Source organism: Myotis myotis, unplaced genomic scaffold (genome assembly GCF_014108235.1).
Source record: "Myotis myotis isolate mMyoMyo1 unplaced genomic scaffold, mMyoMyo1.p scaffold_m19_p_34, whole genome shotgun sequence".
NCBI classification, from domain to species: Eukaryota; Metazoa; Chordata; class Mammalia; order Chiroptera; family Vespertilionidae; genus Myotis; species Myotis myotis.
The window spans coordinates 1,241,771-1,312,477 of record NW_023416340.1 but is presented as its reverse complement, the minus strand read 5'-3'; the positions used below and the strand labels follow the sequence as shown (position 1 = coordinate 1,312,477).

The window sequence follows — 70,707 nt, the reverse complement described above, 5'->3', positions numbered from 1 at the left end:
AGAATGCTCTATGTCTGTTCCTTCTAATGTAGTAGCCTCTGGCCAGGTGTGGCTACTGAACACTTGACATGTGCTGAGTGTGACTGAGGACCTGAATTTTGGGGGACAGCTCACTATTTTTCTTTTTTATGGAGGTGAAATTCATAACATAAAATTAACTTTTTAAAATGTATATTCAGTGACATTTAGTGCATTCATGATGGTGAGCACCCACCACCCGTATTTAGTTCCAAAACATTTTCATCATCACAGAGGGAAACCCCAGTCACTCCCCATCCCCGACGTCTCCAGCCTCTGGCAACCACCAACCCACTTTTTATCTCTATGGACTTACCCATTTTGGATATTTTATGTAAATGAGATCATGCAATATGTGGCCTTTCATGTTTGTCTTCTTACACTCAGCATCATGCTTGCAAAGTTCATGCAATAGCCCACCTTGTAGCAGTGACCAGTATGCATTTTTTTCTACGGCTGAATATTGGATATTACACTACATTTTGTTATCCGTTCATCAGTTGTTAGATATTTGGGTTGTTTCCATCTTTGGGTTATTGTGAACGGTGGTGCTATGAACATTCGTGGAAAAGTACTTGTTGCAACACTTGTTTTCAATTCTTTTGGGTAGATGTCTAGGAGTGGGATTGCTAGATTGTTTGATAATTATTAACTTTTTGAGGAAATGCTAAACTATTTTTACAGCATCTGCAACAGCTGTGAATGAGGATTCAGTATCTCTACATCCTCACTAAAATGAGGGCTATGGATCCATGATGATGGGAGAGGGAAAGGGACCCCCTTACTCCTCTTCCCTGGAGTTGTGTCCACACGCCACCTCCCAAGGGCGCAGGGGCAGGGGTTGCCACGTTGTACAGAACTTCTCAGCCTCATCGGGACCATCTCTACCTCTTTCCTCTTCTTTGAATTGAGGATAAAAGGCTGCCTTCTGTTCTTCTAACTTGCTGAGTGCCTGTCCGGGAAGGATGGCGTGTGTCCCAGGAATGGGGGGAGGGCGTTGTGCCTTCACAATCAGGACTTCGGGCAGCCAGAGGTGTAGAGGTTAAGAATGCTCATTTTGGCCCTGGCTGGTGTGGCTCAGTTGGTTGGATTATCCTCCTGTGTACCAAGAGGTCACGGGTTTGATTTCTGGTCAGGGCTCATATCCAGGGTTCAGGTTCGATCCCTGGTTGCATACAGGAAGCAACCCATCGATGTTTCTCTCACACATCAATGTTTCTCTCTCTCTCTCTCTCTCTCTCTCTCCAATAAGAACATATCCTGGGATGAGTATTGAAAGAGAGAGAAAGAGAGAGAGAGAGAGAGAGAGAGAGAGAGAGAGAGAGAGAGAGAGAGAGAGAGAGAGAGAGAGAGAGAATGCTCATTTTGAAGTTTGGGAGACCTGACTCAAATCAAGGCTTTGACATTTCCATGTTGAATGGCTATGGGAAAGTTACGTAGTGTCTCAATGACTCAGTTTTCCTCATCTGTACAGTGGGTGTCATGACAGGCCCGATGTCATAGAGACTGTAGCATGGATTTTATTAGATCAGGCATGTGCCTGTTTAGCATAGCTCCTGGCACCTGGTGAGTTTGAAATACTGGTTGCCATTCACTCATTCATTTACTTGCTCATTTATTCATTTCAAATAAACCTCTTTAACGTTGAAAGTATCACAGATGTCCTCTTTTCTTCCAGACTGACCCCTTCATTTTTAATTTTTAAATTTCAAAAGAGACTACAGTCGACTTTCAATATGATATTATTGTCAGGTGTACAGTGGTTAGACATTTACGTGCCTCACAAAGTGCTCCCCCTGATAAGTCTGTGGCCCGTCTGGCACATTCGTATCTATGACAGTGTTAGTGACTCTGTCCCCTGTGCCGTCCTGCACTTCCCCGTGACCAATTTGTAACTGCCCATGTGGACTTCTTCCTCCCTTCACCTTTTCACCCATCCTCCCTGCCCCCATCCCCACTGGCAACTGGCAGTTAATTCTCCGTATCTATGAGTTTGTTTCTGTTTTGACTGTTCATTTATTTTATTTCTGACATTCCACATATATGTGAAATAATATAGTATTTGGCTATTCTATCTGACTTGTTTTACTTAGCATAATACCCTCCAGATCCATCCATGCTGTCACAAATGGTAAGATTTCATTCTTTTTATGGTTGAGCAATGCTTCATTGTATGTATATACCACATCTTTTTGATCCAATTGTCTATGAATGAACACTTAATTGCTTCTGTATCTTGGCTATCCTATATAATAAAAAGGTAATATGCAAATTGACCATAACAACGAAATGACTGGTAACTATGATGCGCACTGACCACCAAGGGGCAAACGCTCAATGCCAGAGCTGCCCCTTGGTGGTCAATGTGCTCCCACAGGGGGAGCTCCACTCAGCCACAAGCTGGGCTGACGGTTGCGAGTGCAACGGTAGTAGAAGGAGCCTCTCCCACTTTCTCAGTAGCGCTAAGGATGTCTGACTGTTGGCTTAGGCCCGCTCCCCGGACATGCCCTGAGGGCTCCCGGGCTTCCAGAGGGATGTCTGACTGCCAGCTTAGGCCTGATTCCCCAGGGAGTGGGCCTAAGCTGGCAGGTGGACATCCCCTGAGGGGTCCTGAACTGTGAGAGGGGGCATGCCGGGCTGAGGGACACCACTCCCTCCCCCCCGCCCCCTCCCCCCTGAGTGCATGAAGTTTCATGCACTGGGCCTCTAGTTGTATATAAAGCATCTTCCTTTGTCTCTTGTTATAACCTTTGTCACTCACTCATTCATTCATTTATTCACTTGCTCACTCATTCAAGCATTTATGATGCATCTCTCCTCTTCCCAATGGAGAGGAAATAGAACTTCATCAGAACTGTCCCTACCCACCAGGGGGCTCCAGCCTAGAGGGTGGGCAGACAAGGCTCAGGCAGGCACTTTCACACCCACATGTCCACATGCACACATGTTCATGTGTACGTCACTGTCACACACACAGGTGTCAGACAACAGGCTGCCATGAACACACAAGCCAGTATCAACCCACGTGGATTCTGACAATACACAGAGTGTCAAGATCTATGTCTTAGCCTGAGGCCCGCCGTGCTGATAGTAGCAAGCTGTTGATGTTGCATGTTGGTGCACGCACTGAGAGTGGTGACACAGGTGCATATCTGGGTTCTGTCAATAAAGGCACCTGTCACCAATAAAACATACGAAAGCTCACAGTCATGTCTGTGGTCACACACATGTAATATTCTCATGCGTGTCATGGTCACCTGTGCGGTTGCTGAGGCATATGTTGGTGTTGGTGCAGATAACTGCCCTGACAGTGGTTTGATGGGAACTGTGGCGAAGTCCCCTGCTCAGGCTCTCAGCGCTCTGGCGCCCCCTACAGGAGAATCTCTCACTCACAGCAGGGTGGCCCAGGGGTCCTTCCCAGAGCCCTGAACCCCACCTCCCCTGCACACACGTCTCTCAGAGCTCAGTGAGCGAGTCTCAGCGGCCACGGCAGGTCTCCGAGGTGTATGCACAGCCCTCACTGTCTAGCTGGTCCCTCTGCTTGCTTCTCTCATAATCTACACAGTCACATGAACACTCTCATTTAGCCCTTACTCCAAAACGTCAGGTATAAAGTAAAATGGACATTTGACTGAATATTGTCTTGTCCATCTTAAACCTAAACTTCTCCTTCATCAGAAGCAGGAGCACCTGACTCTGTTGTGCCTGTGAGCATCGACCTCACGGAGCACCTCTGGTGTCTTATAAACTCCAGGCTCGCCGTCCACACACCACAACCCAAGGTCCCAGTGGATGCACAGGAGACACTGCTGTCTGACGTGCTGGGTGGCAAAGCCTGGCCTGAACAGGCTCGGGTGGTGTCTGCATTCTTCCCGCTTCGGCGTGAAGGGCTCCTGTTTCACTGCGGAAACATGAATGTGCTTGATCCCAGGAGCCGCCCTAAGCCCAGCGGGGCTTTCTATCATCGGTGCCACACCCACGGGTCACCTTCCCATGTCCCCACTCCTCCCCGGTGCTCACACACTCATAGCTGGTCAAGGGCTGTGGGCTGTATTTTCTCTTGTTTCTTCTCTACCTTACAGAGAATATATTGCGATGACTTTGGGATTAGAGGTTATATACTGGGGCGGATAAATTATGCTGCATATGAATTTCATTTCACAATAATAAAGAAAATATTGTAAAAAAATAATTTTTAAAGAAGGATAATGGATTGAAGAGAATTAAGAACAGAAAGCTTAAGCAGGTGGTTCCCAAAGTCCGGTCCCCGAGCCCTGGGGGTCACTGATGTCCTTTCATGAGGCCCACAAGGTCACAACTAGTCTCATAATAACAGTGAGAGGTTCTTCTGTTCCCCACTCTTCCCTCAAGTGTGAGGTGAAGTGTTCCAGAGGCCACATGATATGTGATGGTGCCATTGCTCTGATATTAACATGGAATGGAATTATTGTTGCTATTTTTAAATAAATACATAAATCTGAGCAGAACCTCTCTGGAGATCCAGACCAGAACTTGGCTGGAGATCCTGGCTAAGCTGCTGATCAACTGAACTCCGTCTCCATGTCATTCCTTCTTCGCCGACTCCATCCACACCTTTGGGGACCCCTGGACCTGCTGGGGTTGGACTCCGGCATCTGGCGCCCGAACAGGGTTCCCTTAGGTAAGTCCCCCCGTAAAATAAATAAATAAATAAATAAATAAATAAATAAATAAATAAATACATAAATCTATAAAAAATGTCTCGGCTTGAATTTGTTTAAGGTAAAGATGAATAGCTATCCCGTGGTGCACCAGTGCCAGCCCCTACTGGACACACAGAGCCAAATGTTCAATTCTTAGGCATGTGAGCCAGTTGTTAAATCTTGGTAGCTTGAGATGGGCCCTGGTGGGAGTATTTACCGCACAGAAATACTATCCCATGGGGTTACTTTCCCCCGCTCCCCCCACCCAGAGACCTAGCTGGTTTAGCAGGACACTTACTGTAAATAACACACATAACCCAGAACACAGTGGGGGTCCTCAATAATTTTTAAGAGCATAAGGAGTTTGATATCAAAACATTTGAGAACCACTGGTCTATTTAAATTACAACCAGTCAAATCCTAACCTAATGCTGATGCGCCCTCCGCTGGTATAAATTAGAAAGGATGTGATGTTATACACACAAAATTTCACAGCTGAAAATGTGTGTTTCTTGTGAAGAAACAGCTGCATACAAAGATCACATTGGTCACATGTTTTTAGTGTCTTGATTTTATATCATAACATCTTCAATTTATTGAATGATTATGGTCCAAGAACTGTTAAAGATTTTACATAGTGTAATTTAATCCTCACATCTATCCTTTGAGATAAATATTGTTATCTCACTTGTTTCCTAAAACATTTGAAAGTAAGTGGTCACCATAAAGCCTCATCACCTCACCTTTGCACCTGCTGGTTGGCGCAAACAAGGGCATCTCCCTACACAACCAGATCCAAGATCGAGAAATTAACATAACACGTCACTACCATCTCACCCTCACAGCTCAGCCAGGTTTTACCAAATGCTCCCAAAGCTGCCTTTAGAACAGAAGTGCCACATTCAAAAGCACACATTGCATTTCATGGTCATGTCTAACATTCACTTGCATGCTCTTCACACTTTTAAAGATTATAGGCCAATTATTTTCAAGAGTACGTTTGTCTGATGTTTTCTCAGGATGAGCTTCAACATATGCATCCTTTAACCCAATCAAAAATGGGCAATGGACCTAAATAGATACTTTTCAAAAGAAGACAGAAGGAAGGCCAAGAGACATATGAAAACATACTCAAAGTCACTAATCATCTGAGTGATGCAAATCAAAACAACAATGAGGTACCATCCCACACCTGTCAGACTGGCTATCACCAACAAATCAACAAACTGCAACTGCTGGCGAGGATGTGGAGAAAAAGGAACCCTCGTGCACTGCTGATGGGAATGCAGACTGGTGCAGCCACTGTGGAGAACAGTATGGAGTTTCCTCAAAAAACTAAAAATGGAACTACCGTTTGACCTAGTGATCCCACTTCTAGGAATATATCCCAAGAAACTAGAAACACCAGTCAGAAAGGATATATGCACCCCTATGTTCATAGCAGCACAATTTGCAATAGCTAAGATTTGAAAACAGCCTAAGTGCCCAACAGCAGATGAGTGGATTAAAAAACTGTGGTACATCTACACAATGGAATACTATGCTGCAGTAAAAACGAAGGAGTTCTTGCCATTTGCAACAGCCTGGAGGGACCTGGAGAGCATTATGCTAAGTGAAATAAGCCAGTCAGAGAAAGATAAATATCACATGATCTCACTCATTTATGGAATACAATGAACAACATAAACCGATGAACAAAAACAGATGCAGAGACAGAGAAGCATCAATCAGACCGTCAAACCTCAGAGGGAAGGCAGGGGAGGGTGGGAGTAAGGGGGAGAGATCAGCCAGAGGACTTGCATGCATGCATATAAGCCTAACCAATGGACACAGACAATAGGGAGGTGAGGGCATGAGTGGGGAGGGGAGAGCAATGGAGGGGTAAGGACACATATGTCATACCTTAATCAATAAAGAAATTTTTTAAAAAGATTTGCATCCCTTTGTAGGCAAAGCACAGAAGTGACTCAGTGTTCTCACTGCATCCTCTCAGAAGAACTGAGCAGAAAGTGCAAAGTTCATATGTGTCTCTTGCCCCCACACTTGTACAACCTCCCCCACTATCAACCTCTGGCTTGTTTGTTTCCTAATTGTTCCAAAACCAAAGGGTCTACCTGCTCCGTGCACTACAGAGAAGCCAAACACTGAACATCAAGTGTTTTTTTTAATATATTTTTTTATTGATTTCAGAGAGGAAGATAGAAACATCAATGATGAGAAAGAATCAACTGGCCGCCCCTGCACGCCCCCCCCCCCCCACTGGGGACTGAGCCCGCAACCCCTGCATGTGCCCTTGACTGGAATTGAACCAGGGACCCCTCAGTCCATAGGCCGACGCTCTATCCACTGAGCCAAACCAGCTAGGGCTGAACACCAGTTTTGCAGTAGAGAATTAAAGCCATTTATTGGCAGAGTGCCAGGCCAAGAGATCTGGGAGCTCAAAATCCCAATTCCTAGATGGTTTTTCTTTATATCAAATTGATTTTTAGAGAGGGAATGGAAAGGAGAGAGAGAGAGAGAGAGAGAGAGAGAGAGAGAGAGAGAGACACATTCATTGGTTGACTCTTGTATGTGCTGTGACCCAAGATAAAAGCTACCTTGGATTATCCGGATGATGCTCTAAGCAGCTGAGCTACCCAGCCAGGCCTCCCGATGTTGTGCATCAAGGGCTTTGAAAGGCAGCGATGACCTTTGAGGGGTTGAGGTCATGGGGGGAGCTGATGGGTTAGTTCTGTGCCAGCGTCAGTGGTTTTTCTTAGTCTGATCAATTCAGGTCCTGATGTCGTCTGGTCTGGTGTCTTTGTCACTGTGGTCAGGTGGTCAGGTGACCTAACTGGGTAGAAGAACCAAGATTTCCCAGGAGAGCTCAGGGTTGTGCATCAGTGATGTTATCTTAAAAAAAAAAAAAAAAAGACAACTGTTACCTTATCTTTCTTGTAAACACATAATACTCCCTTGAGAAATGTCATATTCCTGGATGGGGAGAACTTATTTTTCAAAGCACTGCGATATATAAAAATATATATAGTGTCATTCCAATCAGTTGTTCATACAATTTGAAAATCAGAATGTGAATTTTCTGGAAAAAATTATTTTCAAAGACAGATAGAACAGGTAAGGTTGGGAAAATAATCAAGAATTACTTGTGATGCTAATAATATTAAATCAAAGCACGGTGTACATCTATGTTCATGAAAAGCAATGTGGACAACACGGGGGGACATCTGTAATACTCTCCACAACAGAGATTAAAATAAAAGCTGTGTGGTCATCTGACAGATGCATGGATGCAAATCAGGTGAGCTGAAGCAAAATAAAAAGCTGGTCAACTTATATCTGTGCATTTATTGTGTGATGAAGATACAATTTCAAATCAAGGAGAATAAATGGAATAATTTTAAAAATGAGTTATTAATTTTAGAGAGAGAAGAAGGAAGATGAGAGAGAGAGAGAGAGAGAGAGAGAGAGAGAGAGAGAGAGAGAGACATCAATTTGCTGCTCCATTCACTCATACGTTCATTGGTTGCTTCTTGTATGTGCCCTGACCCGACATCAAACCCACCAGCTTGGCATATTGGGACGATGCTCTAGCCAACTTAGCTCCCAGGCCAGAGCTCAATGGAATATTTTAAAATAGTATCAGACTCCCGGCCCTCAATTGGAAGGAACATAGTTAGATGCCAACTTCACAGCATTCATAAAACCACAACGTGATCTGGGATAGAAGGGTAAATATCAAAAAGCAACAAAATTATTAGAAGAAAATACAGGGAATGAGTTTAAGCAGGCTGGTAAAAATGCCTCCTAAAGGCATATGTGGAAAAGGCTTATGAATCAGATTCTATTCAGACTAAAATCTTCATATTTTATGTGCAGGACTGAGCAAATGATAATGTACATTGACGTGTTGCAAAGTGCCGTGGTTTCCTCTGTGAGAGAATGAAGTCAGAAACACGGGTGGGTGAGGGGGGGATCTCGGGGGCAGTGGATGGGCACTGGGAGCCCTTCTGTTTCCAAAGACACCCCCCCCCCTCCACCCAGGACCCAGCTTCTTGGGGAAACGGCTGACTCCAGGTCTGGGTCAGCAAAAGGACCAGCGGAGTCTGGCATGTGCTGTTGATACAAAGAGTGAAGATGTCCTAGAAAAGGACGGGGACATTTTGAGAAGAGAAAAAAGCCAGCACGAATGGAATCCTTGTATCAACTTGGGGGACCTGGAGCAGCCCCCCAAATGCACAGGCTGCATTATCAACTTTGATAATAAAAAGGGAGCAGGGGAAAGAACTATTTTGGCTACAGAGCAGAATGTCAACTCTACAGATTAGAAAAAAAATTATAATTATGTAATGTGATAAATATCACTACAACAGCAATCATATAACAACATACAAACGTATCAAAGTAACAGGTTTACACTCTGTATTTACACAGTGTTATATGTCAAATACACTCAATTAAAAATAAAAAAATTATCTTTGGCAGCCGTTATGAAAGATTGATTTAAAAAATGGTTGATTCAGTAATTCCATTTTGGCTTTGGAACTAGATAATGAATCACTGTTTCTAATTTTAATATCTTGTTTTCCCCCCTTTAATCCTCACCAGAGGATATTTGTTCTATTGATTTTTCTCAAGATAGTGGAAGGGCGGGGGAGAAAGGGAAAGAAACATTCACTGGTTGCCTCCCACAGGCGCCCTCCTGGGGCCTGGCAACGGAGCCTGCAAGGGAGGACCAGGTGCCCTTGGCCCAGAATCCAACCTGCGACCCTTCAGTCCCAGGGCCGGCGCTATAACCACAGAGACAAACCGGCCAGGGCCTCTGTAAATGTCTAAAACCAAGTAACTGTGTTCTCGCCTTACAGTGATTGACATTTTACAATACACTGTCAAGTCCTAGCTGGTTTGGTTCAATGGATAGAGCACCTGCCTGCGGATTGAAGGGTCAAGGGCACGTGCCTGGGTGCAGGCTGGATCCCCAGTAGGGGGCGTGCAGGAGGCAGCCAGTCAGTGATTCCCTCTCATCATTGATGTTTCTCTCTCTCTCTCTCTGAAATCAATAAAAATATAAAAAATAAAAATAAAATATACTATCAAGTCAAGAGAGCAATATTCTCTTGGGTGCAGTCAGCCTGACAAAGTGGGAATAACCTGGGGGGTGGGGTAGGGAGGTGTGAAGCCCCGCCCCTTGTCTGGCATGATCCACTGTGGCTATTCTTTGGCTCCTCCTCCTTGTCCAGGCAGCATCACTCCACTTTCCCAGCTCATCTACCGGCTTGAGCGGATCTGGGGAGAAACAGTCAAGGTCACTGACTGCCTGTGTTCTTGGGTGTCACTGTCACTTCCCAGTTATGTTTCCCTAAGTCCCTCTAGGACAGCGGTTCTCAACCTGTGGGTCGCGACCCCTTTGGAGGTCGAAAGACCCTTTCACAGGGGTCGCCTAAGACCATCGGAAAACACATATATAATTACATTCTGTTTTTGTGATTAATCACTATGCTTTAATTATGTTCCATTTGTAACAATGAAATTGAGGGTCACCACAACATGAGGAACTGTATTAAAGGGTCGCGGCATTAGGAAGGTTGAGAACCACTGCTCTAGGAGGAGGGAGTGGGTCTCTCTTTAAACAGACCTGGGGTTGAGTTCAGGTTATGGTGGGAGTGGACATCAGCTGAACCTGTGCATAATGTGGCCACTTCCAAGACACTTGCCCAAGGCTGGGACACCCATTCACCCCAGTGCCCCACCTGCCCCCCTCTTCCCCCCCACACACACCTGGTAGGCAATTGTGGCAGGTGAATCAGAGAAGGAAACCCGGGGTTTCCACCTGTCACAGGCTTCCCCAGCCTGCATTCCTGACCTGCTGGGAGCTGAGATGACATTCCTCACATTCTTGTCTGTCCCCAGGGAGGGGCCCCCTGAAGCCAGGTGGAAAGAACACCCCAGTCCTGCCAGGAGGGAGGCTCCGCCTGTTTAGCCTCTGGGCCCCAGGAGGCAGTGGAATGACTCATTTCCTTCTGTGCTTCTCTATGGTTTTGCTGAATATGGTCCAGTGTTTTTAAATACACATTTTTTATTGATTTCAAAGAGGGAGGGAGAGAGAGAGAGATAGAAACATCAGTGATGACAGAGAATCATTGATTGCCTGCCCCCTGCGTGCTGGATGGAGCCCACAACCGGAAATGTGCCCTGACTGGGAATCACACCGTGACCTCCTGGTTCAGAGGTGGACACTCAACCACTGACCCACACCGGCCAGGCCAGTCCAAAGGTTTTTAATAAAAAAATGTCAATCTTTTCAGTTGACAGTGTTATCTCTAGCATGTCTGGAGTCAGCACGGAGCACGTTCCTCCTGCCAGAGAACTGATCAGCCGCCAGCCCCTGTACTAGAGCCCCTGGTGCTGACATGGGGGTGAGTGTTTCTGTTTGCTGGCAGGAGCCCGTTAAGCAGGAGAGGATGTGGGGAGCCCCTCCAGGCGATGATCAGGAAAGCCCTGCTGCAGGGACTGCCCTCAGCCTGAAGCCTGAAGAACGCAGGGGGGCCCAGGAGCACCTCCCTGCAGCAGCAAGCACAGGGCAGGCCTGTGCCCTGGGAGTCCCCCTGCATTCCTGACATGCTTGGAGCAGAGATGACATTCCTCACATTCTTGCCTGTCCCCAGGGAGGGGCCCCCTGAGGCCAGGTGGAAAGAATACCCCAATGCTGCCAGGAGGGAGGCTGAGCCTGTGTAGCTGCTGGGCCCCAGGGAAGCCAGCCGGGAAACCTATGACAGGCAGAAACCCCGGTTTCCTTCTCTGACTCACCTTCCAGAAGCTCAGGCCTGCCAGCAGCACCTGGAGTTGCAGGGACGTCTCACCTGGGGTGTGTCCAGCAGAGCCTCACACCAGGCGGCTCCCCTTTCCGGAGGGGCTGGGCCTGGGCCTGAGGGAGACCCCTGGCTGGTGCTGGGGGTGTGAGTCCAGTCCAGACCGTGCCTGGAACTGCACAGGGGCCTCGCGCCAGGGTCTTCCTTCCATAGAGGGAGCTGGGCAGAGGGTTTCAATATCTCCTATTTCCCACGAGACCCCGAGTGTCCTCTGGTCTTTGGAAGGTACAGTGGCCCCAACTACTGGGCCCTTGGCTGTGGCCATGGCAGTGCTGTCCCTGGCATCACAGAGCTTAAGTCCAGTAGTGGTAGCTGACAGGGCCCAGACGGGGACCACTGACACTGGGCAGAGGAAGCTGCTATAGCACATTTGTTGTTGGTGGTGGTGGTTTTCGGTGCCCAGTGACCCAGGCTGGATGCAGGACAGCCCCTCACGAAGGAATTTATATGAATATCAGGAGGAATGACAGCACTAATTTATACACAATGAGGTTTGTTATGCTCACAGGAGACAACAGTAGGACTCCCCAAAGGAGAAGGGCTCCGGTTTCCTCTGGAGTGAAGTAAAGGGGAAGCTGGGGGCGCGGGGAGCATTGGGGGGGGGGTGTTAGCCATGGCTTCTATTTTGACTGGGAGTTGGGCAGGTCTTCCTTTTTATGGTTGAACTTCCCTTGGGGTGAGAGGAGGCAGCCCAGAGGGCTTCCTAAGGGCTGACCCAGATGTGGGGCTGAAGGAGGGGGCATGGGCCCTGAAAGCTGCCAATCAAACATCCAACAGGGAGTCTGCCTCTGGATTCCAGGGAGTGAAAGGAGCTCTGTAAAGAGTGTTTGTTCCCTTGGTTCCATGTCTCCATTGAGGAAGCTCCCGCTGTTATTCCCGTTTTGATATCCCTGTATGAATCTGAGCTCGCCCTCATAATGGGCTATATAGTGACGAGTAGGCCTGGGGGTGGTGGCTCTAGATAGTATTTCTTCCAGGTGGCTATTATTTGTCACCCAAAAGTTCATTTCCTCTTATTCTTCTTTTAATCCTCATGCAAAAATAGTTTTCCCATGCATTTTTTTTTAAAGAGACTGGGTTGGGGGGGGGGGGGGGATAAACACGGATGTGAGAGAGACACATGGATTGTTGCCTCCAGCAGGCGCCCTCTGACCTGGAATGGAACCCCAGACCTTCCTCTGGGTGCCGATGCTCTAACCACTGAGAGAAACAGGCCAGAGCTTCTTATTTTTAAGATTTTATTTGAGACACACTGACTCCATGTGCCAGGGAACAAAATCTCAGATGCTCTTATTTTGAAACACACAGCACTAGACGGAGGAGAGGCCCACGTCCTCTTTCTGTTGTGGTGGTTGTTGATTTTGATAATACTCACCCGAGGATATTTGTCCACTGGTTTTTAGAGAGAGTGGAAGGGAGGGGAAGAGACAGAGAGGGAAGCATCCATGTGAGAGCGACCCATCGATTGGCTGCCTCCCGCACACGGGATCGAGCCTACAACCGTGGTGCACGCCCTTGATGGGAATCAAACCCGAGACCCTTCAGTCCACAGACTGCGGCTCTGTCCACTGAGCCAAACAGCTGGGGCCCACGTCCTCTCTGACGGTGCAGAGCTGAACCCACATTTCCCACAGAAACAAGACAACTGCTTAGGCGCAGTCCACAAAATAAAATCAGTTTCTGAGCAGTGTTGATGGGAATCTATGCACATTTAAAGTGAATTCAAACACTTTTTTTTATATATACTCACCTGAGGATATTCTTCCATTGATTTTTAGAGAGAGTGGAAGAGAGAGGGAAAGACAGAGAGAAACATTGACGTGAGATGAACACATCAATAGGACGCCTCCTGCACCTGCCCCGACCAGGGCCCTGGCCAGGGAGAAGCCTGCAACTGAAGTAGGTGCTCTTGACCAAAATCAAACCCGGGACCTTTAGGTCCTCAGGCTGACGCTCTGTCCATTAAGCCAAAGCGGCCAGGGCCCAAATACTTTTTATTTCCTAATAAAGTCTTTTAAATTGCTGACCTTTTTAATAGCCCTCTTTTTTTGTGTGACTTTTTTACAGCAAAATTGCCTTATGGCCAATTAGTTATGGGGCAAAAATATTTGCAGTAAAAAATGGTTACAGCAAGATGTCTGTGCAAAAATACCAGGCATATTATTTCTTGACATCATGGGAGGAGACAGAGGGAGGGTTCAAACCTGGGCCCTCTGACCCCAAAGCCTCAGGCTGTTGAGTGAGAGGCTCTCAGTGTCCACACCTCCCGGGACCAGCCACTGCCCTCCAACCATCAGAGCCCCCCTGACCTCCTGCCCTGGCCCAGAGTCTGACTCAGCTGTTCTGGGAGACCAGGCTCCATGCTCAGAAACTCCAGCTCCAAACATGCCCCAGGGGACAGGCTGCTCTCTCACCCTGGCTCCCTGCTCCACCTCACCCTCTTCCTGGCACACACCCCGGCTGGTGCCAAGTCTGCTCCCGCCTCCCCAGAGGAGTTGGCTCGCATTTAGAAAGACCAAGGTTCCCAGCATCCTCATTCACTTTGGATTCTGAAAGAATTGTCAGCTAACGTGGTGGCCACAGAGGTGGCAGGAGAGTGTGTGGGGTCCCAGTGAAGGGGCGGTGTCTGGGGAAAGAGAGACCCTTGGGGCAGCAGGACATGGGAGCCATGAGGGTGATGTGAGTGTCTGTGGGCCCACTGATGGGAGGGGGTGTCTGATGGGGTGCCGGATGGGGGTGAGGAATGTGGGGGTGGGCAGGGAGGCTGGTGGGTGTTAGAGGGCATCAGGTTTATGCTGGCCTTAGGAAACATGTTCCATTTTCTGTGACAGTTCATATAAGATTGCTGCTTGGTTATGGGTGCCCTGGGTTCTTGCAGTCTTCCAGGATAGACATCAAGGGAGGTCCCCCGAAACCGATACTGACAAAGGTTTATTTAAGCTCCTGCACCAGGAAGCTGGCACCGCAAAGGGAGAGGAGACAGGCTGCTTCCCGTCAGAGCCTGGGGAGGATGGTGAAGAGGTTGAGGCAGGAAAAGTGCCCGCAAGTATGCAGAGCAGGGGCTGTGGTCGCGTGCACTGTGGAACTACATGCTTCTTCTTGCCTGGTGCGACCTATTAGCATGTTAAAGCCCCACCCAGGGTGTGTGTGTTAGTATTTAAATGAGGGACGGTCACCAAAAGGACAGTGTTTGTTGCATGATGAGCTGAGCCCTGAAGTGGATCCTGTAGAGGGCAGGCTCCTTCAGGTCAGTCCCTGGTTAGCTGTTTGTCCTTAGGGGAGGGAGGGCCTGAGGGGAGCAGCCTGCCTGCCTCAGTGTTATTCTTAAGCCTTCCTAAGAGTTCACCGATGATGCCAATGGGCCTGGAGTTTTCTTGATGAGAAGTATTTAAACGTGGCCTGAATGTCCTATCACCTATTTAAGAGACTATGAACATGTTATTTTTTTTTCTTAATCCTCAACCCAAGGAAGGGGGAGAGGGAGAAAGAGAGACATGGATGTGAGAGAGCCCCATCCATTGGTTGCATCCTGCACTCCCACCAACCTGGGAGGGGATGGAGCCAGCAGCCCAGGTACATGCCCTGGACCAGGAAATTAGAATTTCTGCCTGCCATCAGCCCCTCACTGGCTTCCCCTTTTGTCCAGGACCAATAGGCTGAGCCTCCCTCCTGGCAGCAGTAGGCGGTTATCTCCATTGGTCCCCACAAGGCTCTCCCCGGGGAAAGCAGGAGTTGGGTGGAGAACCAGCTGAGGGGGAAAGAGGCTGGTGAGCAGGATGTCACTGAGGAGGAGGTGCTGGACTCCAGGGCCACATGCCAGCCTGCACAGGCAGCCTGCTCCCTGCCACAGCCAACAGGGAGCCCCCTGTCCAACTTCAGGGTTTCTGGCCTGATCTCTGCTACCTGCAGCAGGGCGTTAGGGGACCATCACCTGGATGGGCACCCAGACCCTTCCCTGCTTTTAGAAGGAGGCTGACATGTTCCCTGGCAGGTGTGTACAGGCTCATGCTGGGGCTTCAGAGGTGCCCAGAGCAACAGTGTACAACAGGGAAACTTCAAAAATTTAAAAATTAGAGTCTATGCAGCAAAAGCATAGAGAAGTCCCCAAGGACATGAGCCATCCCTTCCCTTGTGGGTGGGGCCACCACAATTAGATACCAGGTGTGGTGGGGACCCTGGGGTGGCACGGTGTCCCATCCATGGACACGGGTCTTTGAGGTGGCACATTATGCACAAGTTCATATGATGACCACCCTCACTATACACTGAACACAGACCCAGCTCTGTCCAGAGAGATTTCTACTCCCTCCTCCCAGAGGGACATAAAGAAATACAAGTAGGAGGTGACGGTGATGCCGGAGAGGACAGGAAGATGATGGCCTTGAGTGTGTCCCCCTCATCCTCTCAGGCCTGTCCGTGAGCGTGGAGAGTGGAGTAGTGCTGCCTGGACAAGGAGGAGGAGCCACAGACACACAGATACATTGGAATCCATCAGAGTTAAAGCTTTCACTTCAAAGGCACCATCAAGGGAGTGAGCTCAGCTGGTGCAGTTTAGTGCACGGAGTGTCTTCCCCTGGAACAAGAAGTTCCAGGTTTGATTCTCATTCAGGGCACATGCCCGTGTTGCAGGCTTGACCCACAGTAGGGGCATGCAGGAGGCAGCCAATCAATGTGTGTCTCTCATCGATGTTTGTATTTCTCTGGCTTTCTCCCTTCCTGTCTGAAATCAATAAAAATATTTATGCATAAAATAGAAAGTGAAAAGACAACTCCCAGTATGAAATAAAATATTTGCAAATCATATGCCTGATAAGGGAACTGTATCCAGAATATAGTAAAAAATCTTCCCAGTCAACAATAAAAAGCCAAACAACCAAGTAAAATGTGGGCAAAGGATTTGAAGACATTTCCCCAAAGATGACAAACAAACAGACACTGAGCCCATGACGAGATGATCCACATGCTGAGTCATTAGGGAAAGTGAATCAAAACCACAAACCTCTTCACGCCCACGGGTACAAGTGTGTATTCATAGCACAATTACTCTTAACACCTCAAGTTGGAAAGGACCCAAATGCCTATAAGCTGGTGAATGGTGATGTGCAGGTCTCCGCGGAGGATGCCACAGGGTGGGAACGCCTGGGGCCCTGGCCTGGGCCATTTGTCCTTGTGGTCCGTCCCGCAGGCATTTCCTCAAGGGCAGTCCGTTGTGGCTGGACCAGCCCTCGGAGTTAATATGATTGCATGACACGTCTCCGCACAAGCCATTAGACAATCTTAAGAACAGGATTTATTACTCACAGATCCCGGAGGGCACACGGCAGGCCAGAGAGCTGCACAGCGAGTGGAAAGAGAGGGGAGGAGGGTGGACCTGTGGGTCTGCCTTTATTAGAGTCCAGGGGTGGGGTGTCTAGGGTTTGGCAGGCTCACTGTTTATTGGTGAATTTAATGCAATAAGAGCCGGAACTAGAGCACAGGAAGGGAGGCACAGTGGTTACCAAGCTGTCAGTTACCAAGGTTACCCAGGACTTTCTACAGGGGATCCTCATGGGTGTGAGCCACCCGGTTCCTTATCTGCGTGTTTTGATGGTAGCTGCATCCTACATGAGGAATTGTTCCTTGTAGATGACTGTCTGTGATTTGGATGACATTTACATTTACAATCATTAACATTACAGTCAGAACACTAATTCCAGGCACTTGCACCACAATGAATGAACAGGATGTGCTGTGTCCAGACAATGGAATATTATTGTCACTAAAAAGAAGTGGAACACTGATACATGTGACAACATGGATGAACCTTGAGAACCTTACATTCTTTGAAAGACAAAAATGACCACCCAGCACATGATCCCACTTAAATGAAACGTCCAGAATAGGCAAATCCATAGAGACAGGAAGCAGATCAGTGGATGTGAAGGGGCAGGGGAATGGGTCATGGGGGTGATTGCTAATGGGTTCAGGCTTTCTTGTTGGGCTGATGGGAATGTTTAGGAATTAGTGGCAGTAGTTGCACATTATAAATATGTAGACATTTAAAATCCACTGATTAAAACAATTCAATCAGAAATTCTGTTATATGAATTTTACTTTAAAATATCTTATATAATATAACGTTAATATGCAAAATCAACTGAACGACCAGTTGCTATGATGCACACTGACCACCAGGGGGCAGATACTCAATGCAGGAGCTGCCCCTTGGGGGTCAATGTGTTCCCACAGGGGGAGCGCCACTCAGCCAGAAGCCCTGAGCCGGGCTTACAGATGGCGAGCACAGTGGTAGTGGCGGGAGCCTCTCCCGCCTCCGTAGCAGCACTAAGGATGTCAGACTGAGCGGGCCTAAGCCATCAGTCAGACATCCCCTGAGGGCTCCCGGACTGCAAGAGGGTGCAGGCCGGGCTGAGAGACCACCCCTCTCTGAGTGCACGATTTTCATGCACCAGACCTCTAATTAATGATAAAAAATTAAAACTAAGCACTGAGAAAAACAACACAGGTGTAGATTTATTAGCTACATGGCTATCATCCAAGTGGGAGTCAGGAAGCTTGTCCTATTTGCTGGCCTTTAAAAACACACACACACAAGTTACCAGGAGCACATGAGCACAATTTTTTTAAAACTGGGCTGCCCTGGCTGAGTGGTTCAGTTGGTTACAGTGTCCTCCCAACCCACTAAGATTTCAGGTTTGATCCCAGATCAAGGAACATACAAGAATCAACCAATGGATGCATTAATACGTGGCATAACAAATCTTTCTCTTCTCCCTCCCTGCGTGACTCCTTTCCTCCCTCCCACTGTCCCTCCCTCCCTCCCTCCTTCCTATATCTAAAATCAGTGTGTTGGGGGGGGGGGGGGGACTGGGATCTATGCAATGAAGTATCTTGGCTCTTTTCCCTTTAACATTATGTTATGAACATTTTCCATGAAATTAGTCTTTGACATATATTTTGAAAAAGACATTGGATTAAATATCTTGATACAGTCAGACACTGCACTAATTTTCTGCCATTAGAAAGTTTGAGATGAATCTATGGGTCCTCCACGGAAATATTTCTAAACTATTTTTTTAAAAAAATCAATATTTTTATTGATTTCAGAGACGAAGGGAGAGGGAAGAGAGATAGAAACATCAATGATGAGATAGAATCATTGATTGGCTGCCTCTTGCACGCCCCCTACTGAGGCTTATGGGGATCAAGCCCACAGCCTGGACATGTGCCCTTGACCTGAATTGTACCCAGGACCCTTCAGTCCACAGGCCAACGCTCTATCCACTGAGCCAAACCAACTAGGGCTAAACTATTTTTTTATGTTAAAAGGCAAAATAATGAAAGTCAGTTATTCATGTAAACTAAAACAGAGAATAAAAGGTTTATTTTTCACCAAGCACGAACACGTTTCACATATTCCAGGCACATTTTGAAATCCTTTACAATTTTGATTCATTCGATCTGGTTTTCACCATCATTTTACAAAGGGGGAAACTGAGGCACAGAGGCACTCCTCACTCCCAGAATCACACACGTGAGAGCAGGGGCAGGGTCTGCCCTGGGCACTCCAGCTGCAGAGTTCCTGCTCCCCCAGCACCTGCTGCCCCCATCATGTCCCTGCAGACAAGCTCTTCCAGGCACACAACCTTCTGGAAGGTCACACTGACACTATCATAGTGTGCTTTTGAGGGAGGAAAACTTGGCCGAGCATGGGGAGAAGCTTCGCTTATTTTATTTTTTCCATGTGGAGAATTCCGGAAAGGGATAGGTCTGGACTTAGTCACACGGAGTAGAGAGAAAGGTCAGAGTGGCCAGTCCCTGAGGCTCTGGCCTCCTCCTATGGGGCAGGGTTGGCCCTCAGGGCCCCCCAGTCAGTGGGGGCGGTGGGGGACCTAACAGCTTGGAGATGGTTGAACCTTCAACTAAAGGCCATTTCAGCTCAAGCGCCTCAGTCTGGGCCACAGCCAGGACCCCAGCATTTCCCAAAGGCCGGGAACAGAGCGTGGGGGAAGGGAGGGGCAGGTTCCTCTGAGCCCGGTTTGGGGAGACCCCATCTCAGTGACCCAGAAGTCCCTGCCTTTTCTGTCCAGTTTTCATATGATTGTTTACAAATAAAATTAATACACGGAAAATAGTTTTCATTCCTTTCACAAATTAGAATCTGGAGAGGACTGGGTATTTGCAACCTCTGTCCAGGGTCCTGGACATCCCCCGTCCAGGCCAATTCGCGCCCCTCCAGGCTGGGGGTCCGGGTCCCCATGGTCCCCTGTGATCCTCACCGCGTGTCCTGGGTGCCGCTCCTCCCTGAGCACGTCCCTCTTTAGGGAAGTCTGACCTCACACACCGCAGAGCCCGACCCCTGTGACCGCGGCTCCCGCCCATGTCTGTGGCTGGGTGAGCCCAGGAGCTCAGGAAGGAGTTTCCACCCGCGGTTTGGATGAAAGTCAATTGGAAATGCTGGCAGCGCTTTGGACGCCTCCCAGACCGTCTTTAGGAGGCAAGTCAGTTCTTCCCGTGAGAGTTCCAGCCTCCCACACCACAGCTCACTGGCCGGCGGGGACACGTGGAGAGCCCAGCCCTGGGGTTGGGGTGCAGGGGAGGCACCTTTTCCTTGCCCAGCGCTGGGGACTGCTCCCTGGTCTCACTCACAGCGCCTGCCCGCCCTGCGCCCGCCTCCCGCCAGGGGGCGTGCTGCCCTCACCTCCCTCTCCTGGGCCAGGCAGGTGGTGGGGGACAGATTCAGCGCCAAAGCCCCTCCCTCCCTGTGGCCGCGCCCCCCTCCCTGTCCTCAGCCCTCCTGAGGTGGAAACAAGAACTGGATCCCGGTGACCCAGATGCAAATGTTATTCAGCGAAACCGCAGATCATGCAGAACAACTGACATTTGTTCTTACATGGGAAACGTGGACATTCCTTGTGAACTCAGGGAGCCAGAGAAAGGACCCCCTGTCCACCACTTAGGACCCCTCCCAACCTTTCATGAGCCGGGACAGAACAGGTAAAACTTCAAAGTTTATTAAGTGCCGTGTGTTTGATACCGGGTGAGAAAGGAGCCGAAGGTAATGGGGTTCTGCTTCATGGTACCAGCTGTAGGGTTTGGGGCCCTCGGACCTCCATCAGCAAAACAATCTCTCACAATTGTCCAGAATCAGAGAAAGGGGACCGGTCACCACTTAGGACAGAGTTAGAGGGCTAGAGGAGCCAGCATAAGACGGGCACGTTGACTCTGAGAGTCTCCTGTCCCCACATATCCCCTGCAGTCCCGGAGCTCAGTCAACACCAGGCCCCGTCTCCAGGCTCAGTGAGGAACAGAATCTGCAGTCATCTGGTCACCCATCCTCGGTCATCTGACACTGCGGAGAGAGAAGGCCAGAAATGCAGGGGCAGACGGTTATGGACAGGGAAGTGGAAAAGAGAGACACAGAAGGACAGCAAAGGGGGTGAGAGAAATAAAAACTAAAGGGGAGAGAAACAAGGAGAGAAAAGGGAGAGATTGACTAGAGCAGGGGGACAGGGGTAGGGGACAGCCAGAACAGGGCAGGGAGGTTGTGTCATGGAACTCCGGGTGCCCACAGCCTCCCCAGTCCCCAACAAGCCCTATTCCTGTGAAGGGGACAGGATCTTACCTGGAACAAACCCTGTCACCCGGGAATGGGCCGAAGGAACACGCCTGGCCTCTCACTTTTACCACGAAGGTCTCCTGGGGTCTGAATGACCAGGGACAACACTGCTCAAAGCAGATCCTGAAGGTGCAGTTTCCACACTTCCGGGAAGTGCTCAAGGGCACCACAGCATCGTCATAGCAACAGTCCTCCTGGGGGTCGTAGAACCTGTCCCCACATCTTGAGTGTGACTGGCACAACATCAGGTGAGCACCCGTGGGGGACACTGGAGGAGACAGAGCTGGCGTGACCCAGATGGCAGTGCAGGCAGGGCCCATGCAGGGGCCCTCTGGATGCCACCCACCACCCGAGTGTCCCTGTCCCTCCTGCACTCACCTGGGGCTCCCTGTGAGCAGAGGAGGCTGATGATGCAGAGAACAGCCCAGACAGCTGTGGGGGAGGAGCTGGATGAGGTGAGGCTGAAGGGGCAGCCATGGGTCCACCTCAGGGAGCCCTTCCTGGGGCAGAGGAAGGTCTGGGTGGGGGTCTCTTCTCTGAGTGAGGCTCGGGGAAAGGATAAGGGCATCCAGGGTGGGATCTGATCACCTGTGTTCGGGAGCCCTGGGATTATGGACCTGTGGAATGTGGGGGGTGCTGGCAGGGTACGTGGGAGAAATGAGTTTAGGATTCAGGGGGGTGTGGGTGCTCAATGGGCAGGCGTTGAGAGCAGGAGGCCCAGGTGCACTCAGGGCCTGAGCTGATGGGTTGCTATGGAGATGACCCACATGAAAGTCTAGAAGACTGGGTTTGGGGTGGGAAAGTGGGGCAAGGGTGGCATTGGGCATGAGTTTCAGGACCGAATCTGAGATGTGGATGGAGATGATATTGAGGAGATGGATCGGTAAGGCCTGGTGCTAAGGAGGAGAAGTAGGCTGAGGTAGGGATGGGGCGGGGGCTGAGAATGGAGCTGGGCTCCGAGGGAATTGGGGTGGGTCCTCCTTACCCAGGATGTAGCATCGGGGAGTCATGGCTCTGGGTTGGCTGCAGCGGAATCAGAAGAAGGTCTGCAGTTCCCGCAGGTGCTTTTATGTCTCTGATAAGGGCAGTGATGTCATCGAAGCTCCTGCCTCCTGGCCAGGCCTGCAGAGACTCGCTGGGCCCTTGGGTCAGGATTATCCAGACATCATCTTTGGCACCATGGAATCCTCTGAGAGCCAGGAGAGGAAGGACCCCCCCCCCCATGATACTTTCCCCAAATGCCTCCCTCTCATGCCCAGCACCAGGGCCTCCTCAGCAAGCAGGACACGCCTCAGAGCCACCCCCACTCTTCCAGGATGAATCCACCAAACAGCTTTTCCATCACATCCTATGAGTCTTCTACTTTCCCCAGTCTTTCCCACATTGCTAACCTCTTACATCCTTGGGGTTGGGGTTGGAGGGGCGGGGGGGTGCACTCAGCTCCCTGACTTCACAGCCGTGACCAGGAGCTGCTCACTAAACCACAGCTCAGCTTATTCCGGTGAAAGTGATGCGTTTTTACACCTGGAAATTCCCGGTTGAACAAGGTTGGGGAAAGGAGGAAAAATGTAGGGAGGAAGCTGGGGTGGCTCATCAAACAGAACCAGGGGAACGGCCCGGGGGAACCCTATTTCTCACTCCCCCAGAGTCCTCTCGCTGGTCTCCTTCTCTGTGTCTTCATTAGTGTCATTCATAGCGGAGCACATGTCCACTTAGCACCTTATATGGCCCTGGCTGTTTCTGACACAGGTGAGGCAGGGGTGGGTAGGCTATTCACAAGCCTCAATTTTCATGGAGTTCATGAGAGGCCAGAGGGCAAGAGGGCAAGAGGGAGGGGAGGGAGAGGCAGGGGATAGAAATCTTAGTTTGGTCTTGTGTTCAATATCATTATCAGTATTACTGGTCCGTAAAGTTCTGTGAGAGAAATTCCACCACCTTCAGTAGAGTCTCCAAGGCTTTGACCTTAGCATCATGTTCAGAGGAAGATGGATGTGTGATTTCTCCGAAAAGAAAGAGTGACACTGGGGTCAGGATGTGAACACAGCAGGTGAGAATGAATGGCTCCCCTGAGGGACACTGAGTTGTGTGAGCTCAGGTCACCCCATGCAGTGAGGACTGGGAGCCCCTTCCCCAGCTCCTGCAGGAATTCATCCTCAGGGACACCCCAGCCCCATTCCACCAAGAACAAGGTTTTCTTCAGAGCCTGGGAAGGGCGACCTGCCACTCTTGTAGGCTGACGTGCCATCTACACCTTCTTCCTGAGTTTGGAAAGTTCCTGCCTCCCTGGACTCTGCCCAAGGGAACTTGCAGCACTCACTCTCCCAGACACCTTCCACCTGCAGCCCAGGCCCAGATGAGGCTCCTCCAATAAGTGCGCCCATTTCAGACTGAAACCACTCATTTCCTGGGGTGGCTCCAGGCAGCCTGGGACCCAGGCCAATGGCCTCTGCCCAAATCTGGTGCCTGAAGGGTGAGAAAGGAAACTTTCTCTGGGGAAGGTTCAGGTTGTGTCTGAATAGACTCAGCACAGCCCACACTCCTGATCACACAGCTGAGTCACTAAAAGGCAGGGAGGGGGAGGCACATCAGGACAGAACAGAGTTTTGGGAGGCTGTGCTGATGAGAAGACAGCTGCTCAGCCAGGAACTCAACAGCATTGAGGCTCTGGGGTGCGAGTGTGGGGTTTGCACCCTGCGGGGGCCCTTCTCAAGGCATCAGAGAAGCCTTAGCACACAGCCCTGTCCACTCCGACCAACAGCTCCCGCAGAGACCCCCTTCCTACTGTGTCCACCGTGGGACCTTACTCTCTGGGGACAGCTCTGTCTTCTGCGTGAGAGCCACCTCAGTGCGACACCATTGGGCCCGTCTTGGTTGAAGCTGCCATTAGATGTTGGGATCCTGCCTCTGCCAGTGGCTAGAAAAGGTTCTGGCTCTCTTGGTTATCAAGTGTGAGATCCTGACCTCCAACAGCCATTTGCTTTACTTTCTCATCCTGCTCCCTGGATGCAAGCAGGACACTGACCCACCGTCCTACTGGTCAGGGACACAGGCTGGACAGGACCCAGGATGCCTGAATCCCAGTGCAGGAGCCTCCAAGCCCCCCTGGTGAAGCCCCTCTGGGAAGGACAGGCAGGCTCTGGTCACAGATGCCCTGGATGAGACCCAGGTTGCTGCTCTGGGTCTCCTGGTTGAGACTGGCAGAGCTGGGTGCCTGCATTGAAGCCCAGGAGGACACTGGCATTTCCTTCTCTCACCTGCTTCACTCCTGGCATCCCCTTTGCCCCAGGAATTAATTGATTATCTCTCCAATTAGCATCTGGGTGTTATTTCCATCTGGCCTCAGGGATCCCTTCCCAGGGCACAGGCGGGAGTGTGGTGGTTTGGGGTGTATAGAAAGAATGCCAGGTGTGCAGCAGCGGGAGGAGGGGGGCTCCCCAGGGACAGACGGTCCTCCTCTTCTGGTTGGCGAGGAAGCTGTGTCACTCCTTGGCTCCAATCATCAGGATTTAGTGACTAACTTCTCTCCCTACAAAGTTGTAAGCCCTAGTAGTTCTGATTTGAATTCCCGATTCAAAAATCACTTAGAGGAGAGTGATTCAAGATGGTGACATAGAAAGGTCCTAAATTCACCTCCTTCCCTGGACACTATAGTTAGTTAGGAAATGCTCAAAAGAATATGAAACATCAAAAACATAAAACATGGGAGTGGATTTAAAAAGTGGCTTTAGAATGTGCTTAAACGTAATTGCTATCTACTTAAAATGGACACGTACAACTCGGCAGTTGTGGCTCAGTGTTGGAGCATCGACCTATGAACCAGGAGGTCACGGGTCCATCCCCAGTCAGGGCACATGCCTGGGTTGCAGGCTCGATCCTCAGTAGGAGGTGAGCAAGAGGCAGCCGATCAATGATTCTCTCTCATCATTGATGTTTCTATTTCTGCCTCCCTCACACTTCATCTCTGAAAGCAATAAAAATATTTTTAATATATTTTATTGATTTTTTACAGAGAGGAAAGGAGAGGGACAGAGAGTTAGAAACATCAATGAGAGAGAAACATCCATCAGCTGCCTCCTGCACAACTCCTACTGGGGATATGCCTGCATCCAAGGTACATGCCCTAGATTGGAATCGAACCTGGGAAGCTTTAGTCCACAGGCCGAGGCTCTATCCACTGAGCAAACCGGTTAGGGCTATTTTTTAAATAGACAGGCATAGATATAGGCTGATGTGTGTGAGCCTCATGATAACCACAAAACAAAACCTATAGTAGATACACAAACGATAATGAAAGTGAAATCTAAATAAGACGCTAAACACTGTCATTAAACCAGAGGAAAAGAGAGCAAGAGAAGAAGAAACAGAGAGGAACTACAAAGCAACCAGAAAGCAATGAACAAAATGGCAAAAAGTACATCCATAAGGGCCTCATGCCCTCTCATCCCCCAGGAATAAAGCCACTTGAGCAGAAAGGAGGGCATCGGATACACCTTGGAGCCACCCCCACTTTCCCAAGTAGAAAGAGCAAAACATGCCTTATCCACCCAACCCCACAAGCTGTCTACTTTCCCCAATTCTTTCGCAAACTTCAAACTCTCCTGAGGGAGCGTGCCGAAAGCCTGTCCTACCTCACACTCCCAACCTAAGGACCAGTGTGCAGTCACTGCTCACCTGGCCCCAGTGGGTGTTATTCAGGTGGAAGATACATTGGAATGGGGTGCCTATGTCCAGAGAGCACAAGAAGACATCCACACCATTTCATTGTTTCTGTTCCTGGAATGCGGCTTTCCCTGAGTATCTGCACTGTATCATGTGATTCTGACTCCTTCCTGCTTGTGCAGAGTGGAAGCTGACAGACAGTGACTATAGATTTGGAAACTCTAATTTGAATAAGTGGGCAAAATGAGAAACTTGCCAGGTTTCTGGGGTTCCTCCTGAAACCAAGAGAAGAACTCAAAGGCCAAAAGGACACTATGTCTACTTCTGTTTTGTTTTTAGTTGTCATTTATTCAAGGACACACAGCTTGTACATCTCAGGCACAATTGCAGGCTCTGAGATTTATGCTGAGGCTGCTCTGCAAAGGTCACTGTTTTCCTTTGGTGCCCGGAGAGGGAGAGAAAGGAGGGGAGAGGCAGGAAGAGGAGAAGAGACTCTAAATGAGAGAATGGGAGAAGTTGTGCAGGACACTTGGTAAGCAACTGATGACTTAGAAGTGATTGATGTAACCCATGGCATTGGCATACTTATTTGTGTCACTGACACTCTGGACAAAAATTCCAAAGACTCTCCCGTAGATCATGACCCTGTAAGAGTGATGGCAACAGGACCAGTGAAAGGTTTCCACTGTCGCCTCCACAGGAATTCATCTTCCTTGTGCTGAATATGCTTGCTCAGGGGAGAGGTTTGTCCTCTGAGAGAGCCACATGGGATCAGGAGGGAGGGAGCCGCTGCCCTGAGGGAGGCTGACGATGCACTCTTTGCTGCCTATCTTCCTGTGTGAGCTGCACGATGATGCACTATTTTTCTGCTAATAGATGCAGCCAAATCAGTAATATCAGTAAGGATCTGTGCGCTGGTCCAACTGGCTCAACCAGGCAGGGTTGGGTCCTATGTGTGTAGGATGGAGAGGCGGAGAAGATGAGGCTGGGAAAGAGGCTGTTCTGCACAGAGAGGCTCTTAGGCCTCCCCAGCCTATGAGATCCAGGCTTCAGCAGAACAAAAGCATTACAGGGGGGCCAGGGAGGCTGCCTGGAGGAGGAGAGGTTCGAACTTCAGGCACCAGTTCCCAGAAAGTCGGTATGTCAGGACAGACATGTTGAGTTAGATACACTCTGGACACAGTGCTTTCAGTCATTCATCCACTCCTTCATCCATCCACTTCTTAATTAATCCATTCAACATTCCCTGAGCACCTGCTCTGTCATCAGCCCTTTGCTGTTGATGCTGGGGACCCAGTGGTGACTTAGTCCCAGCCCTGTCCTTCTGGTTCTCACATTCATTGGTGGACACAGACCACCCCACACAATAGTGACCCAGAGTTTGAAGGGCTGGGAAGGGGGACCAAGGGCATCAAGGATGGCTTCCTGGAGAGGGCACATCTGAGCTGTGATTTTAAGAGTGAGCAAGAACTGTGACTATTTCAGCGGGGTTCAGCCCTGGGAGAGCAGAGGGCGGGGCGGGGCCAGTCACCCTGTGGCCTTGATGAGGATTCTGGACTCCATCCAAGTGCATTGGGAGCCACAGCCGGGTCCTAAGCAGGGGATGGAAGTGGTGAGATGTGAGTCTGTGGAAGATCCCAGTGTCTGTCTCCTGTGAGGGAGTGGACAGGAGGCAGGAGACCCTGGAGGAGGCATCTGAAAGCAGAAATACCAGAGTCTAAATGCCTGTGCTCTCCCAAGGGGTGGGGGCAGCACACTCCTCTCCCTGCTCTTCAGACCCCCACCCCCTCTATTACACCTGCCGGGTAGACAAGTATTCCCCAAACTGTGAGTCATGGCACTCTTTCAGGCTGTAAAACCAATGAGTTTGTCAAAACAGATACTTTAAAAATTAAAATATAGTTTATTGAAAATAGAATATTAAGCATTCCTGGGTAATTCTATCTGTTTTTGAATTGTCTATTCGTGACAAAATGATGTACATCTATTTTTCCTAGTGAGTCATGTACAGATATAGTAAACATGAGGGTGGAAAGGCTCAGACTTGCAGTCTCCTTTCCAGACTTAACTGTCTCCCCCCAAAAATAAAAGGGTTCAGCTCTCACGTCTTCAGTCCCAGGCACTTCCTGTGGGAATCAAAGGTCGGCTCCGCACCGTCTAGGTGTCTCTATCAAAAAGTGTGATAAGGTTGGCCCGGATGCCATCCAGACCTAGAGAGGAACAGGTTCCCTGGGGCAGAGTTGGGGTTGGCGTCTCTCAGCCCAGCTGCCCTCCTGGCCTTAGATCCTGAACTCTGTAGCAGCTGAGTCAGGACTTGGGTGGGAAAATGGAGGGATCAGGGCATGGCAGGGGGTCTCGGAGGCTGTGCTGGTGAAATGGGCATTGAGGGCCAGTCCATGGACACTTGGAGCCCCTGACTGAACAGTGATGAGGGTTTGGGGTCAGACAGTCCTGGGTTAGAATCCTTACACTTCCTCAAAGGGTGCAATAGGCTACTTACAAGATTGGCTGTTCGTCTTTCTGCATAAGAGGAAGGTTTGATTTTTCGTGTGACTGACAGCTTTGAGCCCCGGCACACTCCCACTGGACATATGAGTTACACAAGTGAACACAGGTCAAACCCTCCACCCAGCCCACATACAGGAACCTAACTCTGGACAGAGTCCTTAGGCAAAAAAACCAAAATAACAAAAAAACAAGCAAACAAAAACGGCCAGCGTCATCCCCACTTCATGTCTGTTCATACCTGTTTCACACAGGAAAGAACATGAACCCTTCCCCTCAGGGTAATGATGTTGCTGTTCTTTGGATCAAAGATAAGCATTACTTCATCTTCAGTGGTGCCCGTGTGCCATTCTGTCATCCAGGGCAGGCACCTGTGCAGTAGAGAACGCAAAGCCCCTATAAACAATCCCCAACAAGCTGCCTCTACGTCCCCCATCTCTGTGCTGCCCCTTCTGGGTTGTCTGTCTGGGATGGGTCTGGCATCTCTACTGGACCTAGAGCCCCATGGGGACGGGACCAGGGCTGCCTCGGTCACCACCATGTTCCCAGTGTTCCCACTGCAAAGGATGCTCGGGGTCCCATGGGGAGCAGGAGTCTATGGAGACCCCATTGGCTGAATTCTCTCTGCTCAGTTTTCTCAGGAAGATCTTGGCATGAGGCCTCACTGCCAGTCACAAACACAGTGATGTAATATCTCTGAGTCACCTGTCCCAGGCTCAGCCCCTCTGGAAAGGGCAAGTGGGCCCTGATTCCAGGCTCCCCTGGAACCAACCCAGAGAAGACATTCCCACAGTTCCCTGTGGTGCTGGGAGACCTATGATTCTGAAATGTGAAGCAGACAAAATGCTGCATTCTGTAATGTCACAGGCTTCCCTTCACCAGCAGGTGTAAAGAGGCTGAACTCCCTCCTGGGTGATAGGGTGTTATTTCCATCTGGCCTCAGGGAACTCCTTCCAGGGAACAGGCAGAAATTTGTTGGGACTTCCTGTTTTCAAAAAGAATGTTGTGCACCTGACTGGGAATCTAACGCAAAACACATTGAAGCCGGGGCGGACACTCTGACCTCACAGTCACACAGGCCAGGGCTAGGCCAGTACATGTGAAGGTAATTGACCTTTAAGATCTTACCGTGGGTCTTCTGTCTTAATGTGTACAATTCTATGGGTGATGATCACTGGTTTTAGGACCATAGAGGTTACAAAATGATTGCTACAGAATCACTAACTTCAGCGGGATTGGAGAATCCTGTAGCCAGCGACATGGAATTGGTCTCCTCTATACGTGCATCCAGAAACGTTTCTGTGAAAAAGATTGGAGATCCACATCTGAGGACCTCCAGGCATGTTTATCTTCTGTGTTCAAACTCATTGTCCTTGAAAATAATCAAAGGGTTTTGTGCATTTTGGTACCGTCTTAGATCTTGACCTGATGATCAGAGTGCCCAGGCAGGAAATCAAAGGTAAAGGAAAGTGGCATCTATAGACCAGGGATGTAGCTTTTGTGACCCAGTCAGAGGATAGGAGAACCTGGATTGAATAGAGAGAGGCCAAACGAAGTGTTGGACATACAAAATTTTACTTTGACATTTTGAACCATTTTACAAACGTTTTAATTAGTAAAGACCACATTTCAAGTGTAGTATTTGATGAGTCTTGACATAGGCATGAAACTGAAACTATCACCATGGTCATAGTATTGCCCATGGCTGTCACTGTGAATTTACTTCGTGTCTTTTTATAATTTCTCTCTCTCTTTTCAATAGTAAAGGCATTTATGTGCTCTTGTCTCCAACCCCAAATTACTCCTTTCTTTCTTAATCTATACAAGGGACATAATAGGTGAGCAGTTGGGCAATAAAAGGCCTCCAAGCCCAGCCAGAGTGGCACAGTGGATTGAGCATCATCTTATGCACCAAGAGATCGCTGGTTCCATTCCCAGTCAGGACACATGCCTGGTTTGGGTCTTGATTTCCAGCAGGAGATGATGTGCCGGGGTGGGGGCGTGGAGGGGGTAGTCGATGTTGTTTCACTTTCACAGCAATATTTCTCTTCCTCTCTCTTTAAAAATAAATAAATAAATCACTAAAAAGTCTTTAAAAATATTTAAGGAAAAGAACAAGATTCAGAGATATTCAATAGCAATGATTGGTAGCGTATCTGCCAATAAATTTGGTAACACAGCTTGTTTTTGCTAATTTGGGGGGACTTTTCTCTAAGGTGTTATTTAAGAGGAGGGCAGCTTTTGCCCTGGCAGGTGTGGCTCAGTTGGTTGAGCGCCACCCTGTGCACCAAAAGTCTACAGTTCCAGTCCCAATCAGGTCACATGCCTAGTTTTCAGGTTTGTTCCATTTCCAGTTGGGGTGTGTGGGTGGGTGAGAGAGGCAACCCATTGATGTTTCTCTCTCCCTCTCTCTAAATAATGCATGTGTATATCTGTCTATATCCATATCCATATCCATATTCATATCCATACCTATATCCATATCCATATCCATATCCATATCCATACCTATATCCATATCCATATCCATATCCATATCCATATCCATATCCATATCCATACCTATATCCATATCCATATCCATATCCATACCTATATCCATATCCATATCCATATCCATATCCATATCCATATCCATACCTATATCCATATCCATATCCATATCCATATCCATATCCATACCTATATCCATATCCATATCCATATCCATACCCATATCCATATCCATATCCATATCCATATCCATACCTATATCTATATCTCCAGGCATCACTTGTGTTTCAGCTTCATGCCCAGAGAAGCAGAAAGGCCAGACATGGCGATGTAATGGCTGCAATGACCATGACCCTGTACCCTGACTCCAACCAATCAGTGGAGACCACAAATAAAAAAAGGACAAAAGACCCAGCTTTTGCTTTCTCTGGAGCACACGAACCCACTTCCTGCTTCTTCCAGGGACAAACCTTTACTCTCTTCCTCCTAAGCTCCAAGGGCCCTCCTTTTGCCTCTGTAACTTCTTTCCTCAGTCCACACAGCCCATCTGTCTTACTTAGTCTATCTCCCTAACGTTCTAAATAAACTCACTATGATTTGAGTCCTTGGCTTTGAATTGTTTTCTCAGCCAAATTAAAAAGCCAAGGTTCTGAACCAAGGTCAAATCGCCAGTAACAATTGGTGTGGTTTTGCCACCAACAGCTCTAGCAAGTTAATTTAACCTGAGCAGGCTGTTATAGAAACCCTTGATTTATAGTATTTTTAAAATTATTATTTCTAGCCCTAACCGATTTGGCTCAGTGGATAGTACATTGGCCTGTGGACTGAAGGGTCCCAGGTTCTATTCTGGTCAAGGGCATGTACCTTGGTTGCAGGCACATCCCCAGTAGGAGGTGTGCAGGAGGAAGCTGATTGATGCTTCTCTTTCATCGATGTTTCTAACTCTCTATCCCTCTCCCTTCCTCTCTGTAAAAACTCAATTAAATATATTTAAAAAATTATTATTTCTAAATTTTTACTTGTTGATTTTAAAGAGAGGGAGAGGAAGAAACATTGATTTTTGTTGTTGTTGCTGTCCCACTTTGTGTTTTTAATCCTCACCCCAGGATATGTTTATTGATATTTAGAGAGAGGAAAGGATAGAAAAATATTGATTGGTTGACGCCCTATGTGCCCCTACTGGAGATCAAACCTGCAACCCAGGTATATGCCCTGAGAATCGAACCCGAAAACTTTTGGTGTACAGGTTGATACTCCAACCACCTGAGCCACTCAGCCAGGGCTTGTTCCACATATTGATGCATTCATTGGCAGATTCTTGTATGTGCCCTGACCGGAAATCAAAACCACAACCTTGGCATATTGGGATGACACTCTAACCAACTGAGGTACCCAGCCAAAGTTAATTTTTTTTTAATTTTTAAATATATTTTATTGATTTTTTACAGAGAAGAAGGGAGAGGGATATAGAGTTAAAAACATCAATGAGAGAGAAACATTGATCAGCTGCCTCCTGCACACCTCCTACTGGGGATGTGGCCACAACCAAGGTACATGCCCTTGACCAGAATCGAACCTGGGACCTTACAGTCCACAGGCCGATGCTCTATCCACTGAGCCAAAATGGTCAGGGATAAAGTTAAATTTTTATTTATTGACTTGAGAGAATGAGAGAGTGAAAAATTTATTTATGCATTCATTGAGTGCTGCTTGTATATGCCCTGATCAGAGATCTAACCCATAACCTTGGCATACCAAGGTCACACTCAAATAATTGACATGATGGGGCTATAATTGATTAATAGTGTTAAAAAACAAAATTCAGTGGAGTAAACTTAAATATGTAATTGCTTTAACAGATTCATAAATGGGAACCAATCCATCTAGCAAATTGAACAGTATATTAAGAATTGTAAAAAAGGGAACATTTTTATTGGTAAAATCTTATAAGGTGGGGATTAAGAAGCTAAAAAAGTGACTTATTTCAGACAATTACCTCCACCTAGGGGAAAAGGAGGGTCTTATTTAAAACGTTTTACACGAGGCAGATAATTTACTAAACTTAACACAGTATTTTTTTATTTTTTTTTAGAAAGGGCACCTTTTCTATAAGAAAAAGACCTGGAAAATTTTTTATCATGATGTTACCTGTTTTTTCTATGGGGGGTGGAAAAAGTTCATGAGACATAATTCCATTACTGGAGCTTGACCAGAAAACATTAAACTGGATGTTTAAGATTGTTTCTGGAAATGGTGGAAACTACAATTATATCAGGTATTAAACTAGGCTTTCAGCATGGGTGATGCCATTTGGGGCCTGTGGCTTTCTGTTTAAAAATAGCCTTTTGTGCCCAGCTGGTGGTGTTAAGCATGGACCCTAGAGTCAGGAGTCACAGTTCAATTCCTGGTCAGGGCACATGCCTGGGTTGTGGGCTCTATCCCCAGTTGAGGGCATGCAGCAGGCAATGGATCAATGATTCTCTCTCATCATTGTGCCTCTCTCTGAAGCACAGATAACATCTGGACTTTGAATTGGCATCTAAGGGGCGGGGGTGGCACAGTCTTGTGGTTCTGAGCCCCTAAACCAATCTCCAGGTAGATAGGTCAGAATTGAGTTTTTGCAGCCATTAACCAGGAGCAAATACTTCCCTCCAGGGAACAGCATCGGATCCCTCCAATGGCAAACTTCCTAGTTGTTCACAACGGAGAACAATGTGCCCTCTGGAGCTCTGGGAACTACATTACCCAGAAGACCGAGTGCTAATTGAGCGAATGACACATCAGGCCGAAAGCATTTCCGTTGGATTTCCAGGATTTGGGGCGGGACTTCCGGTTGCATCTTGCAGAAGGTGAAACTTGCTGGTTGGTCGGTGTCCGTTGGCTCTTTGAATTGCAATGTGGGTTTTGAGGTGACAGAAGGGAGGAGGCGCCAAGGAGTTGCGGTCCCTGCCGCACAGAGCGGGTGTGAGGTCGGCGACCCCGCGAGTGACCCGCTTTAGGGCCGGGACCGAGTCCTCTCCTCGTCCGCCGCCTCCGCCCGCTCCGTCCGCAGAGTCCGATGGCGGCGGCCGCTCGGAGGCGCCCGGCCGCGGTAAGTGCGTCCCCGGGCCTCCCCGCCGCTCCCACCCAACCCTGCAGCCCCGGGGCGGGCACCCGTCCCCTCCTGCAGCCCAGGCCCCGCGTCTATACCGCGAGGCGTTGGAGGGTGACACCCGGTGTGACGGGGGTGGGAGGGGGTGAGGGGCCGAGGGACCGCCGGGGAGCAGCGCGGGGCCACTGACCCAGGCGGACGCGGAATCCTGGGGTCCGTCCTCCCTGCGCCCTAAACAGCCTGGGTCGGAGTCCCGTCTCGTCTGGGATCGTCTGGGAGGCAGAGGGTCTGGGTGCCTTCATTCTGAGGGTCCTTGGGGGCCGTGGGAGGTGGTGAACTGTGGGGACAGGGGCTGTGTTTGGGTTTGAAAAGGTTTTTCTTTTTTTAAAAAAACATTTTATTGATTTTTTTACAGAGAGAGAGGGAGAGGGATAGAGAGTTAGAAACATCGATGAGAGAGAAACATCGATCAGCTGCCTCCTGCACACCTCCTACTGGGGATGTGCCCGCAACCAAGGTACGTGCCCTTGACCGGAATCGAACCCGGGACCCTTCTGTCCGCAGGCCGAGGCTCTATCAAACCGGTTCCGGCTGAAAAGGTTTTTCAATCGGGCGGATGTTGTGGCAGAATGCCCACCCTCACCCCCCATTTTCCTTTTCATGGAGCGTGAACAGACTAGAGTGGGGTGTGGAGGAAAAAGGGGGCCCCATGCTAACCCGACAAGCTCAGGGAAGGCCTGCACAGCTGTTGCAGAAAGTAATTACCAGGCGCCGGGAAAGCACGGGTGCTCGGAAGGTTCAGGAAAAACCCTTCATTTGCAGATGCACCAGTGCAGTGACCCAGCGGAGTCATTCTCCAAGCCCAGGTGATGAATATGGGGGAAGCTTTCCTTTTACCCCCTTAGTTTCTTTGTCCCCCAAATATGGACCTGGCTTCTGGACTTTTCGGGGGCTTTGCAGTCCCCCATCCCTCCCCTGTTGGGATGGGAGAAGTGAGATAACACCCAAAGGCCTGGCTTGGCTGGCGCCAGCGCTGCCAATCCCCGGGCGGGTTGGGGGTATGGTTCATGGTTTGTGGCCTCTGTAAAATGGGAGTATTCCGGGGAACGGGTTCTGCAAGGCTGGACAAGCTTCACAGATAAGATTGGGGCTTATTATAGCAAGAATGTGCATCAGAGTGCTGGTTACTGGCACAGATTCAGATGGCTAGCCCCCCAGTTGTCTTATATGCCTCCTCACGGCCGACTAGCAAACTGTAAGTCATAAAGGAACCACAAAGGATGGTCTGAAATTAAAACTTTAAAGGAGGATTAAAAATGGCGGCGGAGTTAGTGGATGCTACACGGACATGCCCCCAGGAACATACTGGAATGACAACTAAAACACAGAATAAATTCCGGAATAATCAACGGAAAACTTGCAGGGGAGAACCCTGAGATTGAAAGTGGCGACCCAGAGACTGAAAAACACACACACACAGACACACACACACACAAAAACTTTAACTAAAAGCAGCTTATAGTAGGTAGTCATGCCCTAGGCCAGTCTCTTCCCTGACAAAGGTCACTCTTTACCTTAAGTGAGCCTATTATCTTTTTGTATCTAAGATAACCTGCCTGTGAACTGTCAGGGTAACTTGTAACTTAACCTTCCAGCCCCCTCAGGGCATAGCCAAATGCACTTGGGCTCCAGGACTGAGGCCATAAATTCCTTCATTGTTATTGTTATAATGTTTACTAGAGGCCCAGTGCACAAAATTTGTGCATGGGAGGGGGGGGTCCCTCAGCCCAGCCTGCACCCTCTCGCAATCCAGGACCCCTCGGACATCCCTCTCACAATCCATGACCACTGGCTCCTAACTGCTGGCCTGCCTGCCTTCCTGCTCACCCCTAACCACTCTGCCTGCCTGCCTGATCACCCCTTAACACTTGCCTGCCTGACAGATTGCCCCTAACTGCCTCTGCCTCGGCCCTACTGCCGTAGTTTAGTCTAGAAGGACGTCTGGAATGACATCCAGACGGTAGTTTGACTCTCTGGTTAATTAGCATATTACACTTTTATTATTATATATTATTGACTGTTAATTATCCTGCACCCACCTAAGTAAAAGAATTAAGTGTCCTTTACGTTTTTTAAGTGTATTTTTATTGATTTCAGAGAGAAAGGAAGAGAGCGATAGAAACATCAATGATGAGACAGAATCATTGATCGCCTGCCTCTGCTATGCCACCACTAGGGATTGAGCTCCCAACCCAGGGAATGTGTCCTAGGCTGGAATCGAATCCAGGACCCTTCAGTGCACAGGCCAATGCTCTATCCACTGAGCAAAACCAGCTAAGGCTCATTTTACTTTTTACTAGTTACCGGTTAATAATGCGGATTTTTTTCAGTAGATGGAGTTACACATATGTTGATATATATGCGATTTGATATGTATGCTATTTTGTTGTATTGACAACAAGCTTCCAAACTTCATATGTCAGATTTGCTGAAGGTGTTAACATCATGGATATTTTTATGCTTAAAAATGTCGAATTTTGTGCCAAAAAAAGAGTATTTGCAGGAAGTTTTAATTCATTACTTTATTTTGGAGAAAAGTGCTGCTGAAAGTTATCGTATACTTCGGGAAGCTTATGGTGAACATGCTCCATCTCAGGATACTTGTGAACGCTGGTTTAAACGCTTTAAAAGTGATGACTTCAATGTGAAAGACAGAGAACGTCCAGGTCAATTGATCATAAAACGCTTTGATCGTAAAACGACCAGAATGGGCCAGAAGACATGGCAAAGTAATTTTGTTTCATGACAATGCACCATCACACACTTCAAAACCAGTTAAAGACACATTAAAAGATCTTGCCTGGGAAGTATTAACCCACCCGCCGTAGTCACCAGACCTTGCTGCTTCAGATGACCACTTGTTCGATCGATGGCACACGCACTTTCTGAGCAGCACTTCAAAACGTATGAAGAAGTGGAAAATTGGGTCTCTGAATGGTTTGCCTCAAAACAAGAAAAGTTCTGTTGGGACAATATCCACAAATTACCTGAAAGATGGGGGAAATGTGTAGCTGGCAATGGACATTACTTTGAATAAAGCACTTTTGATGTTTCTCTTGAAATGATTGTGTTTTCTTTGATTACAAAATCCGCATTATTAACCGGTACACCTAGTATATCCAATTCCAGCGGCTTCTCCAGCTTTGCTTTCTCCTGTCTCCCTAGTCCATAACCAGTGGGTTTCATGAAACTGACTTACATCTCCTCCTTGGATGATAATGTATAAAACAAGGTGCAAAATTGCCATTCTCCGGAGCATTATCCTAATCCGTTGAGATTCTGCTTTCCCGAAATTGTAGATAGTTTGGCTCCAATAAACTCACAGAAGTTCTTTACATGTTTGAATGATTTTTACCTTAGCAGGGGTGATGGGGACAGTGAGGAGCAGGGAGTTGATTCCTCGCCCAAGGTCACAGAGCTGGAAAGGGGCAGCACTGGGATAGAGAGTCTGCAGGTCACCAGACTACAGGGCTGGGCGGGGATACAGCGGAGACCTGCTCACCTGGAGCTGATCGGATGTTGGGGCTGCCGGTCAAGGGTACCTGGTGTGTGGTTTGGAGCCCACGTTTTGCTATGTCCTGCAGGAATGATCTGGGACATCCCAGTGGGTTTGCGTGGCATTAATGATGGAGCCCTTCTGCCATGGCCCAGAGCGTAGATGGCATTTATCTGCCTCGCCACCCCTTCCCCTTCTCCTGCCTGTTGCTGAGGGTGATAAGAGTGACTTATGGGACTGAGCTGAGAGAGCAGGCAGCACTGGCACCAAGGCCGGGTGTCTTCTGTGAACTGGGGGGCCTGAAGGTGGTTGGTTGTGGAAAAGAGTAGGATTGTGGGTTCTCAGACAGACTATTACTGACTCACTGTATTCATTCTGACAGGTTGGTGTGACCTTTGAGGATGTCGCTGTGTACTTCTCGGGGACAGAATGGCAGCTTCTTGACGAGGCTCAGAGAGGCCTATACCTCGATGTGATGCTGGAGAATTTTGCTCTCATATCCTCACTGGGTAAGAAAGAACATCACTCTGCCCTGGCTGGTTTGGCTCAATGGATAGAGCGTCGGTCTGCGGACTGAGGGGTCCCAGGTTCGATTCCGGCCAAGGGCACATGCCTGGGTTGCGGGCTCGATCCCCAGTAGGGGGCGTGCAGGAGGCAGCCAATCAATGATTCTCTCTCATCATTGATAATTTGCAAAGCTTATAGTGGAATCTTGACAATTTTCTAGATGTTGTGTCTGTATGTCATCTGCCAACATCTCTGATGATGGTTTGTAGTTCATAGTGTCAGCTGTACTGTCTTTCATTTCTGCTTTGATTTATTTGAGTGTTGTTTCTCTTGGTTCAATGTAGCTAACGTTTAGCCAGTTTTGTGCATGTTATAAAAAAAAAACTGCTGGTCCTGGCCTGTTTTGCTCAGCGGTTAAAGCATCGACCCAGGGACCCAAGGGTGTCGGGTTCAATTCCAGGTCAAGGGCATGTGCCTGGGTTGTGGATTCCCTCCCCATCCCCCATGGGACACATGTGGGAGGAAACCAGTCTGTGTGTCTCACATCTGTGTTTCTGTCTCCACTCTCCTCCTCCCTTCCTCCCTTCTACTGTCTCTGAAGCAATGGAAAAATAACCTCCAGAGAGGATTAACAAAGAAAAAAATAAGTATACAAATTAAAAAAACAGCCCTTAGTTATGCTATTCCTCTTTTTGCCTTTCCTATTTCTATTTTATATATGTCAGTTCTAACATTGATTGCTTCTTTTGCTAGCTCTGGGTTTACTTTCGTGATGTGTTTTTAATTTCCTGTGGAGCAGGGTTAGGCTGCTGTGTGTTTCAGATTTGTCTTAATACAGGCATTTATCTGTATACAATTTACTCTTGGGCTTGCATCTCCTCACCCCATTCATAAGCTTTGGTAAGTTGTCTTTCTGTACACATTGCCTCCAGATGTTTGTGGGGTTTTTCATATATATTTTATATGTTTTTATTGATTTTGAGAGAGAGGAAGGAAGAGGATTAGAGAGATAGAAACATCAATGACAAGGAAACATCGATCGGCTACCTCCTGGTTGCACCATAGAAGGGATTGAAGCCCACAACCTGGGCATGTGCCCTGACCAGGAATACAACCAGTGACATTTTGGTTCCTGGGTTTATGCTCAACCTCTGAGCAACACTGGCCAGTGCCTCTAGATCGCTTTAAGGTCTTTTTTTTTAATTTCACTGACCCACTGGTTGTTTAAGAGTGTGTTATATTTAATTTCAACATATTTGTGAATTTCCAGCTTTCTTGAAACTGGAATTGATTTCTAGTTTCTTATATTGTGATCAGGTAAGAATCTTGAAGTGATTTCTTCTGAAAGTTTGAGACTTGTCTTTTGACCTACCATTGTGGCAGATAAGAAACTACAGAACTTCTTGGGCATGTGCGATAGTGAAACTGAGACAAGAAAATTAAACAACCTCAAAACATTTTGGACAACATAACAGCCAGCTTGCGAATCTTAGAGCTTATTTTCCCCAGATAAGAACATGTGAAAATAAATAGTTTACACCTCCCTCTCTAATCAAAGAATTCACAGCTCAAACCCCCCTGGTCTGTGAAAGTAGAGAACAGGGATCCAATAAATGGCATTTGCACCAGTTAACCCAAGGATAGATAACATTAACTGAATGATAGATAAAGTCAGACGAACAAATAACAAAAACCCCATTAGAACCAGACAGACTCAAGATAAAAAATAAAACATTAAACAGAACAAAAGACAAACCCAAACTTCCTTGTACACTAATTCTAAACCATTAGCATATTACAAATGCACCTGAAAAGCTGATGAATATTCTTATGAAACCTTCCCCCGAGATGCTTGCCCTCAGGAACAACAAAAAAAAAAGAGAGAGAGAGAACCTTCGGGACAGTGCTGGCCTGGTAGCTCAGTTGGTTTGAGCATTGATCCAATGTATCTAGATTGTGGGTTAGATCTCTGATAAGAGCACATAAAAGAAGCAACCACTGCATGCATAATTAAGTGGAACAACAAATGATGACTCCTTTTACATTTTATCTTTCTCTAAAATCAATAAAGAAAAATTAAAAAAGAAGAGGTCCTCAGGACAGAGACTCAGTGCCAGCTCACTCTGGGCCATTCCCATGCCCTTTCCTAGCTTAAACTTTTAACTTTTCTCTAAACTTTAAGGGTTCTCACTGGACATTCAATCAGAGGAGCAACTGGCAGCAGCAGCTCATCCCAGGCTTACACCTGATCTTATCTACATGTTCCCCTTGTCTCTGACATCCTGGTGACCTAACAGCAGCCCTGCCTTGACTCACTGCTTTCCTGCAACCTTTCTAAGGGGCCAAAGCTCCCCTGTTGCTTCTTCTACTCAAAGTTCTTTCTTTGTTTCTATGTCCCTAGCTTTAACAGATGCACTCTCAAAATCACCTGGACTCCTGTTGACAAATCTTTCCTACTCAAATTCAAGAACCCACCCTGTAGAGTCTGGCCTGAGGTAGACCTGCTGCACCCTGGTCCCTTTTGGTAACAACTTCATTACGTAGAGAATGTTTCATGTGTGGCTTGACAAGAATGCCTCTTCTGCATTTGGATGGAATGTTTTGTGTATATATACAGGATTAGAGTTGCTCTAAAATGTAGTAAAACTACAGTAATTCCATATTTATTTCAGACAGGATGAGCTAGCCTTTGTGAAAGGGGAATATTGAAGTTCTCTACTAACATATATTTTTTCTGCTTTCGGATCATTTATTATTTGCTTAATGTTCTTAGTTATTCTGTCCTTGTGAGCTTATTACTTAAAGTTGTTAAGCTCTTGATTTTTCTTATATTCATGGGGTAGGTTGTGACCAAGGGGATTTTTATTGGAATTCCTGCCGACATCCTCTATAGGGTCCTCTGATTTGTCACGTTCGATGTTGCAGGGGCTGCTGTGGTTCCTAAGAACAAAGTTCCACCCCAGAACACACCACTAGGGGCACATAGTGCAAGCTCTGCAGGTAACAGGCATTTTCAATCCTTGTGTTTTGAACCATGCCATTTCCACAGAGGTTTGCTCACCAGTCAGCCTTTCCTCTTCCTCTCTTTACTGCTGTCCAGTATTGGTCCAAGCACATCCTATCTAATAAAAGAGAAACATGGTAATTGGTGTACGACCACTACCCTTCCCATTGGCTAATCAGTGAGATATGCAAATTAACTGCCAGCCAAGATGGCGGCCGGCAGCCAGGCAGCTTGAAACTAACATGAGACTTGCTTGCTTCAGTGACGGAGGAAACCAATGTTCCCCGCCTGCCTTTCCGGCCTCTGAGCCTGCAGTTTAAAAAACATTGTAACAAATATAGAAGCTAAACAAAACCCCAGAAACCTGCTTTCAGCGAGCCAGGATCTCAGAGCTGGAATTGAGACAGAGTTTCGATTATAGAACCTAAACAAACCAGATACCTGCTTTCACCAGCGGATGCCTAAGAGCTGGAGCCTCAGAGCTAAAGCTGGCCCAGAATAAAAAAAAGAAAAAAGAAAAAAAGGAGCAGTTGGGAGCTTCAGTCCCAGCCTGAAAACAGCCCTCAGCCCCTCACCCAGACTGGCCAGGCACCCCAGTGGGGACCCCCACCCTGAAGGGTGTGTGACCAGCTGCAAACAGCCATCATCCCCTCACCCAGGCTGGCCAGGCACCCCACTGGGGACCCCCACCCTGAAGGGTGTGTGACCAGCTGCAAACAGCCATCATCCCCTCATCCAGGCTGGCCAGGCACCCCAGTGGGGACCCCCACCCTGATCCAGGACACCCTTCAGGGCAAACCAGCCAGCCCCCACACGTGCACCAGGCCTCTATCCTATATAGTAAAAGGGTAATATGCCTCCCGGCACCGGGATCAGCATGACAGGGGGCAGCGCCCAAACCCCCTGTTCGCCCTGCAGCTCTGTGTGTGACAGGGGGTGGGGCCACAACCTCCCTATCTGCCCTGCTCTGTTCCTGACAGGGGAAGGCGCCCCAACCCCCTGATTGGCCCTGCTCTGTGCCTGATAGGGGGGAGCTCCCCAACCCCCTGATCGCCCTGCGGCTCTGTGTGTGACAGGGTGTGGCGCCCCAACCCCCCCACCCCACGGGCCCTGCTCTGTGTGTGACGGGGTAGAGCCATAACCTCCCCATCGGCCCTGCCCTGAGTGTGACAGTGGCGGCGCCCCAACCCTCTGATCGGCCCTGCTCTGTGGGTGATAGAGCGCGGCGCCCCAACCCCCTGATCCGCCCTGCTCTGTGTGTGACGGGGCGGTGCCCGAACTCCCCTATCGGCCCTACTCTGTGAGTGACAGTGGGGAGCTCCTCAACTCCCTGATGGGCCCTGCTCTGTGCGTGACAGGGGGAGCTCCCCAACCCCCTGATGGGCCCTGCTCTGTGCATGACAGGGGGGAGCTCCCCAACCCCCTGATTAACCCTGCTCTGTGCATGACAGGGGGGAGCTCCCCAACCCCCTGATCAGCCCTGCTCTGTGCGTGACAGGGGGCAGCGCCCCAACCCCCTGATTGGCCCTGCTCTGTGCGTGACAGGGTGGCGCCGCAACCTCCCCATCAACCCTGCCTTGAGTATGACAGGGGGCGGTGCCCCATCCCCCCAATTGGCCCTACCCTGAGCATGACTGAGGGTGGCATCGCAACCTCCCGATCCGCCCTGCTCTGTGCATGACAGGGGAAGGCACCCCAACTCCCCAATCGGCCCTGCTCTGAGCCCGACCAGGGGCTGCACCTAGGGATTAGGCCTGCCCTCTGCCACCCGGGAGCAGGCCTAAGTCAGCAGGTCGTTATCTCCCGAGGGGTCCCAGACTGCGAGAGGGCACAGGCTGGGCTGAGGGACTCCTCCCTCCCCCCCGAGTGCACAAATTTTTGTGCACCGGGCCTCTAGTATCTTTATATTTACTTCAAACATCATCTGTTCTTTTTCAGATAATTTTTATTGGCTTGTGTACATTCCCATGTGCCCTGACTGGAAATCGAACTGTGGCCTCCTGGTTCATAAGCCACCCTCAACCACTGAGCCACTATGGCCCAACGAGATTACTTTGGCTGTGGGCTCAACATGTAATTCACCAGTGTTTCCTTTTGCTCAGGTTGCTGCTGTGGAACACGGGATCTGGAGGCATCCCTTGAACAGAATGTTTCTGTAAGAGTGTCACAGGCAAAGAAGACCAAAGTACCTTTGTCTTCCCAGAACAGCCACCCCTGTGAGAGTTGTGGTTCAGTCTTACGGGACATTTTCCAGTTGGTTGAGCAGCAGGAAACACAACACAGCCCGAAACTGTTGAGGTGCGGTGCGTGTGCAAAACCATTTTATTTCAGTGCGAAGTGTCACCAGGACCGTGAGCAGCACAGGAGAGGCAAGTGTTTGATAAGAGGTGTGGACAGAGCCTCACCTGCGAAGAGCTGCACATTCAGTGTGTCCCAGACGCCCAGTCAGAAGGGTGGACACAGCATCCTTACTGCCTCGGGGCAACTTCAGCCACAGGCTACTCACACCACAGTCAAACCAAGTGAAAGCTCGAAGGCTGGGGTTATATGTCAAAACAGAAGGAATTACCATACCAAGAAGGAATGTAAAAAAGTGATTGGCTGCAATGACACTCTTGTTCCAGACCATGCTGGCCATGCGGGAAGGCAGTGTCTTGTGGGCCCTGAAAGTAAAAAAGGTCTTAGAGGAATCTCTGGTTTTCGTTATCAGAACGTTCACTCGTTGGAAAAGTCGTACGAGTGCCGTGAATGTGGGAAGTCCTTTAGAAGAAAGGATAACCTGAATGAACACCAGAGGATTCACACTGGAGAAAAGCCTTATGAGTGTGGAGAATGTGGGCTGTCCTTCAGCCAGAAGTGGAGCCTGAATCAACACCAAAGGAGTCACACTGGAGAAAAGCCGTATGAGTGCCGTGAATGTGGGAAATCTTTTACCTATTGCTCTGGACTCCGCGGTCATCGGTCTGTTCACACTGGAGCAAGGCCGTATGAGTGTAGTGAATGTGGGAAATGCTTTACCACAAAATCCTACCTTCATGTTCATCAGAGAATTCACTCTGGTGAAAAGCGTTACAAGTGCAGTGAATGTGGGAAATCTTTTACCTATTGCTCTGGACTCCGTGGTCATCAGTCTGTTCACACTGGAGCCAGGCCGTATGAGTGTAGTGAGTGTGGGAAATGTTTTACCACAAAATCCTACCTTCATGTTCATCAGAGAATTCACTCGGGTGAAAGGCGTTATGAGTGCGGTGAATGTGGGAAATCTTTTATGTGTAACTCGAAACTCCGTTATCATCAGAGAGTTCACACTGGAGAGAAGCCGCATGAGTGCAGTGAATGTGGGAAATCTTTTGTCCATAGCTCTAGCCTCCGTTGTCATCAGAGAGTTCATACTGGAGAAAAGCCGTATGAGTGCAGTGATTGTGGGAAATCTTTTGCCTTTAGCTCTCAACTCCGTTGTCATCAGAGAGTTCACAGGACAAAGACCTTTTGAGTGCAGTGATTGTGGGAAATCTTTTGCCTGTTGCACTGGACTTTGTTGTCACCAGAGAGTTCACACTGGAGAAAGACCTTATGAGTGCCATGAATGTGGGTAATCTCTTATTATGATCACTCATCTTCATAAACATCAAATTTCACACAGGAGAAAGGCTTTTTGAGTGTTGTGAATGTGGGTAATCTTTTAGTCAAAATTCTACCCTCTGGAAACATGAGAATACACATTAGAGCAGTGGTTCTCAACCTTCCTAATGCTGCGACCCTTTAATACAGCTCCTCATGTTGTGGTGACCCCCAACCATAAAATTATTTTCATTGCTACTTCATAACTGTAATTTTGCTACTGTAAACAATATGTAATTATATATGTGTTTTCCGACAGTCTTAGGCGACCCCTGTGAAAAGGTTGTTCGACCCCCAAAGGGGTCACTTCTCACAGGTTGAGAACTGCTGCATTAGAGGGAGTTTTTAGGTTTGTAGGGAATGTAGTTACTTTGTTCAGTGTTAGCAGCACTGCGGGAAATTTAGGCTTCAGTGGTCTGACTTTCATCTCATAAATCCCATCCTCCAAACTAGGGAGATTTTCCATAATTTTAGTTATGTGGGAAGCATGTGTACTTACGTTCTACCTTCTAACCCGCCCAGGGCTTAATGTCACTGAAAATTTCTGTGACAGAATCCATTTCACCTGAACCAACACTGAGCAAGTCCCCACACTTTTCATCAGTCACCGTCCTCATGTCCTCGGGGAAGCTGACTTTGTTCCTCTTATTAGTTGGAGGAAATTAGGAGTAACCTGGGCCCCTAGGAGATCTGCATTTCATTTACTCTGACTATTTGGGGCATGGGCCTGACCCATTTTTGACCCCAGAGAACATTTTCTGAGTTCAGCTGGCATCGTCCAGAAAAAATTTTTTCAGAGACACGCTTGCCCTAGATACCTCTGGTGAATATTTCCATTGTTGCTGTCACCCAAAGACTGGTTGGGTGTTTTTTAAAAAAACTGGTTAGTTTTTTATAATAATAAAGGCCTTTTTGTTTAAGTCCTCTATAACTTTGCATCCAAAGTGGTTTAGGTTATAAGCATATTTGGGCTCTACAAGCATGAGGAAGTGAACAATTTTTTACGAAGCTCTCAACCTTTCACTGCCTCTGAGGGTTGAGTACGGTGGGGAAATTAGTTCACAACTTTCCGCCAAATTTGCATTGCTACCCACATCATTCTAGGAAAAACTGCAGGTTTTCCTGGTACTCATGTGAAGCCTGAATGCTATGCGTTTTAGAAGACTCAGACATCACTTTCAAAACCTAGCTGGGGTGACAACTTCACCTGCTTCTAGGATCAGCATGAATTTTGTTTTTCGCGCAGTATGACAGTATTTTTGTTGTTAATCTTCACCCGAGGATATTTTTTCCATTGATTTCTAGAGAGAGTAGAAGCAAGGGAGGGAGATTGAAAAACAGAGAGAGAGAGAGAGAAACATCAGTGTGAAACAGAGACCCATTCATTGGTTGCCTCCTGCATGTGCCCCAACCTGGGCCAGGAATTGAACCTGAGTCACACTGAAGCGTGGGTGGACTTTCTCATTACAGACAGAGCCACACCAGTCAGGGGTATGTGAGTACATTTGAAGGGAATTGCTCTTTTACGATCTTCCAACAGGCCATCTGTCTTTTTTTTCTTTTTTCCAGAGAGGAAGGAAGAGGGAGAGAGAGAAACACCAATGATGAGAGAGAATCATTGATCAACTGCCTTCCCCACGCCCCATTCCTCACCAGGAATTGAATCATGACCTCCTGGTTCTTAAGTCAACTCTCAACCCCTGAGCCTTGTTTTTTCATCTGTCTCAATGTCTACAATTCCATGGGTGATGGTCACTGGTTTTAGGACCATAGTTCTTACAGAATGCCTTCTACACAATCACTAGCTTAATTGGGATTGGAGAAGCTTGCAGCCAGCTAGATGGAATCGGCCTCTTCTCCAGGTGCATCCAGAAACGTTTCTGTGAAAAAGACTGCAAGACCAGTGTGTTCACACATCTGAGGATCTCCAGGCATGTTTATCTTCTGTGCTCAAAGTCACTGTTATTGAAAATGATCAAAGGATTTTGTGCATTTCTGTACCCTCTTAGATCTTTACCTGATGATCAGAGTGCCCAGGTAGGAAATCAAAGGTACAGGAAAGTATCTATAGACCAGGGATGTACTTTTGTGACCCAGCCAGTATTTCTGTTGATTTTGGTGAAAATTCTTCATTGTTTGGTATAGTTGATGTCACTAAGACAAGATTTGACCTCCAGAGGATATGAGAACCTGAATTGAATAGAGAGATGCCAAACCTATTTTCTAAGAAGTGTTGGACACAAAATTTAAAAGAAAATTTTGAACCATTTTTAAAAAGTTTTAATTAGTAAAGAACATATTTCAAGTATACTATTTGATGAGTCTTGACATATGCATGTAACTGAAACCATCCCGGTGATCATAGTATTGCCCATGTCTGTCACTGTGACTTTACTTTGTCTTTTTATAATTTCTCTCTTTGCACTAGGAAAGGCATCTGTGTGCTCTTGTCTCCAACTCCAGATTACTCCCTTCTTTACTAATCTATACAAGGGACATAATAGCTGAGCTTGATGGGCAATAAAATGTCTCCAAGCCTGCCCAGTTTTGCACAGTGGATTGAGCATCGTCCTATGCACCCAGAGGTCACTGGTTCCATTCCTGGTCAGGGCGCATGCCCCGTTTGGGTCTTGATTCCCAGTAGGGTGCCTGCAGGAAGCATCTGATGCTGTTTCACTCTCACATCAATATTTCTCTTCCACTCTAAAGAAAAAAAATCACTAAAAAGTCTTTTAAAATATTTAAGAAAAAGAAAAACATTCAGATAAATCAAATAGCAATGATTGGTAGCGTATCTGTCAACGGGTTTGATAAAAAAATCTTGTTTTAGCTAATTTTGTGAGTGCTTTCCTCTAAGGTGTTCTGTAAGAGGAGGGCAGCTTTTGTCCTGGCAGGTGTGGCTCAGCTGGTTGAGCGCCATGAGCACCAAAAGTGGACAGCTCGACTCCTAGTTAGGGCACATGCCCAGGCTTCAGGTTTGTTCAATCCCCGATTGGGGTGCATGGTGTATGGGAGAGGCAACCCATTGATGTTTCTCCCTCTCTCCCTAAATGATACATATAAAATCAGACATCAGTTCTGTATCAGTGTTAGGCCCTGAGAAGCAGCATGGCCTGGTGTGGCTATGTAATGGTTGCAATGACTCATGACCCTCTGCCCTGGATACAGCCAATCAGTGGAGGCCACGAATCAAAAAAGGACTGAAGACCCAGGCAGCTCTTGCTTTCTCGGAGCACACGAACCCACTTCCTGCTTCTTCCAAGGACAAACCTTTACTCTCTTCCTCCTAAGCTCCAAGGGCCCTCCTTTTGCTTCTATAACCTCTTTCCTCAACCCACACAGCCCATCTGGTTAACTTAGTCTATCTCCCTAACTCTCTAAATAAACTCACTATGATTTGAGATCCTTGACCCTGAATATTTTTCTTAACCGAACTCAAAAACCAAGGTTGCTGAACCAAGGTCAAATTGCTAGTAACAACTGGTGTCCTTCTTCCTCCAATAGCTCTAGCAAGCTAATTTAACCTGAGGAAGACACTCTAGAAATCTCTGATTTATAGTATTTAAAAAAAAAATTATTTCTAAATTTTTATTTATCCTAAAAAGTGAGAGAAGGGAGAGAAAGAAACATTGATTTGTTGTTACTGTTCCACTTTTTTTTTTTTTAAATCCTCACCCAAGGATATGTTTATTGATTTTTAGAGAGAGGAAGGGAGAGAGAAACATTGATTGATTGACCTCCCCTTTGTGCCCCAACTGGGGATCAAACCTCCAATCCAGGTATGTGCCCTGACCGGGTAGCAAACCCGCAAACTTTTGGTGTATGGGACGATGCTTCAACCAAGTGAGCCACTCATCCAGGGCTTGTTCCACTTATTGATTCATTGCTAGATTCTTGTATGTGCCCTGATCAGAGATCAAACCCACACCCTTGGGGTCCTGGGATGATGCTCTAACCAGCCGAGGTGCCCAGACAAACTAAATTTTATTTATTGGCATTAGAGAGTGACAGGGAGAGAAGGAAGCATTAACCTGTGGTTCCATTTATTTATGCATTTACGCTCAGTCTTTATTTTTTTTTAAAATATATTTTATTGATTTTTTTTTACAGAGAGGAAGGGAGAGGGATAGAGAGTTAGAAACATCGATGAGAGAGAAGCATCGATCAGCTGCCTCCTGCACACCACCTACTGGGGATGTGCCCGCAACCCAGGTACATGCCCCTGACCGGAATCGAACCTGGGACCCTTCAGTCCGCAGGCCGACGCTCTATCCACTGAGCCAAACCGGTTAGGGCTACGCTCAGTCTTAATGAGAACAGCATCACCCGTCAGCTCTGTGGTTTTTCCAGGGGAACATTTGAGTCTGAGCTCTAATTTGTCTGCCTCTTTGAGCCTTTGATAATTGGGGCTGGGTCCCCTCACCTTCAGCCACCTTTTGGGTGACAGATTTTGATTCACCCATTGAGGTGAATTTGATACCTCGGTTTGTGTCTCAGAGTGTGGCTGGACATGGCTGTGACATTCACTCTGCAGGACAGGGGACAACAGGATGTGAATTTTGGGACGTCGTACTCAGAAGTGATGCTGGAGATCAGCAGAATCAGGGTCTCATTGGGTGCGTGCTCGCCTCTCACCCATGAAAAGGCCCCAAGTCTTATGTTCTTCTATTCTCTATGTCCACAGTGGCTGTATGCAGCAAAGGTGCTCACCATGTCTTTCCTGCTGCCCGGACCATATGTTGAGCCCATGATGTTTCTTGCACCAAATTTCTCTGGGTTGGCTTTTTCTAAAAAACCCAAACCTAGACCCCAGTGCACAGCATACTTGCAAAACTGACATCCTTACCCCTCATTCATTAGTAGAGATACACATCCACTGTTTAGGATATATATAACCTCCATAAGAAAAATGTAGATTATTTTAAAGAAAATAATAACCATGGTCACAGCAAAAGTCCCCTAAAGATAGACCTCATGTCAGATCAGTTGCAGCTACAGTTCAAACTTTCGTCTTTAAATTATAACATCAGCCTCATTTTTTAGCTTTGAGATCCTTTACAAGCATGATTATGTTGCTTTTTTGTATTTTACAATATTTTATTGACCTCCTAATTGTATCTTTTCACTAAATGCAGTGGGAAGTTTTGATACCCACCTTTATCAAAAACATCTCACACACACACACACACACACACACACACACACACACAAAACCAACTCAGGAAGATACTGCTACAGAATCCATTTACAACTCATGCTCTGATAATGTCAAAAATATCTACCCAACAATTGTCCTGAAGATGCAAAGATTCACTCAGAAAACACACTGTCTTCGGGCTCTTTGGTTTATGGGCAGCCAAGTTCTTAGAATGGGCATCAGAAGGCCCAGGGCAGTTGCTCAGAGATGAGAGTCAGAATACTTCAGACAGGTGTGGAGGAGACCTGGAGGGGAGATATTAGGCAGCCCTAGAGCAGGTGGTGGTGTGAGCCCATGCCTTTTAGTTCCTCGGAGTATAGACCATCTGGCCCTGGTTCAATATTTGTGTTCCAACTCCAGGAAATAATTGTTTCCCCCCTAACATTTCTCACTGAATTTTCTGAGATATGTCCTATTCTGAACTCCTAAGAATATAGCATGTATCAGGAAATGGAGATTGTGTATCTCTATGTTTGCATTGGGTGCAAGATGGCTGCAATGTTGGCATCTGTGAAGGCTTGGAAAGTGGGCATTGTGCTTGGGATAAAGATTTTGGATCCCAGGATCTCACAGCCTTGCTAAGAAATGATCATTTCACATGTAAGTGCAGTGACAGTGTCTGCATGGGGACTGCAAATTCTTTCTGGAAGTAAATTAGATCAGACGGCAGCGAGGTATTAATGTTGGTTAATGGCGGTATACAATGAGCATTATGTAAATAGCTTGGAGAGAAGAGGCCCCATGAAGCCTGACAACAGGTAAGTCTTGATATGTGGAAAATAAAGGATACCAGGTTCTCAGAGATGAGAGAATGAACATGAGCTGTGGCCCTGCTGGAACCTTGGCTACCATGAAGTTCTTGTGTCTAAAAAGCATGAGTCCTCCTGACCTGGTAACCAAGTTGGTTAGAGCTTCGTTCTCATGCACTGAGGTGGGTTTGATCCCTCCAATGAATTCATAAGTGGATGTAGCAACAAGTTGAAGGTTTTTTTTCTCTCTCTCTCTCTTTCATCTCTTCCTCTCTATCTCTAACACAATTTTCAAAAAATTTATATAAATTGTGAGTCCTTTTCATCATGGTAACTTGAGGGAAAAATAGTGGGCTGAGAAAGAGTAATGTGAAAGGAGAAAAATTTAGAATTGTGGAAGTAAAGTCGGCATGTTTCATTGCTTCAACAATCATTTCCTAATTATCTCAACTGCTTCAGAGACTCACTACATTCTTTGTCATATATCCACGGATAAAGAAGTGTGTTCTCAGGCAGGCTTGTTCCAAGCCTTTGTTGAAGGAGTAGCCAGTAAGTAAAAAATATATATATTTTATGTTATAGTAAATTATAAGGAGACAGGTGTGAAAATATAAAAGGAGCAGCACCCAGGAATAACAAGTATGGAATCCTGAGGATTTTAAGAGCTCACGGTGAAGAGAGAGGAGAAAGGGATTTTAATTACATTTGGAAGATGATCCCAGACAAAAAATACTTTGAAAAATGTTCTTTTTTTAAAAAAATATTTTTACTGATTCAGAGAGGAAGGGAGAGAGATAGAGAGATAGAAACATCAGTGATGAGAAGAATCACCGATTGGCTGAAAAATATTCTTGTGCCAGGAGCTTACGTGGAGTGTTAGACCAGGTCTGGAACCACAGTGCCAGCAGCAGGATGCTGGAGTCTATTTTTGTATTTTAAATTTATGTTACTAGAGGCCCGTTACATGAAGAGATTTGTGCAATAGGCCTTCCTTCCCCTGGCTGCCGGCACCAGTTTTCCTCCGGCACCTGGGACCGAGGCCTTCGCTCCAGCCACAGCCGAGAAGCCAAGCCTGGAGGCCTCTCCGCTCCAACCACAGCAGAGAAACCAAGCCTCTTCAGTCTTCAGTCGTCTTCAGGCTTCACTAGGGCCCGAACCTTCAGTCTTGGCTCCACGCCTGCATACACAAATTAACAGTCATCTTTGTTGGGTTAATTTGCATACTCATCCTGATTGGCTGGTGGGTGTAAGTGGAGTAACACCAATTTGCATGTTTCTCTTTTATTAGTGTAGATTGTTGACAGTATAACAGATGTCTCCCACACCCGCCTCATGCCCTCCACTCTGCCCCACCTCTACCACCACACCCATTCCATCTGAGTTTTATCAAACTGTTCCATGCGTGCATGTATCTGAACATATTTTATCAGTTTATTTTGTTCACATATAAGCAAGATGATGTGATATTTTTTATCTGACTGGCTTATTTCACTTAACATAATAATCTCCAGGTCCATCTATGCTGCTAAGAAATCCTTTTTTACAGCTCATACTATTCCCGTGTACAAATATACCTTCGCTTTTTCCCCACTCATCTACTGATGGACATGGCCTGTTTCCAGATCTTAGCTATTGAAAATAGTGCTGCTGTAAACACAGGGATGCATATATTCCTTCTTACTGGTGTTTCAGGATTCTTAAGAAATATCCCCAGAAATGGGATTGCTGGGTCAAACGGTGGCTAAGGAGAAGGAGCAGACCCCTCAGTGTCAGAGGGCCCGTCCTCCAGTGCCTGATTGGGTGGAACAGTGCCCTTGGCTCCACCTGTGGACCTCAAGCTTGAAGGCTGGTCTCTGCTACATGCAGAGGCCATTCCTTACAGGCCAACACCCGGATGCTCAGGCCGGATCGCTTCCTACCTCAAATGCTCTGCTGCAGTAGCAGGAACATCAGGAAACAGAAAGCACTCAAACTACTCCAAATAGAAGGAATGAGAGCTGACCAATGCCATGCCAGGGCTGCATGGCTGGCTCCATGCCAGGACCCCATAAATGACCTGAAACAATACCTCTGAATTGGGAACCTTAAAAAGAAATGTAAGTGGAACTATTTGACATACATAATGCAGAAGTATCCCAAACACAAGGGTACTCTTGCCTTCAAATGTGAATGGAGAATTTCAGTAGAAGATCTACCACGTCTGGAGGTTAGGATGACTGAGTGTTACTTTTCTTGGGGACACTTCCCTGGCGTGGCCACATTGCGCACAGTCTGACCTGCACTCTCCTCATCACCTGGTGTGAAGAGTAATGGTAAGGAACCCAAGGCAGATGAAGACCTTGGAGATATCACCCCAAATCCTCTGGAGTCAATCGGTAAACTTAGTTCATTATTATTTTTTAAAAATATATGTTTATTGATTTCAGAGAGGAAGAAAGAGATAGAACCATCAATGATTAGAGAGAATCATTGATTGGCTGCCTCCTGCATGCCCCCCGCCCCCCACTGGGGATTGAGCACACAATAGGGCATGTGCCCTTGACCAGAATTGAACCCGAGACACTTCCGTCCGCAGACCAATGCTCTATCCAGTGAGCCAAACCAGCGAGGGCTAAATCTAGTTCATTATTAACCTAAGTCTCACTACTGTCTCCCTGGACATAGTATATTTGTTTTTATTGATTTGAGAGAGAGGGGAGGGGAGATGGAGAAAGAGAGAGGCGGAGGTGGGACTTGGAGGGAGGCGTCAGGACGGCGGCGCTGGGAGCGCCCAGCTGCGGGTGCTAAGGGCGGGTGGAACGCGTTGGGGACAATGTGGGTTACAGAGTAGCCTTCAGATAACCAGAGCTGGTTTTGTTTTGTTTTAAATATACTTTATTGATTTCTTCCAGAGAGGAAGGGAGAGGGATAGAGAGTTAGAAACATCGATGAGGGAGAAACATCGATCAGCCGCCTCCTGCACACCCCCTCCTGGGGATGAGCCCGCAACCAAGGTACATGCCCTTGACCAGAATCGAACCCGGGACCTTTCAGTCCACAGGCCAACGCTCTATCCACTGAGCCAAACCGGCTAGGGCAACTAGAGTTGTTTTATTGCTTTTTTAAAATAAAGGGATATATGGATAGTTGTGTGTGCAAGTGTAGGAAATACTTCTGAACTATAGATCTCAACAAGTTCACAGACTTTTAAGTTGTGAAACATGATCTCTTTCCACATTGACTGATGTTCATATACATACTTTTGTACATTAGATGAGTTTTACATTAAAACTTTATTTCAAGAAACAAAATATTTTTCACACAATATCATTTAAAACATTTAACATTAGAACTGTTATGTCAAACAGGGATTGGAGATTTCATCAGCAGTGTAATTTTGAATATATCTGTTTTTGCCTGCTGTCATTTGATTGCTTCCTTTTTTCGTAAAATATGGGATTTTTACATATTTTGGTCAAAAAAAGTAATTTTCTTTTCTAATATTATTTAAATTTGTAGCCAAAGCCGGTTTGGCTCAGTGGATAGAGCATCGGCCTGCGGACTGAAGGGTCCCGGGTTCGATTCCGGTCAAGGGCATGTACCTGGGTTTCAGGCAGCTTCCCCAGTGGGAGATGTGCAGGAGGCAGCTGATCGATGTTTCTCTCTCATCGATGTTTCTAACTCTCTATCTCTCTCCCTTCCTCTCTGTAAAAAATCAATAAAATATATATTAAAAAAAATAATAAATAAATAAATAAATTTGTATTGGGGGGTGGGGGTACCAGATTACTTTATTTGAAGGAATGGTACAAATGAAAACATAAGGGGATGATTTAGTACTAATCTTTGTGTTTTCTTATTCTTACATTTTTTCCATTTTGGAACAGCTGATGGTTTCCATTGTTTGACATATGTAAAAAAATCCTCTCTGTAAATCTTAGTAGCACAAAAATAAAATGAAAAGCAAAGCTTCTCTCCCATTCTAGCATTGAATACACTATAATTTCTGGTGTGACCTTCCAGAATTTTCTGTTTATAAAAGCATGTCTGCATGGACATGATGGAGGCAGGGAGTACACGAGAGCAGGCGTTCTGTCCCTGGAGGGCCCAGGTGAGGCCCTGACCTTGCCCCTTCCTATGTGACCTTGGGTGTGTGGTGCCCTCTGTGCCTCAGTTTCCTCCATGTAAAATGGTGATGAAAACCAGACCAAATGAGCCCTAGCTGGTTTAGCTCAGTGGATAGAGCATGAGCTTGTGGACTGAAAGGTCCTGGGCTTGATTCCAGTCAAGGGAACATCCCCAGGTTGCGGGCTTGATCCGCAGAGTGTGGCCCAGAGTGTGGGGGAGGACGGGCGGGGGGGGGGGGGGGGGGGCGTGCAAGAGGCAGCCCATCAATAATTCTCTCTCATTATTGATGTTTCTATCTCTCTCTCCCTCTCCCTCTCCCTCTCCCTCTCTGAAATTAATAAAAAATATATATTTTTAAAAACCCCAGACCAAATGAATATTTTTAAAGGACTATAAACAATGCCTGAAATATGTTGAACATTGTATGAGCAGTGTAAACTTTTTGCTGCTTCTTTTACCTTTCATATATAAATACCTCACACTTTTCCTTTTCTGACATAGTAGTTTGAAATGTTTTTGTGTGAGAAACCATAAAATCGTTTCAGACTTTCTAATGGCAGGGTATTATCACAAGAACTACTTAGCCAACATCCTTATCTTATCATAGATGTCAAAGATATTTTAATGACATGGAAAATGTTCACAATAAAATGTTAAAGAAAACAAACCAAGGTACAGAAAATGTGCATGCACCAGGCACCCGGTTTTTAAGAATGTGCACGTGTGCTCACATTGGTTCAGTTTCCCTGTAGGGCCACTGCGTGTTATGGACTTGAAACCCGATGGCAGTGCCCAATACATCGGGCACTGCATGGTTTGGTTTGATTTCAATGCTCAGATTATTTTTTATCTTTCTATTGCTGTAACAGTCACATAATGTACGATCTACCCTTGCAATTTTTAAAAAAGTTTACAACCCAATTTTTTTAAAGTATATTTACAATATTGTGCAACCGTCACTACCATCTAATTCCAGAAAATTTCCATCATCCCCAAAAGAAATCCCATGACTAAGAGCAGCCACTGCCAATTCTCCCTTTCACAATCCTCTGGCAACCATTCATCTTCTTTCTGTCTCTAAAGGTTTGTCTTTTCTGGATATAAACTGAGTAGAATCATACAATTTGCTCTTCTGTGTTATAAGAATAAAATATTTTGGTTTCTACTTAACTGTTATGGCCAGAAAGGCATTGTTATTTAACCCATGGAGGGCATAAAGTAGTAATGATGATCTTGTCAAAGATAGTTGTACCTTCCTTTGGTTGGGGTTCAACAATCTCTTTTTTCCAGAACATTCACTCTAAGGACATGAAGGTCCCCTTGATGACTGCCTCTCTCTTCCATTGGAAAGTCCTGGAATCCAGCTCTCAGGTGGAGCTCTAGACACTTAGCTGTTCTTTGGCTCCTCCCCTTGTCCAATTTGCACTACAGATGACCCTTGAATAACGTGGGATTTAAGGGTGCGGACCCTCCTGCAGTTGAAAATTCACACATAACTTTTGACTCCCCCAAAACTTCAGTCCTCCGAATCTAGGAGGGATTGGTTCCAGGACTCCCAGTGGATACCAAAACCCATGCATGGTCAAGTCCCTTATATAAAATGGCTAGAAAAATGCACACTGTTGTCCCCCAACAGAGATGGATTCCAGCAGTGGATGGAAAATACTATTTTCAATCCACAGATCTTTGAATCTTCAGATGGGGATCCCAGGGATATGAGGAATGACTATATTTATTGAAAAAAATCAATGCATAAGTGGACCCCCATAGTTTAACCCACTTTGTTCAAGGGTCAACTGTTCTCTCTGGTTCCCCCCTAACCCCCTCAGGTTTGTTTAGGCCAGTTTAATGATATCCAGGCTACCAAGTCAGCTTCTGTCTCATCGGGTGGCGAGTCTCTGACCATCAGCACTGGTCTCTGTGTCTCTTGCGCTATGTTCACCACATTGGGCATTCCTCCCAGTGCCTCCCACCCCAGTCCTGCTAATTACCTTCAGGCCAGGTGCAACTTTAATGGGGAATAACTTCTTCAATTTTCTGTCCTTTAAAACTCATTGAGGTTCTGCCAACAATCTGTATTAATAGTGTCGTCTCTCACAAAATACACTATGTCCAGGTGATGGTAGTGGTACTCAGGTTACACTACCACATCTGCCAAATGTTTCAAGAGCATTTTTTGTGAGATCTCCAATGTCATCATCTGCCAGTGTTCCTTACCATATCTGTTCACTCCTAATTGTGTTCCTATGTCCCTCTGGGACGAGGAAGTTGGAACTGGGTAATGGAGAGAGTGAAATTCACCTGGGCCTGTGCACATGTGGCCACTTTAGAGAAGTGTCCCCCAAAAAAGTAACACTCAGTCATCCCAGCATGCAGACGTAAAAGGTCTACTGAAGTCTAGTATCTAATAAGAAATTCTGCATTCACATTTGAAGGCAAGAGTACCCTTGTGTTTGGGATACTTCTGTATTATGTATGCTGAACAGTTTCCACTTACATTTCTCACTAAAAAAAATGTGAAGTTCCTAGTTCAGAACCGTTCTTACAGGTCATTTGTGGGAGCCTGGCATGGTGTTGGTCAGACCCCAGTCCTGTACTAAAGCTCCTTCTATTTGGAGTAGTTTGAGTGCTTTCTGTTTCCTGATGTTCCTGCTACTGCTGCAGAGCATTTGAGGCAGGAAGCGATCCGGCCTGAGCATCCGGGTGTGGCCTGTAAGGAATGGCCTCTGCATGTAGCAGAGACCAGCCTTCAAGCTTGAGGTCCACAGGTGGAGCCAAGGGCACTGTTCCACCCAATCAGGCACTGGAGGACAAGCCCTCTGACACTGAGGGGTCTGCCCCTCCTCCTCAGCCACATCCCACATACCTGACATTCTTTATGAAAACAGGAAATTCCACCAAATTTCTGCCTGTTCCCTGGAAGGAGTTCCCTGAGGCCAGATGGAAATAACACCCTATCACCCAGGAGGAAGTCCGCCTCTTTACACCTGCTGGTAAAGGAAGTCTGTGACATTACAGAATGCAGCATTTTGTCTGCTTCACATTTCATATTCACGGCTCTCCCAGCACCACAGGGAGCTGTGGGAATGTCTTCTCTGGGTTGGTTCCAGGGGAGCCTGGAATCAGTGCGCAGTTGCCCTTTCCAGAGGGGCTGAGCCTGGGACAGGTGACTCACTAGGAAAATAGCTATTACATCACTGTTTCTGTGACTGGCAGTGAGGCCTCATGCCAGGATCTTCCTGAGAAAACTGAGCAGAGAGAATTCAGCCAATGGGGTCTCCATAGACTCCTGCTCCCCATGGGACCCCGAGCATCCTTTGCAGTGGGAACAATTGGGAACATGGTGGTGACCGAGGCAGCCCTGTTCCCGTCCCCATGGGGCTCTAGGTGCAGTAGAGATGCCAGACTCATCCCAGACAGACAACCCAGAAGGGGCAGCACAGAGATGGGGGACGTAGAGGCAGCTTGTTGGGGATTGTTTATAGGGGCTTTGTGTTTCCTACTGCACAGGTACCTGCCCTGGATGACAGAATGGCACACGGGCACCACTGAAGATGAAGTAATGCTTATCTTTGATCCAAAGAACAGCAACATTACCCTGAGGGGAAGGGTTCATGTTCTTTCTTGTGTGAAACAGGTATGAATAGGCATGAAGTGGAGATGTTGACTTTTGCTGTTTGTTTTCTTTTTTTTGGGGGGGGGGGGTTGCCTAAGGCCTGGGGCCAGAGTTAGGTTCCTGTATGTGGGCTGGGTGGAGGGTTTGACCTGTGTTCACTTGTGCAACTCATATGTCCAGTGGGAGTGTGCTGGGGCTCAAAGCTGTCAGTCACACGAAAAATCAAATCTTCTTCTTATGCAGAAAGATGAACAGCCAATCTTGTAAGTAGCCTATTGTACCCTTTGCAGAAGTGTAAGGTTCTAACCCAGGACTGTCTGACCTGAAACCCTCATCACTGTCAAGTCAGGGGCTCCAAGTGTTCATGGACTGGCCCTCAATGCCCATTTCACCAGCACAGCCCCTGAGACCCCGTGCCCTGCCCTGATTTCTACATTTTTCCACCCAAGTCCTGACTCAGCTGTTACAGAGACCAGGATCTAAGGCCAGGAGGGCGGGCTGGGCTGAGAGACGCCAACCCCAACTCTGCCCCAGGGAGCCTGTTCCTCTCTAGGTCTGGATGGCATCCGGGCCACCCTTTCCACTCTTCTTGGTAGAGACACCTAGAGGGTGCGGAGCCAACCTTTGATCCCCGCCCCCGCCCCCTTCTTTTTACAAGACATGATGGAACAGTTAAGTCTGGAAAGGAGACTGCAAGTCTGTGCCCGGAGCCTTTCCATGCTCATGTTTACTAAGTATCTGTACGTGACTCATTGGGAAAAATAGATGCTACATCATTTTGTCAATATGGACAGTTCAAAAACAGATAGAACTACCCAGGAATGGTTCACATTCTATTTTCAATAAACTCTATTTTTATTTTTAGAGTATCTGTTTTGACAAAATCATTGGTTTTACAACCTGAAAGAGTGTCATGGCTCACAGTTTGGGGAAGACTTGTCTACCCGGCAGGTGTGATAGAGGGGGGGGTCTGAAGAGCAGGGAGAGGAGCGTGCTGCCTCCACCCCTTGGGAGAGCACAGGCATTTAGACTCTGGTATTTCTGCTTTCAGATGCCTCCTCCCAGGTCTCCTGCCTCCTGTCCACTCCCTCACAGGAAACAGACACTGGGATCTTCCACAGACTCACATCTCACCACTTCCATCCCTTGCTTAGGACCCAGGTGTGGCTCCCAATGCACTCGGATGGAGTCCAGAATCCTCATCAAGGCCACAGGGTGACTGGCCCAGCCCTGCCCTCTGCGCTCCCAGGACTGAACCCCACTGAAATAGTCACAGCTCTTGCTCACTCTTAAAATCACAGCTCAGATGTGCCCTCCTCCCAGAAGCCACCCTTGATTCCCTTGGTCCCCATTCCCAGACCTTCAAACTCTGGGTCATTATTGTGTGGGGTGGTCTGTGTCCACCAATGGATGTGAGAACCCGAAGGACAGGTCCTGGGACTAAGTCACCACTGGGTCCCCAGCATGAACAAGCAAAGGGCTGATGACAGAGCAGGTGCTCAGGGAATGTTGAATGGATTAATTAATAAGTGGATGGATGAAGGAGTGGATGAATGACTGAAAGCACTGTGTCCAGGGTGTATCTAACTCAACATGTCTGTCCTGACATACCAACTTTCTGGGAATTGGTGCCTAAAGTTTGAACCTCTCCTCCCCCAGGCAGCCTCCCTGTCCCCCTGTAATGCTTTTGTTCAGCTGAAGCCTGGATCTCATAGGCTGGGAAGGCCTAAGGGCCCCTCTGTGCAGAATAAGCTCTCTGCATCATCTGATTACAGCATCATGTCCCCTGCTCCTCCATCCCACACACAAGGGACCAACCCAGGCTAGAAATCCAGGCTGCCTACATCTAGACCCTGCCTGGAGTGTGCCAGTTGGACCTGGGCACCGAGCTTTCTTTATTACTGATTTTAATATTTACTGATATTACTGATTTGGCTGCATCTACTAGAACAAACAGATATCGCATCGTGCAGCTAACACACGGTTTCAAAAGAAAGTGAAAGAAAGATAGGCAATAAAGTGCACCGTCAGCCTCCCTCAGGGGAGCAGCTCCCTCCCTCCTGATCCCAGGTGGCTCTCTCAGAGGACAAACCTCTCCCCTTCCCCACAGATCAAGCATATTCAGGACAAAGAAGATGAGTTTTTTTGAAGGAAACAGTGGAAACCTTTCACTGGTCCTGTTGCCATCACTCCTACACAGTCATGATCTACGGGAGAGTCTTTGGACTTTTTTGTCCAGAATGTCAGTGATACAAATAAGTATGACAATGCCATGGGTTATATCAATCACTTCTAAGTCATCAATTGCTTACCAAGTGTCCCGCACAACTTCTCCCATTCTCTCATTCAGAGTCTCCTCTCCTCGTTCTGCCCCTCCCCTTCTCTCTCTGCTTCTCTGCGAACCAAATGAAAAGAGTGACCTTTGCAGGGCAGCCTCAGCATGAATCTCAGAGCCTGCAATTGTGCCTGAGATGTACAAGCTCTGTGTCCTTGAATAAATGACAACTAAAAACAAAACAGAAGTAGACATAGCGTCCTTTTGGCATTTGAGTTCCTGTCTTGGTTTCAGGAGGGACCCCAGAAACCTGGCAGGTTTCTCATTTTGTCCACTTATTCAAAGTAGAATTTCCAAATCTACACTAATAATCTACACCAATAAAAGAGAAATATGTAATTTGGTCATTACTCCGCTACACCCACCAGCCAATCAGGATGAGTATGCAAATTAACCCAAGAAAGATGGTGGGTTAATTTGCATACACAGGCACAGAGCAAAGACTGAAGGCTCTGGCCGAGCAAAGACTGAAGTTGACTGAAGACTAAAGAGGCTTGGCTTCTCCACTGCAGCCAGACCAAAGGCCTGGGTCCTGGGTGCCGGAGGAAAACCGGTGCCCACAGCCAGGGGAAGGAAGGCCTATTGGGCGAATCTTCGTGCAACGGGCCTCTAGTATATAAATAAAAGGTCACTGACTATGACGCTCTCTTCCACCTGAATAACACCCACTGTGGTCAGGTGAGCAGTGACTACTCCCTGGTCCTTAGGTTGGGAGTGTGAGGTAGGACAGGATGTTGATGAGCTCTCTCAGGAGAGTCTGAAATTTACAAAAAAGAACTTGGGGGAAGTAGAAGACTTGTGGGGTGAGGTGGATAAGGCATGATCTGCTCTTTCAACCTGGGAAAGTGGGGATGGCTCCAAGGTGTATCCAATGCCCCCCTTTTTGCTCCAGTGGCTTTATTACTGGGTGGTGAGAGGGCATTAAGCCCTTATGGATGTACCTTTTGCCATTTTGTTCATTGCTTTCTGGTTGCTTTGTGGTTCCTCTCTGTTTCTTCTTTTCAGTTCTCTTCTGGTTTGATTACCTTTTTAGTGGTATGATTTGATTTCATTCTCATTATGTTTTGTGTACCCACTGTATGTTTTTGTTTTGGGGGTTTCATGAGGCTCACGTGTATTAGCCCATATGTATATCAGTCTGTGTTAAGTAAATAGCAAGTTAAGTTTGAAGGTGCTTTAAATTCCCTCCCCACATACTTATTCCACTCCCCCATGTTTTATGGTTTTGATGTCTCATATATTTTGTGTGAGTGTGTGTATTTCATAGCTAACTGCTGTGTCCATAGAAGGAGATGAGTTTAGATCTTTTATGTGTCATCAGCCTGAGTCATTCTCCTCTAAGTCATTTTGAAAGGGAACTTGAATACAGAACTACTAGGACATACAACTTCAAATTTACTTGAATGATGATGAGGCAAGGGTGTGGATGAATTGTAAACTTCATACTTTGCTAGTGTGAATGTAATGTGGTACAAAACTGGAAAACTGTTTGTTTCTCCAAAAATCAGCATAGAATTAGCATGTGAACATGCAATTTTACTCCTTGGTATAGGACCCAAATAAATGAAACAGTTGTTCAAAAATCTCTTGTACACGAGTGTTCATAGCAACCTTATTCACAAGAGTCAAAAGATGGAACCATCACAAATGTCCATCAGTTAGTAAATGGTGAAAATAAAGCTGGTATGTACATATAATAAAATGTTATTTCTCATGAGAAATGAAGTACTGATCCATGCTACAACATGGATGAATCCTGGGAACTTTGAGATAAATGAAAGAAGCCAGACACACATCACATATTGTAGCTTTCCATCCATATGGAAAATCCAAAATAGGGAAAGACATGGATACTGAGAGCAGATTAATTGTTTCTAGGGACTGGGAGGAGGGTGGAATGGGCGATGATGGCTCAATGCATGTGGGGGTGTAGGGAGTGTTGAAGACATTCTGGTGATGGTTACACAGCACCTTGAATGCACTGGATGCCACTGAACTTACATTGGTTAAATGGTAAACTATGTTATGTGAATTTTACCGCACATATAAACATGAAGAGTAAGAACATTTGGATGGGGTGCCTGTGTCCAGAGCGCAGAAGGAGCTGTCCATACGACTGGTGCTGACCACTGTGATCCGTGTCATTATTTCTGTTGCTGGAATGTTACTTTCTATGAGTATCTTCACTTTAGAGTGTGATTCTGACCTCTACCTGCTTGTGCGGAGTGTACGCTGGTCTGTTCAACTAAATCTAAAACCCTTCTGTTTCATGAGCCACCCCACGTATTTCCTCCTTTCCCCAACCTTCCTCAACCTGGAATTTCCAAGAATAAAAATTCATCACTTTCACCTCAGTACCCTGAACTGTGGTTTACTGAGCAGCTCCTGGTCAGAGCTGTAAGGTCAGGGAGCTGAGAGCACACCCCTCACGCATAGGATGTAAGAGGTTAGCAATGTGCGAAAGACAGTGGGGAAAGTAAAAGACTTAAAAGATGAAATGGAAAAGCTGTTTGGTGGATTCATCCTGGAAAAGTGGGGGTGGCTCTGAGGCGTGTCCTGCTTGCTGAGGAGGCCCTGGTGCTGGGCATGCGTGAGAGGCATTTGGGGAAAGTATCATGAAGAGCGGGGGGCGGGGTCCTGGCTCTCAGAGGATTCCATGGTGCCAGAGATGATGTCTGGATCCTCCTGACCTAAGGGCCCAGCGAGTCTCTGCAGGCCTGGCCAGAAGGCAGGAGCTTCGATGACATCACCGCCCTTATCAGATATAAAAGCACCTGCTGGGAACTGCAGACCTTCTTCTGATTCCGCTGCAGCCAACCCAGAGCCATGACTCCCCGATGCTACATCCTGGGTAAGGAGGACCCACCCCAATTCCCTCGGAGCCCAGCTCCATTCTCAGCCACCGCCCCATCCCTACCTCAACCTACTTCTCCTCCTTAGCACCAGGCCTTACCGATCCATTTCCCCAATATCATCTCCATCCACATTTCAGATTCGGTTCTGAAACTCATGCCCAATGCCACCCTTGCCCCACTTTCCCACCCCAAACCCAGTCTTCTAGACTTTCAGGTGGGTCATCTCCATAGCAACCCATCAGCTCAGCCCCTGAGTGCACCTGGGCCTCCTGCTCTCAACGCCTGCCCATTGAGCACCCACATCCCCCTGAATCCTAAACTCATTTCTCCCAAGCACCCTGCCAGCACCCCCCACATTCCCCAGGTCCATAATCCCAGGGCTCCCGAACACAGGTGACCAGATCCCACCCTGGAAGCCCCTATCCTTTCCCTGAGCCTCAGTCAGAACAGAGACCCCCCCACCTCCCCAGACCTTCCTCTGCCCCAGGAAGGGCTCCCTGAGGTGGACCCATGGCTGCCTCTTCAGCCTACCCTCATCCAGCTCCTCCCCCACAGCTGTCTGGGCTGCTCTCTGCATCATCAGCCTCCTCTGTTCACAGGGAGCCCCAGGTGAGTGCAGGAGGGACAGGGACACTCGGGTGGTGGGTGGCTCCCAGAGGGCCCCTGCTTTGCCCTGCCTGCCCTGCCATCTGGGCCACACCAGCTCTGTCTCCTCCAGTGTCCCCCACGGGTGCTCACCTGATGCTGTGCCAGTCACACTCAAGATGTGGGGACAGGTTCTACGACCCCCAGCAGCACTGTTGCTATGACGATGCTGTGGTGCCCTTGAGCACTTCCCGGAAGTGTGGAAACTGCACCTTCAGGATCTGCTTCGAGCAGTGCTGTCCCCGGTCATTCAGAGCCCAGGAGACCTTCGTGGTAAAAGTGAGAGGCCAGGCGTGTTCCTTCGGCCCATTCCCGGGTGACAGGGTTTGTTCCAGGTAAGATCCTGTCCCCTTCACAGGAATAGGGCTTGTTGGGGACTGGGGAGGCTGTGGAAACCCGGACTGTCCATGACACAACCGTCCTGTCCTGTTCTGGCTGTCCCCTACCCCTGTCCCCCTGCTCTAGTCAATCTGTCCCTTTTTCTCTCCTTGTTTCTCTCCCCTTTGGTTTTTATTTCTCTCCCATCCTTTTTGCTGTCCTTCTGTGTCTCACTTTTCCACTTCCCTGTCCATAACCGTCTGCCCCTGCATTTCTGGTCTTCTCTCTCCGCAGTGTCAGATGACCGAGGACGGGTGACCAGATGACTGCAGATTCTGTTCCTCCCTGAGCCTGGAGACGGGGCCTGGTGTTGACTGAGCTCCGGGACTGCAGGGGATATGTGGGGACAGGAGACTCTCAGAGTCAACGTGTCTGTCTTATGCTGGCTCCTCTAGCCCTCTAACTCTGTCCTAAGTGGTGACCGGCCCCCTTTCTCTGATTCTGGACAATCGTGAGAGATTGTTTTGCTGATGGAGGTCCGAGGGCCCCAAACCCTACAGCTGATACCATGAAGCAGAACCCCATTACATTCGGCTCCTTTCTCACCCGGTATCAAACACACGGCACTTAATAAACTTTGAAGTTTTACCTGTTCTGTCCCGGCTCATGAAAGGTTGAGAGGGGTCCTAAGTGGTGGACAGGGGGTCCTTTCTCTGGCTCCCCGAGTTCACAAGGAATGTCCAAGTTTCCCATGTAAGAACAAATGTCAGTTGTTCTGCATGATCTGCGGTTTCGCTGAATAACAATTGCATCCGGTTCACTGGGATCCAGTTCTTGTTTCCACCTCAGGAGGGCTGAGCACAGGGGGGGGGCGCGGCCACAGGGAGGGAGGGGCTTTGGCGCTGAATCTGTCCCCCACCACCTGCCTGGCCCAGGAGAGGGAGGTGAGGGCAGCACGCCCCCTGGCGGGAGGCGGGCGCAGGGCGGGCAGGCGCTGTGAGTGAGACCAGGGAGGAGTCCCCAGCGCTGGGCAAGGAAAAGGTGCCTCCCCTGCACCCCAACCCCAGGGCTGGGCTCTCCACGTGTCCCCGCCGGCCAGTGAGCTGTGGTGTGGGAGGCTGGAACTCTCACGGGAAGAACTGACTTGCCTCCTAAAGACGGTCTGGGAGGCGTCCAAAGAGGTGCCAGCATTTCCAATTGACTTTCATCCAAACCGCGGGTGGAACCTCCTTCCTGAGCTCCTGGGCTCACCCAGCCACAGACACGGGCGGGAACCGCGGTCACAGGGGCCGGGCTCTGCGGTGTGTGAGGTCAGACTTACCTAAAGAGGGACGGGGTTCAGGGAGGAGCGGCACCCAGGACACGCGGTGAGGATCACAGGGGACCATGGGGACCCGGACCCCCAGCCTGGAGGGGAGCGAATTGGCCTGGACGGGGCATGTCCAGGACCCTGGACAGAGGTTGCAAATTCCTGTCCTCTCCAGACTCTTTAAACTGTGAAGGATATCAAAACTATTTTCCGTGTACTAATTTTATTTGTAAACAATCATATGAAAATTAGACAGAAAAAGCCGGGACTTCTGGGTCACTGAGATGGGGTCTCCCCAAACCGGGCTCAGAGGAACCTGCCCCTCCCTCCCCCACATTGTAAATATAAGCAGCTGGGGAATAAACAGCATGTAAGGCAAAGCTCCTCCCCATCCTCAGCCGTTGTCTCCCTCTCCTCTAAAAACACATTATCAGCAGTGCCAGTGTGACCTTCCAGAAGGTTCTGTGCCTGGAAGAGCTTGTCTGCAGGGACATGATGGGAGCAGCAGGTGCTGGGGGAGCAGGAACTCTGCAGCTGGAGTGCCCAGGGCAGACCCTGCCCCTGCTCTCACGTGTGCGATTCTGGGAGTGAGGACTGCCTCGGTGCCTCAGTTTCCCCCTTTGTAAAATGACTACAAAAACCAGATTAAATGAATCGATATTTGTAAAGGATTTCAAAACATGCCTGGAATAAATGAAATGTGTCAGTGCTTGTTGAAAAGTAAACATTTTTTTCTCTGTTTTAGCTTACACGTATAAATAACTTTAATTATTTTGCCTTTTTAGTTTAAAAATATTTCCCTTTCTTAAAATATATTTCTTTATTGATTTCAGAGAGGAAGGGAGAAAGAGAGATAGAAACATCAATGATGAGAGAGGATCATTGATTGGCTGCCTCCTGCACACCCCCTACTGGGGATGGAGCCTGCAACCCAGGCATGTGCCCTTGGCCGGAATCGAACCTGGGACCCTTCAGTCCGCAGGCCAATGCTCTATCCACTGAGCCAAGCCGGTTAGGGCAGTTTAAAAATATTTCTGGGTGGTCCACGCTTTCCGCTGCTTGCGGGAGGTTTTGTTCTGGGAGCAGAGTGGCCTGCGGTTTGGAGCTCGCAGAGGGGTCGTCCTCTGCTCCGTGGCCTGTCTCCACCCTGTTCCCGGGCGGCTTCCAGGCACCATGGCTTCCCGCGGGAGGAAGCGGAAGGCAGAGGCGGCGGTGATCGCGGCAGCTGAGAAGCAGGAGAAGCTGGCTGGCGGCCAGAAGGAGGTGGAGGAGGCGACGTCGTTACCGAGCATTGCATGAGTTGACGCGTGTATGGGCGCAACGCCGCGGCCCTGAGCCAGGCGCTGCGCCTGGAGGCCCCGGAGCTCCCGGTGAAGGTGCACCCTGCCAAGCCTCGGAGGGGCAGCTTCCAGGTGACGCTGCCGCAGCAGTGCGGAGCTCTGGACTGGGATTAAGAAGGGGCCCCCACGCAAACTCAAGTTCCCTGAGCCGCAGGAAGTCGTGGAGAAGCTGAAGAAGTACCTTCCGTAGGAGGCTTGGGCTGAAATCCTCACGCTGAGCTGTCTGTGCCTGGTGATGTTGGGACATGTATGACGGGACAGGGCCAAACTACAGGTATGTGCCTGAAGCTACAGTCTCTTCCCCTGCAGAATTGAGGGTTCAGTTGTGAGGCAACACTCTAGTAAGGCATTGAAAAGTTCTTGGATTTGGTTTAATAAAAGTTGAAATAAAGTTCTTGACTAATAAAAAAATATATATATTTCTGGGTGAGGACCCATAGATTCATCTCAGACTTTCTAATGGCAGAAAATTAGTGCAGTGCCTGCATGTCTCAAGATTGTAATCCAATTAAAATGCCAACGGCATATTTCACAGATCTAGAATGAACTCTCCAAAAATTCATCTGGAATAAAAAAAGACCCCGAATAGCTGCCGCGATCTTGGGAAAGAACAAAGTAGGTGGGATCTCAATACCAGATATCAAGCTGTATTACAAAGCCACTGTTCTCAAAACTGCCTGGTACTGGCACAAGAACAGACATATAGATCAATGGAATAGAATAGAGAGCCCTGAAGTCGGCCCGAACCAATATGCTCAATTAATATTTGACAAAGGAGGCAAGAACATACAATGGAGTCAAGATAGTCTCTTCAATAAATGGTGTTGGGAAAATTGGACAGATACATGCAAGAAAATGAAACTAGACCACCAACTTACACCACACACAAAAATAAACTCAAAATGGATAAAGGACTTAAATGTACGAGGAGAAACCATAAAATTTCTACAAGAATCGAAAGGCAACAAAATCTCAGACATATGTCGAAGCAATTTCTTCACTGACACAGCTCCTAGGGCACTTGAAACTAAAGAGAAAAGGAACAAATGGGACTACATCAAAATAAAAAGCTTCTGCACAGCAAAAGAAACCAACAAAACAACAAGAAAGCCCACTGCGTGGGAAAACGTATTTGCCAATGTCATATCTGCTAAGGGCCTAATCTCCAAAATCTACAGGGAGCTCATACAACTTAACAAAAGGAAGATAAACAATCCAATCAAAAAATGGGCAAAGGATCTAAATAGACACCTTTCAAAAGAGCACATTCAGAAAGCCAAGAGACATATGAAAACATGCTCAAAGTCACTAATCATCTGAGAGATGCAAATCAAAACAACAATGAGGTACCATCTCACACCTGTCGGACTGGCTATCATCAACAAATCAACAAACGACAAGTGCTGGAGAGGATGTGGAGAAAAAGGAACACTCATGCACTGCTGGTGGGAATGCAGACTGGTGCAGCCACTATGGAAGACACTATGGAGTTTCCTCAAAAAACTAAAAATGGAACTCCCATTTGACCCTGTGATCCCACTTCTAGGAATATATCCCAAGAAACCAGAAACACCAATCAGAAAGGATATATGCACCCATATGTTCATAGCAGCACAATTCACCGTAGCTAAGATCTGGAAACAGCCTAAGTGCTCATCAGTAGATGAATGGATTAGAAAACTGTGGTACATCTACATGATGGAATACTATGCTGCTGTAAAAAAGAAGGAACTCTTACAATTTGCAATGGCATGAATGGAACTGGAGAGCATTATGCTAAGTGAAATAAGCCAGTCAATGAAGGAAAAATACCACATGATCTCACTCATTCATGGATAATAAAGACCATTATAAACTTATGAACAAAAATAGATACAGAGGCAGAGCTGCCTCGAACAGACTGTCAAACTGCAGCGGGAAGACCGGGGAGGGGAGGGGGGCAGAAGCGGGGATAGGAGATCAACCGAAGGACTTATATGCATGCATATAAGCATAACCAATGGACATAAGACACTGGGGGGTAGGGGAGGCCAGGGGATTGTCAATGGTGGGGGGAAAAAGGAGACATATGTAATACCCTTTGTAATACTTTAAGCAATAAAAAAAATAAAAATAAAAATAAATAAAAACATGAGGAAAAAAAAGATTGTAATCCAATGTCTTTTTTAATAATATATTTCAAATACTCTACTGACATGGAAAATGTTCACATCATAATGCTAAAGGGGGGAAAAAACTAAGGTACATAATTGCATACACCATTATCCCAGTGTGTTTTTTTCCCCCCTTGATTTTAGAGAGAGGATAACGGAGGGAAAGAAGGAAGGAAGGAAGGAAGGAAGGAAGGAAGGAAGGAAGGAAGGAAGGAAGGAAGGGAGGAAGGGAAGGGACAGAAAAGGAAGATTTATTGTTCTACTTATTTATGCATTCATTGATTGATTCTTGTATGTGCCCTGATCCAGGATCAAACATAAAACCTTAGCAGATTGGGAGCACGTTGTAGCCAACTGAACCACTCAGCCAGCACAGCCCAGTTTTAAAAAATTCCTGCAGAGGTGCTCCTGGTAACTCGGGGTTTTTTTAGGGCCAGCAAATCGAAGGGGCTGCCTGACTCCACGGTACTTCAATGACAGCCACGTAGCTAATAAATCCACGGCTGTTCTTTTTCCCCAGTGCATCGTTTTCATCCTTTATCATTAATAAAGTAAAATTCACATAACAGAATTTCTGATTGGATTATTTTAATCAGTGGATTGTAAATGTCTATCCTATATAATAAAAACCTAATATGCAAATTGACTGAACCACTGAACGACCAGACACTATGACGTGAACTGACCACCAGGGGGCAGATGCTCAATGCAGGAGCTGCCCCATGGTGGTCAGTGCGCTCCCACAGGGGAGTGCCCTCAGCCAGAAGCCGGGCTCACGGCTGGCCAGTGCAGCGGCCATACCGGGAACCTCTCCTGCGTCTGCAGCTGGGCTAAGGAGCAGCCAGCAGGTGGGCAGTAAGGAGCCAGGGGTCCCAGACTGCAAGAGGGATCACAGACTATGAGAGGACGCAGGCCAGGCTGAGGGAACCCCCGCTCCCCACCCCCCACCCCCCAGTGCAAGAATTTCGTGCATCAGGCCTCTAGTGTATTTATGATGTAGTGTAACCACCACCACTAATTCCAAAACATTCCCATCAGCCCGACAAGAAAGCCCAGACCCATTAGCAATCACCCTCATGACCCTTTCCCCTGCCCCTTCACATCCACTGATCTGCCTTCTGTCTCTATGGATTTGCCTATTCTGGACGTTTCATTTAAGTGGGATCATGTGCTGGGTGGTCATTTATGTCTTTCATAGAGTGTAAGGTTCTCAAGGTTCATCCATGTTGTCGCATGTATCAGTGTTCCACTTCTTTTTAGTGACAATAATATTCCATTGTATGGACACAGCACATCCTGTTCATTCATTGTGGTGCAAGCGCCCGGCATTAGTGTTCTGACTGTAATGTTAATGATTGTAAATGTAAATGTCATCCAAATCACAGTTATCTACAAGGAACAACTGCCAGGGGTAGGAGGCAGCTACCAGCAAAACACGCAGATAAGGAACTGGACAGCTCACACC

General features: G+C 47.6%; 3 protein-coding genes and 1 pseudogene across 4 annotated transcripts; 3 read left to right on the top strand and 1 right to left on the bottom strand.

Annotated features, from left to right (window-relative positions):
* Nucleotides 1-20,561: 20,561 nt before the first annotated feature.
* On the bottom strand, nucleotides 20,562-22,362 carry LOC118652812 (insulin growth factor-like family member 1). The gene is made up of 4 exons (XM_036302963.1): nucleotides 22,168-22,362; nucleotides 21,561-21,614; nucleotides 21,189-21,450; nucleotides 20,562-20,915 (listed from the first exon to the last, which is right to left on the bottom strand). Exons 1-4 carry the CDS (start codon nucleotides 22,190-22,192, stop codon nucleotides 20,906-20,908), a joined length of 351 nt encoding a protein of 116 aa, XP_036158856.1. The 5' UTR covers nucleotides 22,193-22,362; the 3' UTR covers nucleotides 20,562-20,905.
* An 11,306-nt stretch (nucleotides 22,363-33,668) lies between these two features.
* On the top strand, nucleotides 33,669-44,834 carry LOC118652831 (zinc finger protein OZF-like). 2 transcript variants are annotated; one of them, XM_036302996.1, is made up of 4 exons: nucleotides 33,669-33,930; nucleotides 34,753-34,796; nucleotides 37,869-37,995; nucleotides 43,100-44,834. In XM_036302996.1, exons 3-4 carry the CDS (start codon nucleotides 37,962-37,964, stop codon nucleotides 44,488-44,490), a joined length of 1,425 nt encoding a protein of 474 aa, XP_036158889.1. In that variant the 5' UTR covers nucleotides 33,669-33,930; nucleotides 34,753-34,796; nucleotides 37,869-37,961; the 3' UTR covers nucleotides 44,491-44,834. The 2 variants fall into 2 exon arrangements, with proteins under 2 accessions (XP_036158889.1, XP_036158888.1); XM_036302995.1 differs by lacking the exon at nucleotides 34,753-34,796.
* An 18,502-nt stretch (nucleotides 44,835-63,336) lies between these two features.
* Nucleotides 63,337-65,088, top strand: LOC118652815 (insulin growth factor-like family member 1). The gene is made up of 4 exons (XM_036302966.1): nucleotides 63,337-63,473; nucleotides 64,033-64,086; nucleotides 64,196-64,457; nucleotides 64,735-65,088. The coding sequence occupies exons 1-4, from the start codon at nucleotides 63,449-63,451 to the stop codon at nucleotides 64,742-64,744; spliced, it is 351 nt and encodes a 116-aa protein (XP_036158859.1). The 5' UTR covers nucleotides 63,337-63,448; the 3' UTR covers nucleotides 64,745-65,088.
* Nucleotides 65,089-66,922: 1,834 nt separating this feature from the next.
* On the top strand, nucleotides 66,923-67,348 carry LOC118652837 (annotated as a pseudogene).
* The last annotated feature ends 3,359 nt before the right edge of the window (nucleotides 67,349-70,707 follow it).

Excerpts from the sequence above, each read along its gene's own strand:
- LOC118652815 (XM_036302966.1), top strand. The coding sequence starts at position 63,449 with ATGACTCCCCGATGCTACATCCTGG. Across the intron at positions 63,474-64,032 it reads TCCCCGATGCTACATCCTGG|CTGTCTGGGCTGCTCTCTGC; the intron begins GTAAGGAGGACC and ends CCTCCCCCACAG. Across the intron at positions 64,087-64,195 it reads CTGTTCACAGGGAGCCCCAG|TGTCCCCCACGGGTGCTCAC; the intron begins GTGAGTGCAGGA and ends TGTCTCCTCCAG.
- LOC118652812 (XM_036302963.1), bottom strand. The coding sequence starts at position 22,192 with ATGACTCCCCGATGCTACATCCTGG. Across the intron at positions 21,615-22,167 it reads TCCCCGATGCTACATCCTGG|CTGTCTGGGCTGTTCTCTGC; the intron begins GTAAGGAGGACC and ends CCTCCCCCACAG. Across the intron at positions 21,451-21,560 it reads CTGCTCACAGGGAGCCCCAG|TGTCCCCCACGGGTGCTCAC; the intron begins GTGAGTGCAGGA and ends TGTCTCCTCCAG.
- LOC118652831 (XM_036302995.1), top strand. The coding sequence starts at position 33,898 with ATGGCGGCGGCCGCTCGGAGGCGCCCGGCCGCG. Across the intron at positions 33,931-37,868 it reads CTCGGAGGCGCCCGGCCGCG|GTTGGTGTGACCTTTGAGGA; the intron begins GTAAGTGCGTCC and ends TCATTCTGACAG. Across the intron at positions 37,996-43,099 it reads TGCTCTCATATCCTCACTGG|GTTGCTGCTGTGGAACACGG; the intron begins GTAAGAAAGAAC and ends CCTTTTGCTCAG.